At 34.5% G+C, this 69,796-nt stretch overlaps 7 protein-coding genes and 1 pseudogene across 12 annotated transcripts in view; 5 read left to right on the forward strand and 3 right to left on the reverse strand.

Moving 5' to 3' along the window:
* Positions 1-19,068: 19,068 nt before the first annotated feature.
* Positions 19,069-22,088, forward strand: LOC110605043 (cytochrome P450 724B1). Its single transcript, XM_021743341.2, has 9 exons — positions 19,069-19,428; positions 19,546-19,870; positions 19,979-20,131; positions 20,328-20,573; positions 20,781-20,867; positions 21,011-21,089; positions 21,232-21,341; positions 21,420-21,538; positions 21,820-22,088. The coding sequence occupies exons 1-9, from the start codon at positions 19,220-19,222 to the stop codon at positions 21,941-21,943; spliced, it is 1,452 nt and encodes a 483-aa protein (XP_021599033.1). The 5' UTR covers positions 19,069-19,219; the 3' UTR covers positions 21,944-22,088.
* Positions 22,089-27,592: 5,504 nt separating this feature from the next.
* LOC110605640 (proteasome subunit beta type-7-A) lies at positions 27,593-35,256 on the forward strand. Of its 4 annotated transcripts, none has more exons than XM_021744273.2 (9): positions 27,593-27,750; positions 27,832-28,039; positions 29,509-29,650; positions 29,779-29,875; positions 29,957-30,026; positions 30,125-30,229; positions 30,479-30,577; positions 30,672-30,759; positions 34,902-35,256. In XM_021744273.2, the coding sequence occupies exons 2-9, from the start codon at positions 27,896-27,898 to the stop codon at positions 34,976-34,978; spliced, it is 822 nt and encodes a 273-aa protein (XP_021599965.1). In that variant the 5' UTR covers positions 27,593-27,750; positions 27,832-27,895; the 3' UTR covers positions 34,979-35,256. The 4 variants fall into 4 exon arrangements, with proteins under 4 accessions (XP_021599965.1, XP_021599968.1, XP_021599966.1 ...); XM_021744276.2 differs by having other exon boundaries at positions 27,599-27,750; positions 27,886-28,039; XM_021744274.2 differs by having other exon boundaries at positions 27,600-27,750; positions 27,829-28,039.
* A 1,454-nt stretch (positions 35,257-36,710) lies between these two features.
* Positions 36,711-39,790, forward strand: LOC110604649 (ras-related protein RABB1b). Its single transcript, XM_021742908.2, has 6 exons — positions 36,711-36,907; positions 37,017-37,156; positions 38,261-38,343; positions 38,580-38,784; positions 38,907-38,975; positions 39,516-39,790. Exons 1-6 carry the CDS (start codon positions 36,862-36,864, stop codon positions 39,606-39,608), a joined length of 636 nt encoding a protein of 211 aa, XP_021598600.1. The 5' UTR covers positions 36,711-36,861; the 3' UTR covers positions 39,609-39,790.
* Positions 39,791-40,305: 515 nt separating this feature from the next.
* On the reverse strand, positions 40,306-45,890 carry LOC110604647 (annotated as a pseudogene).
* Positions 45,891-46,008: 118 nt separating this feature from the next.
* LOC110604646 (pentatricopeptide repeat-containing protein At4g35850, mitochondrial) lies at positions 46,009-52,236 on the reverse strand. Its single transcript, XM_021742907.2, has 13 exons — positions 52,082-52,236; positions 51,869-52,004; positions 51,613-51,775; positions 50,581-50,646; positions 50,376-50,473; positions 49,785-49,902; positions 49,492-49,701; positions 49,289-49,365; positions 48,001-48,094; positions 47,447-47,512; positions 47,288-47,365; positions 47,041-47,142; positions 46,009-46,283 (listed from the first exon to the last, which is right to left on the reverse strand). Exons 1-13 carry the CDS (start codon positions 52,107-52,109, stop codon positions 46,182-46,184), a joined length of 1,338 nt encoding a protein of 445 aa, XP_021598599.1. The 5' UTR covers positions 52,110-52,236; the 3' UTR covers positions 46,009-46,181.
* Positions 52,237-55,197: 2,961 nt separating this feature from the next.
* On the reverse strand, positions 55,198-59,713 carry LOC110604480 (E3 ubiquitin-protein ligase RGLG2). The gene is made up of 12 exons (XM_021742656.2): positions 59,368-59,713; positions 58,220-58,534; positions 57,605-57,689; positions 57,385-57,525; positions 57,188-57,301; positions 56,967-57,064; positions 56,617-56,696; positions 56,438-56,543; positions 56,225-56,352; positions 55,775-55,958; positions 55,586-55,642; positions 55,198-55,483 (listed from the first exon to the last, which is right to left on the reverse strand). Exons 2-12 carry the CDS (start codon positions 58,520-58,522, stop codon positions 55,403-55,405), a joined length of 1,377 nt encoding a protein of 458 aa, XP_021598348.1. The 5' UTR covers positions 58,523-58,534; positions 59,368-59,713; the 3' UTR covers positions 55,198-55,402.
* Positions 59,714-62,074: 2,361 nt separating this feature from the next.
* LOC110605341 (probable methyltransferase PMT9) lies at positions 62,075-67,057 on the forward strand. 2 transcript variants are annotated; one of them, XM_021743843.2, is made up of 8 exons: positions 62,075-62,502; positions 62,673-62,837; positions 62,927-63,109; positions 63,382-63,976; positions 64,096-64,208; positions 64,341-64,561; positions 65,540-65,868; positions 66,556-67,057. In XM_021743843.2, the coding sequence occupies exons 1-7, from the start codon at positions 62,266-62,268 to the stop codon at positions 65,853-65,855; spliced, it is 1,830 nt and encodes a 609-aa protein (XP_021599535.1). In that variant the 5' UTR covers positions 62,075-62,265; the 3' UTR covers positions 65,856-65,868; positions 66,556-67,057. The 2 variants fall into 2 exon arrangements, with proteins under 2 accessions (XP_021599535.1, XP_021599534.1); XM_021743842.2 differs by having other exon boundaries at positions 62,078-62,502; positions 66,563-67,057.
* Positions 67,058-69,222: 2,165 nt separating this feature from the next.
* Positions 69,223-69,796, forward strand: part of LOC110605032 (GDSL esterase/lipase At5g14450) — a 1,943-nt gene continuing 1,369 nt past the window's right edge. Inside the window, exons 1-2 of one of the 2 annotated variants that reach the window (XM_043952607.1) lie at positions 69,223-69,625; positions 69,738-69,796. The exon at positions 69,738-69,796 is cut by the window's right edge and continues 151 nt beyond it. In XM_043952607.1, the coding sequence (XP_043808542.1) occupies positions 69,340-69,625; positions 69,738-69,796 (345 nt within the window). In that variant the 5' untranslated portion in view covers positions 69,223-69,339. Of the gene's footprint in view, positions 69,665-69,737 lie in introns of both variants that reach the window. The other variant, XM_021743326.2, reaches the window with a different exon arrangement.

The following is a 69,796-nucleotide window of genomic DNA, read 5'->3' on the forward strand; positions in this document are numbered from 1 at the left end:
GGCCTTTCTATCAGTTGGTCATCTCAGCCGATTTTCTGTTGCCGGGTCATTTTTTGAGCCCGGTCACCCACCTCACTGAGGTCTTGCGCAAGATTCAGGCTCTTCAGCCTTACTGTCGCTTCATCATCTCAGCCGATTTTGTGGTGCCGGGGTCATTTTTTGAGCCCGGTCACCCACCTGACTGAGGTCTTGCGCAAGATTCAGGCTCTTCGGCCTTACTGTCGCTTCATCATCTCAGCCGATTTTGTGGTGCCGGGGTCATTTTTGAGCCCGGTCACCTACCTCACTGAGGTCTTGTGCAAGATTCAAGCTCTTCGGCCTTACTATCGCTTCATCATCTCAGCCGGTTTTGTGGTGCCAGGGTCATTTTTTGAGCCCGGTCACCCACCTCACTAAGGTCTTGCGCAAGATTCAGGCTCTTCGGCCTTACTATCGCTTCATCATCTCAGTCGGTTTTGTAGTGCCAGGATCATTTTTTGAGCTCGGTCACCCACCTCACTGAGGTCTTGCGCAAGATTCAGGCTCTTCAGCCTTACTGTTGCTTCATCATCTCAGCCGACTTTGTGGTGCCGGGGTTATTTTTTGAGCCCGGTCACCCACCTCACTGAGGTCTTCTTTTAATGCCTGTTCTTTTATTTTTAAAGGAAAGTAAGACAAGCAGTGATAAAAGTGATATTTGTTTGAATCTCGCTGTCTATTTCATTCTAATTGTTTAGAGTATAATTTGTTTGTACATTACTTGTATTCTTAAAGACATTGTTTGTACTTTAGGGAAAATACCTCTTCAAGTGTTTTATATTTCATGCGTGAGGCTCTGAATTTCCTTGCAAGTCTTCAATTCGGTATACACCCGGTTTAACGACTTTGGTTATTCTGAAAGGGCCTTCCCTGGTTGGTGCTAGCTTTCCTGCTGCAGCTCTCTTCCCTGTGGCTTCCAGCTTTCTTAATGCCAGATCTCCTATCTTCAAGCTCCTTTCCCTGAATCTTTGATTGTAGTAGCGAGCCACCTTCTGTTGATAAGCGGCGGTGCGGAATTGGACTTCTTCCCTGAATTCCTCTAGGGCATCCAAGTTGCTCCTCAATTTATCATCATTGGTGCCTTCGCTATTAAACTGGACTCAGTGGGTGGGGACCTACAACTCAATGGGGACCACAGCTTCTGTAACGACCCAAAAATCGGACCGCTACCGGCGCTAGGATCCAGATCGGCTTAAGGCCGTCGGGACCCGTAGCAAGCCTGACATACAACCTGTATACCTGTACAATCCCATACATGATCAACAATTACATGAAAATTTTGAACTTTCTCAATTCAATCACCAAACTCAACCTGTGCATGCACAACTCATAAACATAATCCCCATACTGGAGTCCTCATCAAATACTCAAATGGGGATAACATAACATATCAGAAGTTTGGTGAATAAAAAACATCATTAAAATCATGTACTCAAAGGGATTAACAAAATACTAGGGTCAAGCACAATTCTATCATCAATACAATTCTTAACATTTCGTGACTATACAATACATTACGTTACATTATTCTCATGTCCACAACTATCTATTACATAACACTTCTAATCTTGCTGACCTCCTGGACTAGCCCGTACCTGCAAACCTGGGGTTAAGGGAGTGGGGTGAGCTACTAGAGCCCAGTGAGCAGAATAATAAAACATTGTATTTAAAACATATGATATCATGGAATGCATCACAGCACAAACAAGTCACATTAAGGATGAACTTGTCACCAATAGTCCTCTACATATCCAATAGTGCCAGGGACGTAGAATGGGTCTTCCTAGACTTCCTCTTACATAACATATCATAACATTCCAATATGCCAGAGACGTAGAATGGGTCTTCCTGGTCTTTCTCTTACATAGTGCCAGGGACGTAGAATGGGTCTTCCTGGACTTCCATACCATATCATCATCATGTCATACCATATCATACGAGGACTAATGGATCATTCAACATTCATCCACATCAACAACATAATATGCAATGCCACATATTCGTGAATTCTAATGCAACAACCTAATATATCTCATGGCATTCATGATGCGTGAATCATGCTAAAAATTCCATTATTGCTTAAAAACGTAAAGAGTCATTCCACTCACCTTAGGCTAGCTCTGAAAGACACTGAAGCAGCTATCTCACTGTTGGGGTCCTCGGTTCCTCGGGTTCGAACCTACACAGGTGGACTTAAATGAGGGACCTAACATATATGAACATGACTCTAAAATACTCCCAAAAACCCCCTAAAACACCTTAAAACAATCATAGAAATCATGCAAAGGAGGGCTGAACAGGGTATTTTCGGCAGCAGGTTCGGCGGCCGAAAGGCCCTCCAGAGTCGAAAGTCATACACCTTCGGCGGCACTTTCGGCGGCCGAAGGTTCCCTCTAGAGACGAAACTCATGCATGTTCGGCGGCACCTTCGGCGGCCGTAACTCCCTTCCAGAGCCGAAAGTCCACTTTCGGGGGCAGGGTTCGGCAGCCTAAAGCTTGCCTCCACAGGCAGGTTCGGCAGCCGAAAGTCCCTTTGGCTGCCGAACCTGAGTTCTTCTAAAGGGCAGAACTCAGCCTCTTACATGCACAAATGCCTCCCAACTCATCCAATCATGCATTTACCTATTCTACAACATGCAAACTCAAGCCAACAAGCATTTAGGGGTCTCAAACTATCCTAAACCCCAACACAGACACATCAAACATACATAAACAACACACATTGCTCAAATACTCTACATTAACCAAAAACTCAACATAAACCTACACATGCATTTCTACCCCAAATAACTTCATGAAACTTAACCAAAACATAAAAAGAAGTGTGGATCTACTCTTACCTCTTGAAGATCGAGAGGGAAGATGATCTAACTCGGAGATGGGGGAGATCTCGCTCCTTGGGTCTCCAAGTTCCACAACTTGCTCAAAGTTCACAAATCTTCAAAAACAATGCAAACACTTGTTAAAACTTGGAAAGATTGGAGGAAAAACATCAAAAACGACCATGGGAGAGCATGAACTCACCGTTGGCCGAAAATGGGGAGAAAACTCGCCCGTTTCGGCCATAGAGCCCTTTTATAGGGCTGCCAGACCACCTTTCGGCAGCCTAAGGTGCCTCCAAAACTCATGCAAGTTCGGCGGCCGAAAGTGAGGTTCGGCGGCCGAACCTTGGCCATTTTCGAAAGCCTAACTTTGCCCTCCAAAACTATCCCACGTTCGGCGGTAGAACTTGAGGTTCGGCGGCCGAACCTGGAAATGCCTCCTTGGTCTTTTTCATTCAAAACTCAATTTCCTTCTTACTTAAAATCATCAAATACATTAAAACATTTTGTGAAAACATGATTTTACCCTTCTAGAGGTTTCCGACATCCGAGATTCCACCGGACGGTAGGAATTCCAATACCGGAGTCTAGCCGGGTATTACAGCTTCAGTGCCGAATGCTAACGCAAAAGGCGTTTCCTTTGTCAGTGTCCGAGGAGTGGTCCGAAATGCCCACAAGATGCTATTGAGTTCATCTGCCCAATTCTTGTTTGCTCCATCCAATCGCTTTTTCAATCCTTGGAGAATAGCTCAGTTTGTAACTTCCGTCTGGCCGTTGGTTTGAGGATGAGCCACAGAGGAGAACTTGTGCCAGATACTCATGTTTGTTGTGAACTCCTTAAAGGTTTTGCAATCGAATTGCTTGCCATTGTCTGATATAAGCACTCTTGGTATCCCGAATCTACAGATAATGTTGCCCCAAATGAAGTCTATCATTTTTCTTATTGTGATGGTGGGGACTACCTCAGCTTCTGGCCATTTAGAAAAATATTCAACAGCTACTATTACAAACTTCTTCTGGCCTGTGGTCTTGGGGAAAGGTCCCAGGATATCTATACCCCATCGTGAGAATGACACGGGCTGGATATGCTGGATTGGAGGGTGGCTGGAATGTTGATTGCATTGGCGAACCTTTGGCACACGTCACGTCTTCTGATAAATTCTTTTGTCTCCTTCTTAACAGTGAGCCAGTAATAACCTTGCCTGAAAATTTTATTTGCCAATGTCCCTATTCCTTCATGAGCCCCGCAAATTCCTTGGTGTATCTCTTCCATCACCTTGACTGCCTCGTCTGGGCCTACACATCGAAGTCACAGGATAGACTTCCCTTTTCTGTACAGGGTTCCCCTCACTGCTTAGTAGTTGGCAGCTCGGACTGCGATTTTCTTTGCTTCAGTTTTATCTTCAGGGAGTTTTCCCTTTTCTAGATATTCCAGGTATAGGGTCATCCAGCTTTGCCCTTCTTTGATCTGCATTATAGTGTCTGTTTTTTCAAAAGCAGGTATGCTAATGTGTTGTATGTATACCTCATCTGGGAGCTGTTCCAACTCTTCTTCAGATAATCGGCTGAGCAGGTCTGCTTCCTCATTTTCTTCTCGAAGTATTCTCCGATACTTTACAACGATTCCCTGTTCACCGAGTTCTGCCTCAATGGCTTTTACCTTTGCTAAGTATTTCTGCATAATAGGGTCCCTTGCTTGATATGCCCCCGTTACTTAATTGACCACTAGCTGGGAGTCACTGTTTATTTCGAGATCGGTTGCCCCTACCTCCATTGCTATTAGCATTTTGTTTATCAGGGCTTCATACTCTACCACATTGTTAGTAGCATTGAACTATAGCCGTAAGGCGTAACAAACTTTGAACCTTCCTGGTCCTTTCAACATTACTCCAGCTTCGTTGCCTTCAACACTGGATACCCCATCCACAAACAGACTCTAGCTGAACTTTCACGAGAGTTGTTCATCATGCTCCCCCTCCATTGCCTCTGCTGGTTTTTCACTGAGTTCCGCTTGTTCCTCGTTGAAGTCACATTCCGCTATGAAGTCGACTAGGGCTTGGGCTTTGATGGCAGTCCGAGGTCGGTACTCTAGGCAGTATAGACTAATTTCAACAGACCAAGCTAGCATTCGTCCTGACGACTCTGGCCTGTGGAGGATCTTCTTCAAAGGCTGATCTGTCATTACTACCCCTTGGTGACCTTCCAGGTACACCCTGAACTTTCTCACTGCAAGTAATAAAGCGTACGCTAACTTTTTTATGTTTAAATACCGGACCTCGGCATCCTTAAATACTTTACTGACATAAATTACTGGTTTCTGCTCCCCTCCTTCTTCCCTGACTAGCACGGCACTTATGGCTTGTTCTGAGGCCGCCAAGTAGATAAGGAGCTCTTCTCGACTACAGGACTACTGAGCACATGTGGCGAACTGAGGTATTGCTTGAGACCTCTGAAAGCCTATTGGCAATTCTCGGTCCATTCGAAGTTTGGGACTTTCCTCAGTTTCTTGAAGAATGGTAGGTACCTTTTCGCCGACTTGGACATGAAGCGGTTAAGTGCCACCACTCTCCTAGTGAGCCTCTATATGTCTCTTACGCAGGTCGGCTCAGGCATCTTCATTATGGCTTCAACCTTCTCTGGATTTGGTTCTATACCCTTTCCACTGACCATGTATCCCAAGAATTTTCCACCCCTGATGAAGAAAGCGCACTTAGCCAGATTCAATCTCATTCTGTACTGTTCTAATACTTCGAATACTTCTTTCAAATCCTCCAAGTGCTGTTGGAAGGTCTGACTTTTCACCACCATATCATCCACATATACTTCTACGTTCCTCCCAATCTGCCCCTTGAGGATTTTGTTCATTAGCCTCTGATACGTTGCCCCAACATTTTTTAATCCAAAGGGCATAACCCTGTAACAATAAGTCCTGTCTTCCGTTATGAACGAGGTCTTCTCTTCATTCGACCTGTCCATTGGTATTTGGTGATAACTAGACATAGCATCTAAAGACGACATATAATCAAAACCAGCCGTGGAATCGACTATTTTATTAATGCCAGGGAGGGAGTAACAATCTTTAGGACAAGCCTGATTCAGGTTGGTGAAGTCTATACACATCCTATACTTGACATTGACTTTTTTTCACTAGTACAGGATTTGCTAACCATTGCAGATACGTAACCTCCCTAATGAACCCTGCCTCCTCTAATTTGTGCACCTCCTCCCTTGTGGCCTGCTACTTTTCTTTCCCAACAACCCTCTTTTTCAACTTTACGGGTTTCGCTCTGGGGAGAACGTTCAGCTTATGAGTCATCACCTTGGGATCTATTCCTGGCATGTCGGAGGGCTTCCAAGAAAAGCTCGATGTATGGCCTCGAATTAGAGCCATGGCTGCCTCCTTTTGTTCTTCAGTCAGGCTAGCGTTGAGGCTGAAAACTTTGTTTACTTCTCCTTCTGACAAAGGGAAGGTTTCCAGCTCCCCTACGGGTTCTGTTCTTGCCTCTTTTTTCTCGTCTCTGACTTTCATGATCTTCGAGTTGATTCCCTCTGTAATACCCGGCTAGATTTCGGCATCGAAATCCCTACCTTCCGGCAGAATCTCCATTGGAATTTGGAATTTTGAAGATGCCAGAGTCTTCTAGAGGGGTAAAATGTGTTTCTAAAATATTTTCACATGATTTTATGGTTTTAAATGAAAAATAAATTGAGTTTTGAAAAGAATAGGCCAAGGAGGAAGGACCCAGGTTCGGCCGCCGAACATGGGGCTATTTCGGGAGCACTTTAGGCCTCCGAAGGCTTTGAGGGAGGAAACCAGGTTCGGCAGCCGAATCTCAAGTTCGGCCGCCGAACATGGGATAGTTTAGGAGGCACGTTCGGCTGCCGAAGGTGGTGGAGCTGCGAAGGCAGCTTAGGCCGCCGAAGGTGGTTGACCGGCCACCTATAAAAGGCTCTCAGACCGAAAATGGGTGAGTTTTCTCTCCATTCTCGAGCTCAGGTGTGTTTATGTCCTCCTTTAGTTGATTTCATGTTTTTCCTTCAATCTTTCAAAGTTTTTATGAGTTACATGGTTGTTTTGAAGAGTTTTAAAGTTTAAATCAAGTTTTGGGAGCTTGGAGACCCAAGGAGTTTGTTTCCTCCCATCTCCAAGTTAGGGATCGCACCAACCCTCGATCTTCAAGAGGTAAGTGTAGATATTTGCTTTCCTTTATGTTTTAATGAAGTTTTAAGAAGTTTTTATGCTTGTGTGAGGGTAGATGTGCATGTTAAGGTTTATATGGGTTTTATGCCCAAAGTATGTTTATGTGATGTTTTGTTTAGAGGTTTAAGTTAGTTTATACCCTATATGCATGTGGGAGTGTGTATGCATGTTTGGGGAAGAGCATGTGAGGTTTTTGTTGGTTTTGGGGTTGGTTTTGCTTGAGACAGATTCGGACCTGTCGTTCGGAGGGAACCAGGTTCAGCCGCCGAAGGTATGTTCGGCCGCCGAACCTGCATGAGAAGCAGCCCTTTTTATAACGACCCGAAAATCGGACCGCCACCGGCGCTAGGATCCAGGTCGGCTTAAGGCCGCCGGGACCCGTAGCAAGCCTATCCTGAACTCTGTGTACCTGATAAATTCCATACATGATCGAACATAAATATAAAAAACTAAAAACTTTCCTTCCCTTACCAAGCTTGACCTGCATGCACTATGTCTGAAAACATAGAACCCACTCTCATAGGGTCAGCATATCACAAGTCAGCCTTGGTTCAACAGATTTCTCATCAAGAAACATAAAACATGATCCATGTACAAAGGGATTATCCATGCACCAGGGCAAAGCACAACTCTATCTATTACATGACATTACATAACTACACATTACATTACAAATTAATCCTTTAATTTACATCATGTCCACTCCTCTATTACATAACAAAACTAGAGCCAATTCATACTCATCACTCTGCTGACTCTGACTTTCCATAGCTAACTCTGGCCCTGCAAAATTGGGGGTGAGGGAGGGGGTGAGCTACTAGAGCCCAGTGAGTAGAAACAATAAAAACAATTCATTAATTATATGCTTTTATGAAATGCGTCACAGCACAAACATTTCACATCTCGGATTGGACATGATCTCAAAACTCCCTCTGTCAGCACCCGGCCCCCAAAGGAGCTCACACAGGTCTTTCCTTACTTAATAGATCGTGGGCTATTGAGATCGCCTTGGTCCATCCACATCATCAGTAAATAATGCAATGCATCATATTCGTGACTACTAATGCAATCAACCTATTGCATACTCATGGTGCATGAAACATGCTAAAAGCATTTAGTTTCTCAATTTAAAACATTAAGTTTAGTTCCACTCACCTCTAGCAGACGCTGAACCGACTCTGCAACAGCTAACACTGATGGCCTCCTCGGTCCCTCGGGTCCGATCCTACACAGGTGGACTCGAATGAGGTGCCAAACACACTCTACACAGCTCATAAACAACTCCCCAAAAACCCCCTAAAACATCCTCAAGCATGCATGGAAAACAAGCAAAGAAAAGCTGGACAGGGCATCTTCGGCTGCACCTTCGGCGGCCGAACCCCCTCTCCAGAGACGAAACTCAGGCACTTTCGACAGCCGAACCTCCCTTCGGCGGCCGAAAGCCTGCTTTCAAGCCAAAACTCAACTTTCGGGGGCAAGGTTAGGCGGCCATCACAGCCTTCCTAAGGGGTTCGGCGGCCGAACCTGAGTTCATCCAGAACTCAGCTTCAAGCACAAACAAGCCACCCAAACCTTCCAAACACCCAAAACATGCCTCCAACCTCACAACAACATGCATATCTCATACAAGAAGCATATAGGAGCTTAAAAAAGCTTAAACTCCAACAACAACAACATAAAGCATACATAGGCATAAAGGGTCCATAAACCCTCACATGCACAACCATGCAACTCATGCATCAGAACCCCCATAACTCTTCATAAAACTCACTTAAAACTTCATAAAAACAAAGGATCTACACTTACCTCTTGAAAAACAAGGGTTGGTGTGACCCCAACTTAAAGATATGGAGGATCCAAGCTCCAAAAGTCTCCAAGCTCACAACTTTGCTTTCTTTGCTCAAAAACTCTAAAAACCAATGTAATACCCGGCTAGAGTCCGACATCGGAATTCTACTTTCCGATGGAGTTTCGGATGTCGGAAGTCTCTAGAAGGGTTAGAGTGATGTTTTTCTAACATGTTTTGGTATGTTGCATAGTTTTAAAGCATAAGAAAATGAGTTTTTGAGTGAAATGAACCAAGGCAGAAAAGCCAGGTTCGGCCGCCGAAGTTGAGGTTCGGCCACCGAACATGCATGGCTTTCGGTTTCACGATAGGCCGCCGAAGGTGGTCTGGCCAGCCACCTATAAAAGGCCCTCAGTCGGTTGAAAGGATAAGGCACGCCGATTCCTTTCGATTTCTGAGGTGAGACTCTGTCTTTCTTGAGTATTTTACATGTTTTCATCAAATTTTGCAAAGGTTTGATTAGTTTTTATGTTATTTTGAAGGTTTTAAGCTAAAAACTCAAAGTTGTGAAGTTTGGAGAGTTTGAAGGAGAGGTGCTCCAAAACTCCACGTTAGGATCATTCATCTTCTTGGTTTCAAGAGATAAGTGAAGATCCTGAGCTTGTTTTTATGTTTTCTGAAGGCTTTATGCGGTTTTGGGGGAGAGTTGCATGAATAGGGTAAAAAGAGAGGTTTTGATGATTTTGTGAGCAAAGCTTGTATATGTGTTCTTTGTTTTGTGTTTTTGGGGTTTTTAGGTAGGTTTTGACCCCTTTGAGCATATACTTGGGTGTATGCAAGTTGAGGAATTTAGGTGTTTGAGATTGAGAGAGGTTTGTGCTTTTGGTGAGAGGCAGAACAAGTTTCTGCCTTGCGGATGAACTCAGGTTCGGCCGCCGAAGGTACATTCGGCCGCCGAACCCATGAGGAGGTGGCTTCGGCTGCCCAAGCTTGCCCCCGAGCTTTTGGACTGTCGGCTCTGGAGGGGAGTTCGGCCACCGAAGGATAGAGACTTTCGTCTCTGGAGTGCCTTTCAGCCTCCGAAACTTGCCCCCGAAAGAGTTCGGCTGCCGAAAGTAGAGATTCGACCGCCGAAGGTGCTTGAGTTTTGTCTCTGGAGAGGACTTTTGGCCGCCGAACCTGCCGTCGAAAGTGTCCTGTCTAGCTTTCCTTTGCATGCTTTGCATGGATGTTAGAGTGAGTTTAAGGGGATTCTTGGATGTTAGTGACTTTCGGCTTAACAGGTATGAGTTAACCCATCTAGAGCATGCTCTAGTCAGGGGTACAGAGTACAGAGTACATAGTACAGAGTACAGAGATAGTGCATGCATAGGTTAAACCTTGGTTCAGAAAAGAGTTTTTATTTTCACAGAAACTGTATGATCATGTATGAGTTTTACAGGTACACAAAGAGTATAGCAGGCTTGCTACGGGTTCTGGCGGCCTTAAGCCGACCTGAATCCTAGCGCCGGTGACGGTCCATTTTGGGGTCGTTACAACCAAGTTCAACCACATTAAAAACATGCAAGATTTGAAGACATCGCATGAAAACATCCCAAGGGAAACAAAACCTACCTTTGACCCAAAAATTGAGAGCTCCAACACCCTCCATTTCCGGTTAACGGGCTTTTATAGGTGGCCAAATCGCCTCTCCTTTGGCGGCCTAAGCTGCATGCAAAACCATGCAACGTTCGGCAGCCGAACTTCTCCTTCGGCGGGCGAAACCATACAATGTTCGGCAGCCGAACTTTGTATGGTTTCGCCCGCCGAAGGAGAAGTTCGGCTGCCGAACGTTGCATGGTTTTGCATGCAGCTTAGGCCGCCGAAGAACTTATCCTTCGGCGGCCGAACCTGCACTTTGTCCCCTTGGTCTTTTCCTTGCAAAACCCAATTCCTTTGCATTCAAAACCATAAAACACTTTAAACACAGTTTGAAAACCTTTCTCTTTTACCCATCTAGGAACCTCCGATATCCTCGAATTCCAGATTCCAACGGAACTGCCACCGAACAGTAAGAATTCCAATGCCGGCGTCTAGCTGGGTATTACACTTTTGGCCGCCTAACGTGCCCCCGAAGGCCAGGACTTTTGGATCTGTGCATGGGTTTTGGCCCCCGAAAGTGCCTGACCTTCGGATCTGGGAGAACCTTCGGCCGCCGAACCTGCCCTTGAACCTGCATGGCTTTCGACTCTGGAAGGGACTTTCGGCCGCTGAAGGTGCCGCCGAAAGTGCCCTGTCCAGCCCTTTCTTGGGTGTTTTCTCTGTATGTTTTGAGGATGTTTTAGGGGTTTTTTGGGGAGTTGTTATGAGTTGTTTAGAGTGTGTTTGGCACCTCATTCGAGTCCACCTGTGTAGGATAGGACCCGAGGGACCGAGGAGGCCAGCAGAGTTAGTTGTTGCAGAGTCAGTCCCGCGTCTGCCAGAGGTGAGTAGAACTAAATTTTATGTTTCAAATAACTAAATCTTTAGCATGTTCATGCATCACGAATGCCATGTATGTATTAGGTTGTTTGCATTAGAATACACAAATATAATGCATTGCATCCTATGTTGTTGATGTGGATGGATGTTGGATGAACCATTAGCTCTCCATATGTACGATGCTTATGAAAGTCCAAGGCTGCCCATGTCCACGCGTCCTGGCATGCATGTATGTATGATGATTAATGAAAGTCCAGGGCTGCCCATGTCCACGCGTCTTAGCAATTGTATGATGACTAAGTAGAAGTCCTGCGGAGCCCCGTCGAGGGCCGGGCACATCACATATAGGGTTATTAGCGACAATGTTCATCCTTAATGTGAAATGTATGTGTTGTGATGCATTTCATAAAAGCATGAATTAAGATAATGTTTTAGCGTTCTGCTCACTGGACTTTTTAGCTCACCCCTTTACCCTAACCCCAAGTTTGCAGGTCAGAGGTAGTCCAAGAAGACGTCAAGGGTAATGTTATGCTTATGTAATAGATTAGTGCGTTAGTGTGGACATGTATTGTAAATTGATATAATGTATTGCAAGATAATATAATGAAATGTAATGTAAAGTAGAGTTATGTTTATGGATTAGTGTTGTGCTTGACCCTAAGGTCTGGTTAGTCCCTTCTTAGTACATGATGTATGTAATGGTTTATTGTTGAGTTGTGTGTGAACCAAACTTGTGGCATGTGATGTTTACCACGCTAGAGTATTTGATGAGGACTCTAGTGGAGGTCTTATGCTTATGGTTTTGATGCATGCACAGGTTAGGTTTTGGTTCATCGGATGTGATTCAAGCTTGATGTATGTTATGTTGATCCAGCTAGAGCATTTAATGAGGGCTCTAGTAGGGGGTTCTTTATGTTTCCAGTTATGTAGCATACAGGTCAAGCTCGGTGTATACATCAGATGTTTAAGTTTTTATGTTTATGTTTGATCATGTATGGGATTATACCAGCTATTCAGGATGCATAGTAGGCTTGCTACGGGTCCCGGCGGCCTTAAGCCAATCTGGACGGTAGCGGTCCGGTTTTCGGGTCGTTACACCCTCGTTTGCCAAGCTCAGCTCTGTTACTGTGGCTAAGTACACTGCTTTTGCCTCTTCTTGACGTCCCCAGACTACTCCCACCCCGCCTCAGTTGGGAATTTCATATTCAGGTACCTGATGCTGGTTATTGCCTCAAAATCATACAACATAGTTCTTTCCAATATCGCGTTATAGCTCAAGGAGAGCTTCACCACCAGAAATATCGTGTAGTGAGTTCGAGACAGGGGTGGCTCTCCCAAAGTCAAAGCCACCTTTATCTTCCCTCCCACAGCTATTGGGGTTCCTCCGATTCCTTTTACATGGGCTTGGTCCCTTACTAACTGCTCCTCTGATATCCCCATCTGTTGGAAAACCCTATACGGCAGTAGATTCACCTTGCTTCCATCATCAACTAGGATTTTCCAAACTCGAAAATTGTGGATGATGGCCTCAATGACAAGGGCATCATCATGAGGCATCTGAATACTATGGGCGTCCTCAGAGGAGAAAGAAATGGTGGCTGAAGAGTGTTCTACTATCTGCAGAACTTCGCTGTTGCTTCCTTCCCCATCTCGGCTTCTCTTCCTTCCTCTTCTGCTCATTCGACCTCCTGTCCCACCAGCAATCATATTGATGGTTCCGCTAGAACCATCATTCACTGGCCCTACCCCCAGTCTCCGAGGCCTCTCTCCTACAGGGTTTTGCTGAGGTCTCTCTCCTTCTGGTTTTTTCACAAAGTTTTGGAGATGTTCTCTTTTATTAGCCTCTCGATCCCGGTGATCTACTGGTAGTAGTCATTGGTATCATGCCCGTGAGTGCGGTTATACTGGCAGTATTTGTCAGGGTCTCTCCGGTTTGCTTCTGCCTTTATAGGCTTTGGCCATTGAAGGAACTCTTTATCTTGTACTACTACGAGCACTTCGGCTCTGGAAGCATTAAAGGGGGTTATTATCTCCGGGATCCGAGGTAGGTATGGTCTGTGCTCTCTCCTATCCCAGGGCTGTCTGTACACCTCGGGTCCTTTATTGTGCCTTCTTTCTTGTTTGTCCAACCTCCTTTCTTCCAGAGCCTTCCCCCTATTTGCAGCTTCTCTAGCAAACCTGCTAGTTGTTAAGGCATTGTCTTGTCTTATATATTTTTCTGCTCTCTTCATCAACTCCGCCAGCGAGGTGGGGAGCTTTCTGCACAACGAGCCAAAGAACTCAAGGGAGGTGATCCCTTTCTGCATGGCTTCTACAGCTCGATTTTCATCTAGATCGGGAATCTGCAGGGCTTCCGTGTTGAAGCGGGCTACGTATTCTCTCAAAGACTCATTCTTCCTCTGTCTGATAGTCTCCAAGTAACTGGTCTTCCTATCAGTTGGCATTCCTGCTATGAACCGGCTGATGAAAACTAGCGAGGTCTTCGAAACTTCTTATGCTCCAAGCCTCCAAGCTATTGAACCAAGCCCTCGCTGGTCCCGTGAGTGTTGTAGGGAATACCTTGCACATCAAGGCATCCGATAAGGTCTGCAGCTCCATAAAAGTCTTATAGTTAAGGACATGTTCCCTCGGATTTCCTGCTCCGTCATATGTTGCTATGGGTGGCATCATGAATTTCTTTGGGATGGTCTCCTGTTGAACCCATCCCAAGAAAGGTGAAGATGTGGGAAAAAGGATCTGGCTGTGGTCCTTCGCCCCCAACTCAGCCAGGAGCTGCTCTCTCATCTTTCGCAGTTTTTGTGCCTTCTTTCTTGTTTGTCCGACCTCCTTTCTTCCAGAGCCTTCCCCCTATTTGCAGCTTCTCTAGCAAACCTGCTAGTTGTTAAGGCATCGTCTTGCCTTATATATTTTTCTGCTCTCTTCATCAGCTCCGCCAGCGAGGTGGGGAGCTTTCTGCACAACGAGCCAAAGAACTCAGGGGAGGTGGTCCCCTTCTACATGGCTTCTACAGCTCGATTTTCATCTAGATCGGGAATCTGCAGGGCTTCCGTGTTGAAGCGGGCTACGTATTCTCTCAAAGACTCATTCTTCCTCTGTCTGACAGTCTCCAAGTAACTGGTCTTCCTATCAGCTGGCATTTCTGCTATGAACCGGCTGATGAAAACGCTAGCGAGGTCTTTGAAACTTCTTATGCTCTAAGCCTCCAAGCTATTGAACCAAGCCCTCGCTGGTCCTGTGAGTGTTGTAGGGAATACCTTGCACATCAAGGCATTCGATAAGGTCTGCAGCTCCATAAAAGTCTTATAGTTAAGGACATGTTCCCTCGAATTTCCTGCTCCGTCATATGTTGCCATGGGTGACATTATGAATTTCTTTGGGATGGTCTCCTGTTGAACCCATCCCGAGAAAGGTGAAGATGTGGGCAAAAGGATCTGGCTATGGTCCTTCGCCCCCAACTCAGCCAGGAGCTGCTATCTCATCTTTCGCAGTTTTTGATCTACATCTTCTTCTTCTTGCATGGGCCTCTTCTCCATACGATGCCCCTCTCTCCATTCTTCACTCTCCGTCCTTTTGGCTGTCCCGACAAGGTAGCTCTCTGCCTCATCATTTTCTATGAGTTCTATCACCCTTCTTCCATGAGTTCTAGCCACCGGCTCTTCCTTTCTACCGACCCCTCTACCTCTCTCTCCAGTTTCTCTGCTGCTCTGTTGGGGGATTGGGTGGTTAAAGGTGGGGCTGAGGTTTATTGGTTTGGATCCCTTCCGCCACAGGCAACACATTCAATAGGGTGTTGAGGCCCCTCTGCTGCATTATTTGCTCCAACCAGTGGGCAGTATTCTGTAATTGGAGGGCCATGGTCTGAAGGTCTTGTTTAGATAGGGTGGCTCCGGATATGTTCCCCGTCGAGCTCGGCGAGGGATTGAAAAGCATTGGTGGTTGGTTAATGGGGGTTGTGGGGTAGGAAAGAGAGAACTGTTGCCCTTCCTGGACAGAACTCAGGTCATTTGGGGTGTTAACAGTGTGGTTTTCATTGTGGTTTGCCATTGAGGATCTTAGTGGGTTTTACAGGAAAGGAAACTCCGGTGATGAGAAGACCTCCTTCGTTTCCCACAGACGGCGCCAATTGATGTTCTGAGATTTAAAGAATAGGGTTTATAATATGAGTAAAACTTTTTTCCTTTTTTGAGAAAGGTGTGCCTCCTCTTTTATCCTTTTTCCTTTTGTTTGCTAATGACGTATAACGAACTCTTAGTGTAATACCCGGCTAGATTTCGGCATCGGAATCCCTACCTTCCGGCGGAATCTCCGTTGGAATCTGGAATTTTTTAAGATGCCAGAAGTTTCTAGAGGGGTAAAATGTGTTTTCTAAAATGTTTTTACTGATTTCATGGTTTTAAAGGGAAATGAATTGAGTTTTGAAAAGAAAAGATCAGGGAGGCGTTTGCCAGGTTTGGCCGCCGAAAGTGAAGTTCGGCCGCCGAACATGGAAAGGCTTCGGGAGCGCCTTTGGCCTCCGAAAGTCTTGTTTGAACGAGCCAAGGTTCGGCCGCCGAAAGTCAAGTTCGGCCGCCGAACATGCATGAGTTTAGGGGGCACGTTAGGCTGCCGAAGGTCTCTGACCAGGCCACCTATAAAGGGCCCTCAGATCGGAAATGAGCGAGTTTTCTCCCCATTCTTGAGCTCAGGTGAGTTCTTGTGCTCCTTTGGTCATTTTTATGCTTTTTCTACCCATCCCTCAAAGTTTTCATGAGATCTACCCTCGTTTTGAAGTTTTAAAGCTTAGATCGAAGTTTTGGGAGCTTGGAGCTTTTGGGGCTTGGATTCTCCACACCTCCGAGTTAGAGATCACGCAACCCTCGATCTTCAAGAGGTAAGTGTGGATCTATGCTTTCTTTTACATTTCATGAAGTTTTAAGTAAGTTTTAAGAGGTTTTGTTGGTTGAGTATGGGTAGATATGCATGTTAGGCTTTATGTGGGTTTTTATGCAAATGTATGTTTATATTTGTTTATGTGATGATATGTAGGAGGTTTAAGCTAGTCTATGCATGTGGGAGTGAGTATGCATGATGGGGAGAGAGTATGTGAGGATTTGGGTTGTTTTGATGGTTTTGGCCTATGTGGGTCATAAGCTATCTATGTATGTCTTGATGTTGTTTTTGGAGTTTAATCAAGCTATTAAGCTCCTTTGTGCATGGTTAAGGGTTTATGCATGTTTTGGTAAGGTTGGGTGCTTGTGTTGGGGTGTTTGAAAGGTTTGGGAGGCTTGAATGCATGAGAAGCTGAGTTCTGCCCTTCTGGGAAGAACTCAGGTTCGGCCGCCGAAGGTGGTTTCGGCCGCTGAACCTGCCTTTGGATGCATGGTTTGGCCGCCTAACCTTGCCCCCGAAAGTTGAGTTTTGGCTCAAAAGCAGACTTTCGGCTGCCGAAGGTGCCCGAGTTTCGTCTCTGGAGAGAGGGTTCGGTCGCCAAAGGTGCCGCCGAAAGTGCCCTGTCCAGCCTTTTCAAGGTTGTTTTCTATGCATGTTTAAGTGATGTTTTAGAGGGTTTTTGGGGAGTTGTTTATGAGTTGTTTAGAGTGTGTTGGCACCTCATTCGAGTCCACCTGTGTAGGATCGGACCCGAGGGATCGAGGAGGCCATCAGTGTTAGCAGTTGCAGAGTCAGTCAGCGTCTGCCAGAGGTGAGTAGAACTAAACTTAATCTTTTATTTTACGAAATAAATTGCCTAAAGCATGTTCATGCATCATGTTTATATGTAATAGGTTGATTGCACTAAGTACACGAATATGACGCATTGCATTATTTACTGTTGATGATGTGGATGGACCAAGGCGACCCCAATAGCCCTAGAGAGGTTGAAAGACCTGGCCGGGCTAGGCATATTGAAAGTCCTGTGTGAGCCCTTTGAGAGCCGGGCAACTGTATGCGAAAGTCCTGTGCGAGCTCCTTCGTGGGCCGGGCAACTGTATGTGAAAGTCCTGTGTGAGCTCTCTGTGGGTCGGGCATTATGAGGGAGTTTTGGTGGTCATGTCCGTCTGTTATGTGGAATGTTTGTGCTGTGACGCATTTCATGAAAGCATGTAATTAATGAACTGTTTTCTTTGTTTCTACTCACTGGGCTTTTTAGCTCACCCCTCTCCCCTAACCCCAGTGTTGCAGGTTTGAGGACGTCCGGGAAGTCTCAAGAGTTAAGGCTTTGCTTTTGTAATAGTATTAGCTTAGTACTTTTAGTGTGGACATGTATTAGGAATTGATATAATGATTTGTAAGAGAATGTAATGTAAAGTATAGTAGAGTTATGTTTATGGAATAGTACTGTGCTTGGCCCTAAGACTTGGTTAGTCCCTGTTTAATACATGATGTATGTATGGTTTATTGTTGAGTTGAGTTTGAACTAATCTTGTGGCATGTGTTGTTTACCACGCTCTGGTAATGGATGAGGACCCTAGTGGAGGTCTTGTGTTTGTGTTTGTGGTTTGATGCATGCACAGGTTAGGTTCTAGTTCTTTGGATGTGACTCCGGCTTGATGTATGTTATGTTGACCCAACTAGAGTTTTGATGAGGGCTCTAGTAGGGGGTTTCTTTATGTTCAGTTATGTTGCATACATGTCAGGCTCAGAATATACATCATATGTTTTAGTTTTTATGTTAAAGTTTTGATCATGTATGGGATTTGACCAGGAGATAGGAGGTATATTTGGCTTGCTACGGGTCCCGGCGGCCTTAAGCCGATCTGGATCCTAGCGCCTGTGGCGGTTCGGGCCGTTACAGAGGGGTACCGGTTTCCGGGCTGTTACACTTAGCTATAGTGCCACCCATCTTGTCACGAGGGCCTATACGTACGGATATTTCAGAATTTCCTTCTGTGTCAGGCGGCCATTTAATTCCCTCGATACGCATGCAGGCAGGGCTGCGAAATGACTGGACCTGTGAATTCTCATCATGTCACATCTCCGGGCTGGATTTCTCTCCACTAGACTCAGGCTCGTACATGACCCGGCCTGCTTGGCATGCTCGGGTCAGGGCTAAAATGATGATCCGGCTGCTCAGAGAAGGCTTCCAGGGCTTTGGGTTAGCATTATCTCCTCGGACCCAGCCTTTCTCCAGAGTGGTGAAACCCGACGATTATCACCTATGTTATAAAATATTTTCTAATTAATTACTAATTTTATTATTTTCGTAGTTCTAAATTAGTTTAACCTACGCACTCGCAGATTTAGTCTTGATAGTAAGTGCATCTGAATACTTCTGAGAAATTTTAAATTCTACTATCCTAATTCCTAATTTCTAGTTAAAAAAAAAATTAATTTAACATATATGCCGTATAATTAATATATTTTTATATAATTATATATACTTATATATAAAAAAAATTTCTATTCTATATTAATTAATAATAGAAACCAATTCGATTTGGATCCTCTTCCTATATATTCTTTTCATTATTATTATTATTATTATTTTAATTTGGAAGATGTGGGTCTCCAACAAGATATTGGAATTTTCATATATTTGTTTTTTAACATTAAATTAATAAAAATTGGCCCCACTTTAGACTAACAAATTATTAAACTAATAAAAATAATATTTAAATGACTAAATCTTTAAATATATGGAAACTTATTAAACGTATATTACAGAACAGCTCAAATAGTCTCCCAATTTTAGTTTATAGTTGTAAGTCAAGTTGTTTTTTTCCATTTCTATCTCAGAGAATAATCCAAAAGATAATCTTATTAGTTAGTATCCACAAAAATCTAAAAGATAAAATTATATTTTAATTTTTTTTTATTTCGAAAAAATACAAAATCGAGCACAATTGAGCATTCTCCAGTTGAAAAGCGGAGTCCAAACAGCGGAGTCCAAACACTAGATGTCCCCTTCTTCAATCTTCATTCCATTACAGCAATCAAGCTAGTCATCTACCAACCATGGTTGTTCTTGATTTCTTCCCCATTTTATTAACTCTTTTTTTAGGCCTAGGCTTGGCCTTTGTTCTCTCTCGTCTTCTCACAAGAAAAAACCCAGCAAATTTGCCTAAGGGAACTATGGGGTGGCCTCTCTGTGGAGAAACTCTTGCACTTCTCAAGCCTCATAGATCAAATTCCATGGGCTTCTTCTTGCAACAACGTTGTTCTAGGTTGTTTTCTCTTCAACTTGAAATATAATGTCATGTCCTAACAGAAACCTTATGCTTTGTTCTTCTTTTTCTTGTCTTGAGATATGGTGACCTAAGTTTCAGTTTTGATCTTTGCAGGTATGGGAAAATTTTCAAATCACATCTGTTTGGTTACCCTGCTATAGTTTCTTGTGATTATGATTTCAACATGTTTATCCTTCAAAACGAAGGAAAATTATTCCGAGCCAGCTACCCTACAGCCATGCATGACATTCTCGGCAAGTTCTCATTGCTTCACATCACCGGTGACCTTCATAAAAAGCTAAGAAACATCGCCGTAAGCTTCATCACCGTGTCTAAATCGACCCCCAGCTTCCTTCACTGTGTGGAGAAATTCTCTATCTCAATGATGGAATCATGGAAAGATCGTAAAGAAATTGGCTTTCACAAAGATATTAGAAAGGTAATCAATAAAGCAAAATCACTTGCATCCCACTAAGCTTCTTGCAACAATGAAGTAAACTATTTGTTTGGTTATAATTATCTTGCTTGATTTGTGATTTTAATACAGTTCACACTCGATCTCATGGTGAACACCCTTATGGGTATTGAACCAGATGAGCCAGTAGCCTCGAAGATATTGAAACTTTTTCGAACTTACATGAAAGGGTTCGTCTCTCTGCCATTACACTTCCCTGGATCGCCTTATTCCAAAGCAGTAAAGGTGAGTTCCATTGGACCACTATATTGTATGTTATGGATTTTTTTTTGGTACGATTAGTTTCGACTGGTATTCGAACTAGAGATCTCTCGGCGGCCGTAGACGATTCCAGTACCAATGAGCTTTCCTTTCTTCAATTATATTGTATGTTACGGATTAATTCTTAAGTTCTCTTCTAATATATATGGTTTAATATTAGGCAAGAGAAAAGCTTTCTTCCACCGTGAGAGAGATAATCAAAGAAAAGGAAAAGGAGATGAATGTGGAGATAGCAAGAAAAGAAGACTTCTTGGATGTTATTTTATCAAAAAGGAGGCTAAGTGATGATGAGACTGTAAGCATTGTATTGGACATCTTGCTTGGAGGCTATGAGACAACCTCGACACTCATTTCTTTAATTGTTTACTTTCTTGCGCATTCACCCGTTGCTTTTGAAAGCTTGAAGGTTGTCCTTTCTTCTTAGTTTCTCTCTTCATTATTTGTTTTCTTTCGTAGATATTTATCTAGATTCAATCTATCATAAACGAAGACAACCAAGACACAGACGAGTAGATTTTTTATAAAAAGTATCTTAGGTCTACGGTGGATTAGATCTAGCCAGTTATTTCCCTATCTTCTTCACTTTTTTTCTCTCCCTTTTTCAATGATGCAGAAAGAACATGAAGTTATAAGAAGAAGCAAAGAGGATGGGAAACCCTTGGACTGGGAAGATTACCAGAAAATGGAGTTCACCATTAATGTAACGCTTATGCAACTCATGAAAATTTCGTTGTTGTTTCTATTACAAACCCAAGCCCAACCTTAAAACCAAGATACTAATATTGTTTTAACAGTTTCACATAATTAAGCTAGAAGTTAACTACAGATCCTTCAAACTAGCAGGTAATATCAGAATCTATGAGATGTGGGAACGTTGTCAAGTTCGTCCATCGGAAAGCTCTTGAAGATGTGAAATACAAAGGTTAATAAACAATTTTAATTCGTTGTTTATATATTTATATATTTGTGAAAATTTATACAAATAAAATTCTACTGTCTTGTTCGGTACAACGATTGCATGGAATAATTTATATTGCAGAGGTGGGTGTTTGTTATTGCTGCAGAATATGTCATTCCTTCCGGATGGAAAGTTTTACCAATGTTCACAGGAGCACATCTTGATGCATCCCTTCATGAAAACCCTTTCGAGTTTAATCCATGGAGATGGAGTTCTGTAAGTTGTCATGAGTTACAAAATCTCACATATAAACATTTGCAATACAGGAAAAAAATTATTCTGAATTGATGACAGGATAAAACGACAAGCAAAAAGATGATGCCGTTTGGTGGTGGAGCTCGGCTATGTCCAGGGGCCGAGCTAGCTAAAGTGGTGATTGCATTCTTCCTTCATCATCTTGTCCTTAATTATAGGTAAAATTTCAGCATCTACATCCCTACAACATAATCATCATCAATTATACATATTTTAAATTAATTAATTTTTAATAAACAAATATATAATATCTAATTAATGTTGGGTTCATACTCTGCTTCCCACTTAGGAACCAAAATAATTATGCTTTAATTGAAATAATTAAATCTTTTTAATCATGGGTTAGTGGATAATGTTGGACTATATATTATTTTTTTTAATATAATTTTAGTTGGATTTTTATTTTAGTTTTAGAGACGATTTTAGTATTGATGTGCAGATGGAAAATAAAAGCAGATGAATATCCTGTTGCGTACCCTTACGTGGAATTCCAGCGAGGCCTGCAACTGGAGGTTGAGCCAGCTGAACAGACGATATCTAAGAAAGAAGAGGCCTGGAATTAGCTACCTGCAAAAAAGAACAAAATGGATTAGTTGGTTAAGAATTTGAAATGTAGCAAGAGGGAATTCTCAATAATACATTGCTGGTGTTAGCTAGCCAGTAATTCAGGACAACTTTCAATAGAATTTTTATTCTTATTTTTTACAATTTTGACTATGAGCTCCTTTATTTTATATTTATTAAAAATAAAATTAACACTGTTATATATAAATTAATAAAATAATACAAAATAAATTATTTTATTAAAAAATAATTTTCATATAAAATATTTTGAACAAAAATATAAATCTTGAAGGCCTAGACCTAAGCTAATATTTTCCTATTTTTATCAAAATTGATTTTCTTATTTAAGCTGTTTGAAATACAATTAATTCAAAATTTAATTAATTATATTATTGAGTTAATTAATTTAAAAATCGCTAAATTAATTGTATTATGAAAATTTTAATTTCCATCTATTGAAGCAGCCCACCACACTTCACCCAGTCCTGCCCACTGGCCAAATCAAACTCAGGACCGGACCATTCAACCAATTTCAATTTCTGAACTGGATTAATACTGACTGATTCAAATCAAAATTAATTCAACTTAAAATTTTGGGTAATTTTTATTTAAGATCACTCGATTTTTAATATATTTTTATTTTAATCACTTAATTTTAATTTATTTTTTAAAACTCCTTAAATTTCAATTAAACTTTCATTAAATTCCTTTTTACTTATAATTTACATATTTTCAAATTAATATAAATTAAAAAAAAATCTCACTTCTCACTACAAGAAAGTTGTGATTTACCAACGGATTTTACTAACGGATGAAAATCCGTTAGTAATTTTAACAGATTTACTAACGGATTTAAAAATCCGTTGGTAAATCTTAATATAAAAAATTTTATGTAAAAATTTATCAACGGATTTAAAATCCGTTGGTAAACCGTTAGTAATACTAATGGATTACTAACCGATTACTAACGGATTACTAACCGATGAATATCCGTTAGTAATTTCAATAAATTTACTAACGAATTTGAAAATCCGTTGGTAAATTTTTATATAAAATTTTATATAAAAATTTACCAACGGATTTGAAATCCGTCGGTAAACCGTTAGTAATACTAACAGATTAATAATGGATAAATATCCGTTAGTAATACCAACGGATTTACTAACAGATTTGAAAATCCGTTAGTAATTTTTGGAGGGAAAAAGCCCGCTTTTTTTTTTCAGAATTTACTAACGGATTTGAAAATCCATTAATAATTTTTGGAGGGAAAAAGCCCGCTTTTTTTTTCCAGAATTTACTAACAGATTTGAATCCGTCAGTAAATCCGTTAGTGATCTACTTTTATAAATATAATACCAATTTTTCTCCTTTTATCATTCATTCATTTTATCATTTTTACTTTTTCCATTTTCTTTCCCTTTCCCTCATTTTCTTTCTTTTTCTATTACTTTCCTTCATTTCACTTTCTTATCTCATTTTTTTTTCTATTATTTTCCTTTCATTTCTTATCCTTTCATTTCTTATCCTTTTTTATCTCATTCTCTTCCCTCTTCAATTATTTTCTTTATTTTCTTCCATAATTTTCCTTTCACTTTCTCTATTTTCTTTCCATTATTTTCTTCCTTTTCTTCTCTTATTCTTAATTTTCTCTATAATTATCATTCATATTATTTCCTCTCATATTATTTTCTTCTATCATTTTCTTTTTATCTATACTTTTTCTATTATTTTCTTCTCTAATCATTTCCTCTTTTTTTCTCATTTTTCTATCATCTTTTTACTCTACTCTCATTCTTCCTTCTTTTTCATAATTTTTATTTTTCTATCATTTTTTTCTTTTCTCTTTTTTCTTTCTTTTTCTTTTTTATCATTTTCTCTCATCTACTTTTCTCTTATTTCTACTTTCTATATATTTCTAATAAATATTGGACATAAATTACAAATTTAATAACAATAATAATATAATTTTAAATCTTATTGAATTAATAAAAAATAATATTAATAATGAAATTTATTATTTAATTGAAATAAAAAATAAAAATAATATTAATAATGAAATTTATTATTTAATTGAAATAATAATTATTTTAAAAGTATTTAAATTTTTAATAGATTTACTAACGGATTTACCAACGGATTTAAAATCGGTTAATAAATTATTTTTCTCTCAATTTACTAACGGATTTAAAATCCGTTAGTATTACTAACGGAAATTCCGTTAATAAATCCATTAGTAATACTAACGGACTTCAAAGCCGTTGGCAAAAATAACGAGCTTTTTAACAACGGATCATAATCCGTTAGTAATCCATTGGTAATTCATTTACCAACGGATTTTTACAGGCTTACCAATGGAAAAATCCGTTGGTAATCCTGAAAATTTTTATAGTGTCTATTGTTTATTTTATATTTTTATTCTTCCTTTATCTATAAAAAAAACTACATATTTTCTCTTTTTTTCTTCTTCTAAATTTAAAGTTACCTAAAATTATTATAGCTATCTATAACAAAAAATTAAAAAAAATTAAATTTAGAATAGAATAATAATTATATATAATTAATTTTGTTATAAATATGTATAAAATTATGTTAAAAAACTTATTCATTAATATTTAAAATAAAATTGTATCTAATTAATATTTTTATTATTAATAAATTTTTTTATTGTGATTCAAAAATAAAATATATTAATTAAATTATTAAAATAAAATAATAAATAATTGATAAATTGTATGAGTAAATACATAAAAAAATAAAAATAAAACAAAAGAGTGAATAGATAAAATAAAAATGGAAAATGAATAATAAAAAAGAGAAAAATATATATTTTTTTTAGTTATGTTAATCTGAAAATCTACACTAATAGGTAAAAAAGAGTTTTAATGAAAATAAATTAAAATTTGAGGAGTTTTAAGAAAAAAAATTAAAATTGAGTGATTAAATTTAAAATAAATAAAAATTGTGATTTTGAATGAAAATTATTTAAAAAAAATCATTTTTAAAAAAAATTATATTAATTAATTTGGTTCTTTTTAATTTTTATATATAAAAATATGTTTTTTAAATTTGTAAATTTTTATAATAAATTTATATATTTTAATGTGAAAGATATTAGTATTGTTGTATTTTTAAAAATTCAATTTGGGTCAAATTGTAATTGAAATTAAATCGTTTTGAACTGTAAGTAATTTTGAATCAAAATCGTATTCGACCTGAAATCATTCAAAATCAGAATCGGCTTGATTTATATCCGTTTTGGACAAAAATGCTTTTCGAATCGATTATTCCAACCCAAAACTGGTCGGAACTGGCTGGCCCATGGCCGTGAAGACTTCATTGCTGGATATCCAAATGGAAGGCCTCTAAATTCAAATAATTACTATATATTAAGTTCCTACATTTTAATAAAATTAATTATTTAATTGTATATTTAAAAATTAATTAATTAATTTTCATTTTTTAATTAAAAAAATATGATAAACTAATAATTGATCATTTGATAAAATTTAACAAACAAATATTTTTTACAATTATTTATAATTTATAGTAAAACGTTATGATAAATTATCAATCATATTGATTTTAATTATAATTTTCCAAATAAAATCATACACTAAAAAACTATATTGGTGTTTTATAAAAAACTATATAAAAAAAAGGCTATTTTCATATTTTAATGATCAATAAATTATAATTAGAATATAATTATATAATTTATTGTATTATATAATTTGTTAAATTAATATAAATTATGAAAAAATTGAATTAAAATATTTTAATACATTTGATTATATTTATATTTTAACTTATTTACATATACTTAATATTTTAATTAATTTATAATTGTAAATATTAATGTAGCGAAAAAAAATTTATGAATATAATAAAATATTTTGAATTTAAAAGTAATTGTGTTATAATAGTGTATCTTAATATTCGAGATCATTAGATTTTATAAGATAGGTCGGTTATCATATATTTTGAAAAATTTAACTAGTATAGTAAATATGAAATTTTGTAATTATAAATATAATGAAATTTTATTGAATTATATTATCTAACGATACATTTTCATGATTTGTATAATTGAGAGGGTAGATTTTGATAAAAATAGAGACTTATGGCGTTCAAAATTTTATTTTATGGGTGGAATGAAATATTATATAATCAGACCTTTGTCATATTACCCTACTTTCGAGTGCCAACTAGGGGTGAGCATTCGGTCGGTTCGGTTTAAAATCGAACCGAACCGAATAAACCAAAAATCAAAATTTTAGTGTTTATAAAAATCGAACCGAATCGATTTTGGTCAGAAATCAAATCGAACTGAACAGATCTGATTCGGTTTGATCGGTTTCAACTTTTAATAATTTTTTTACTTTTTACACTTTATTTGTAATATTTTAAAATTTAATTAAAATATTTTAATTTTAATATGATTTAATTTCTCTATATTATTGAAAAAATATATTATTATCACTAATCGATTTGGTTTGTTTTTTTCAGTTTTTTTCTAATTAAAATCGAACCGAACTAAAATAATCGAAATTTCTGAAATTAAAAACCGAATCAAATTGAAATATATAAAAAATCAAACTAAATTTTTAAATCAATTCGATTCAATTAATTTTTTCAATTTAAAGCGATTATTGTTGACAGCTAGTGCCTGACTCAATATATAACTGTTAATAATTTAAAATAAGGTAGATAGAAAATATTTTAATAAAAAATTTACTCTCTCCCTTATCCCTCCCATAAAAATAAGTTTTTTTCTTTTTCATTTAGAATTGTAAATTATTTTCTAATTTTGAGATGATAATTATTTATTAATTTAATGATATATTTTTATTTAATATATATTAAAAATAAAATATATTTTTTAGAATATTTTAATAAGAATGTGTACTCAATTTTAATGAAACAGTGTGATTGGATGACATATTAAGAATATATGATGTAAAATTTATTGCTTTTAAATTTTTAAATACATTCTCTTAAAATATGTAAGGATAAAAATAAATTTATTTTTATGGGATGATACTTGCTATATTTTATATATAATATATATTAAAATATTAAACAAAATTAACTATTTAAATATTTCCAAAAAAATTATTTAAATATAATATTGGTTAAATAAACCAATTTATTAATATAATATTTCATAAATTTAATTTTTAATTAAAACTTAAATTATCAGTAATTTGAATAAATAAACTAAATTATAGAATTTTGTTTTAAAATAAAAATAACGACATTAAATTATAATTTTTAATAAACTTTATATATTAAAACTTTGTTTGTTTATAAAAATTAATATGTATTTGAATATATTTTTTATGAAAAATATTTTATGTAGATATTTTTTGTAAAAAGTATTTTTTAATGGAATAATTTATTTTTTATTATGTAATTTTAATTTAAATAAAATATATTAAACATTTATATATAAAAGTTTTAAATATAAAAAATATTATTTTTTATAAGAGAAAGTTATTTTTTAAAATAATTTAATTTTTTTACCGGAATAATGTTTTCTGTTAAAAAACATTTTTTAATTCTAAATTATAATTATTCTAATAAATTAAATGGTAATTGGGGTTGGATTTTAATACGTATGCCCAATTTCTCGAATGGCCCCTAAGAAAGAACCGAATTGGCAAATACCTCCTAAACGTGACCCACTTAAGCCAAAAAAAAAAAGCTCTTTTCTTCTCCGTTAGGTTACATTGTTCGAAGCCAAAATAAACCTCCAAATCGATCCATAATTCTCAGTCCAGTCTGCTACTTCTTGATTCGATTACAGGTACCCATTGATATTTTGTTGAGATCTATCATGGGTCTTTAGTTATTCAGTTACTAAGTCCTTATTTTACTTGTTTAGCAGTTCCTTTGTTCTTCTTTTGCTTTCAAGCAGCTGGTTCACAATTGCATTTTCCAGTTTCTAAAGAATGTCGAAATTGGCGGTAGATGTTCCTCCAATGGGTGGATTCAGTTTCGACCTCTGCAGAAGAAACGATATGCTGGCAAAGAAGGGAGTTAACCCTCCCTCCTTTAGGAAAACCGGAACTACAATTGTTGGTATAGTTTTCCAGGTATGATAATGCTTAAAGTGTATATATTATGTTAATTTCCATTTTTTTTCCTGTAGAATTTGTAAAAGTAACTCAGTTTGATAATTAGTTCTCAGCAACTGTTGTATAGTTAATTTGATTGCGTTCTGAGTCTCCTAATCTGTTAATCTTATTCGAGATGTACGAGTGTGTCGGAAATTCTGGAGTTCATTTTTAGGATTGTAATCCACAGCCTTAGTTTTTAGGATTGTATTTTTGGACTAGCCATAGCCATAGCCATAGTGTGATTGAGGTCACCAGTCATGATTTTCAGGCTGATGTAAGGATGAAGGAGAATAGATTGGTCTTATTAGCTTTTCTGGTTTTAGAAATTTTAGCTATAACAAGCTGCATTAGGGTGAGCATTGAGATTGACTGGCTGTCATCCTGAGGCATGGAATTAGTTTTTTTTTCCCCCTCTTCCTGAAGTATTTATATAACATGCGTAAGATTGCCCGGTTCGTTTGTGCATTTCTATATAACCATACTTGCATGGCAACATGAATTTTAGCCTGTATCCGAGTAGAATCAGGTGGGTTTGCCGTGGTATGCTTCCTTGAACCACCTTAGTTGGTTTGCCACTGAAAGTTGTTTGCACACAATGTGGAAACTGAGTAGCTTTGTATCTGCAAATTTGATTTAAACTTGGGTTGATACATCATGTTGGGAATTGATTTGGACTTATTTTGTGAAACAATTATCTAATTTCAGTATAATTATGGTAAATAGCTTCTTTTAACTTGACAACTGTCAATGCAAATGCTGTTTGAATATTTAGAGGGTGAAGAGTATCATTTAAGAGAAATGATACAGCAGAATTGTCAGAAGTGAGAATTATTAGGGTTTCTTGTGTTTATAATTATAAGTTTAACTTGAGTGATGAAATTTTGAAAGCATTGTATGTTTGATTAATGATTACCACAGATTCTGATCACTAAATTTTATGCCTGGGCAATCTTGTGAATTTCTCAAGCTGTGGCTAGTGTTAACTAACCTGCCTGTAGTTAAAAATTCAAATTGCCACAGTTGAGTTGGGTTGAGCAGGCTCATTGGGTTCATCATGTTTCTTGTCCTAATGTTTCCCCACGATACACATGCATACAAGCATTTCTTGCTTGCTTATAAATTGTCGTCAACCTCAAAAATACTCAGATGAATGACTAATTGGCATCAAATATACCTGATGAGTAGACATATAAAAGAATTATGCTACACACATAAACACGTAAACAGAAAATTATAAAGCTGAGTGAAGGCAGAAAACTATGATATTATTCTTTATGGATGTGGATGGGTGTGTGGTTTGTGATCATTGCTTGAATTTTGGGGGTTGCCATATTGTTGGTCCATATGGTTGCTAATTCTTGGCATCTGTCTTGTCGAAACTTTACCTGAGTGTATCTAACTTGTTTAGTTTCTTTATCAATAATTCTCTACTTTATTCTATATAGGATGGCGTCATTCTTGGGGCAGATACTAGGGCAACAGAGGGTCCCATAGTTTGTGATAAGAACTGTGAGAAAATTCATTATATGGCACCGAACATTTATTGTTGTGGAGCAGGAACTGCTGCTGATACTGAAGCAGTAACAGGTATTATTAAGATTCTTGGTAGTTTTAGGCCTTCATAGAACTTCACTTAAACATGATGGACACTTTTTTTTTTCTCATTTTCATGTTACTGGACCTAAGGCATTGCCACGGTGTTTACATTTGTGTAGACATGGTCAGCTCACAGCTGCAGTTGCATCGCTACCATACTGGCCGAGAATCAAGGGTTATTACAGCATTGACTCTTCTTAAGAAGCATCTTTTCAAGTTTGTGTTTCAACTTTGTGCATTTCACTATGTATCTCTTCATAGTAAGCATGCATACTGACTGATTAATGTTTTGTCCAGCTACCAAGGTTATGTATCAGCTGCTTTGGTCCTTGGTGGGGTTGATTGCACTGGGCCTCATTTACATACTGTGAGTGTTCTTGTGATGCAGGGTGCTTTTGTACCTGGAACCTTTCTTTAAAACCATGAAATTGTCTGATTTCTTGTGAATGCAATGGTATTTTGCAGATATATCCCCATGGATCAACTGACACATTGCCATTTGCTACAATGGGTTCTGGTTCTCTTGCTGCAATGGCTATTTTTGAATCAAAGTACAGAGAAGGCTTGAATGTAAGTAGTTTGTCAATAGTGTTTTATACTTGTGGCGTTGAAGAAAAAAATTTTGCAGTTAAAATAAACAACTGTTATACAAAGATGCTAGTAATCTGGTTTTATACAAAGATGCATGAGTTTGCAATGATTAACTTACCATTGAATAGGAACACATGAATAAGAAAATATTACGATCCTCTACATGGTGTTGCAGTTGCCTTTCTCTTTTTTCATATCCAATCTCAGTGAAGCATTTTACCTTTGTAGAGGGATGAAGGTATAAAGCTTGTTTGTGAAGCGATATGCTCCGGTGTCTTCAATGACTTGGGAAGTGGAAGCAATGTTGATGTTTGTGTTATAACAAAGGTATGTGGTTTTCAGCCAGTCGCCTCTGTCATTGTCAAGATTTCTTGAGATCATATTTGATGAAAATTTTCCCCTGTAATATGCGGTGGGACAGGGACACAAGGAATACCTAAGGAACCACATGTTACCAAATCCACGTACCTATATCAGTTCAAGAGGGTACACATTTCCAAAGAAGACCGGTCAGTATCTACTTGTGCAACTTCTAGCATTCAATTCTATCATGACACATATTTGAAATTTATGCTTATAGAGAAGTGGTTACAAAGGATGTGTTTTGTTTAGTTAACCAAACACTGGCTGAAGCTGCTTTTGAAACCAATCTCGTACATTTGTTAAGTGCTGGGATGCATATGATTCTGCTTTAAAATATCACAACCTTTTTTTGATTAATAAGACTGATGCCTTTTTAGAACATTCGATAGTATCTGATGCTGTCCTGATCTCATTTGCTAGTATGGATGTCGGGTTTGGATCTACAAGATGAGAAAGAATGTCGGGTTGTTGGTTATAGACAATTTTTCCGATGCTTAAGTCAGTAGATGGTTTATGGAAAAATCTAAGAGTAAAAGGTCAGGATAATAGAACGAGAGATATATTTGGAGGTGCTCTTATATAGAGTCAGTCAGTTAAATCCTTTTGGAAATTCCTTGTGGAATTCATCTGTCCTAGTTTGTCCTGCTAGTGTTGGAGTCCTTTGTTGGTTTGGATATGCAACCCGTGTAGAATTTAATGTCTTCTTCTAACAATTAGTTACGTTCATGTAGGATTCCTTGTTTCTTGAGGTCTTACCATGATCGAATCTCCTTACTGTCTAGGGTTCAAACCAAATCCTTGTTTGAGATCCGGATTGATTTTTTGGGATCCGAGCAGGATCCTTGTCTGAGATATGATTCGGACCTATAAGGGGATTTGGTTTTGGAAAACTTTGCGTAGACCAAGTGTGGGATGGTCATGAGGTCCAAATATGGTTTCCAGGATTAGGTACTAGATATATTATCTGTCCCCCCTCGAGTTTTGTGAATCTTCAGGTTCACTTTCTAGAATACTCTTATGTACACGTGTCTAGCAAGCAGCCAATTAAAAATCAAAGACCAAACCGAACCGAAAGGTTCAATTTGATTATTTGATATATTCGTCTCAGTTTGGTTAATTAATTGAAATCAATAAGATAAACTGAATCGACCAGCCTTATATACAAAAACTTAAAGAAATCCTAGCCACCCTTCATTCCCTCTCATATCTCTCACACAGTCACTCTCCACTTCTTCCCTTTCCTTTTCCTCTCTAAACTCTATTCACTGTCTCGCATGCCATGAAATATGTGGACCAATCTACATCATCATCATCATCTTCTTCTTCGCCCTCACCGCTGACTCCTTCAGATCTTATCATCCTCTTCGCCATCATCATCGACCCTCCAGATTGAAGTTAGCGACAATGCCAACAATCTTCTTCTATAATACCCAATTGAAGAAAACCACATGCTCAATGGCGTAGACTCCACATTATCATCTTAAGTCATGAAAATGAGGATAGCTTGAAATGGGTTTTACTTTACTGGATCTGAGTATTATGTATAGGTTTTACTCTGATTCAATGTAATTATTTTTGCTATTTTTTTGAATTTTCGGTTGCGTTTAATGGTTGATTTGGGATCTTGTAAAGAATTTGCTATTTGTATTCTTGTTGTTGGTGAAAGAATGTTTCAATCTATTTGTTTAGAAGAGATAAAAAGGCACAATTCCTTTGAATGTTTGAGGAAATGGTTTGAGTTAGATATTTAATTGTAATTTTTGTTAATAGTATTAGGTTCATGTGTTGATTTTCTGCATTTGTCCAGTGTTAATATTTAGCATTTATTAGATCTTTTGTATCCTTTGTGGATTTCTAAGAATTTGCTATTGAGCTTGAAATTAGAACCGATGAAGTGAACTGAACCGATTTATTTCAGTTCAATTGGTTATTACTTTTGGTTTGGTCTTCTATAATATATTATTTAATTACTCAGTTTTTTTATTTCAGCTCGGTTCGGCTTGAAATTGAACAGACCAAGTGCTCACTCTTACACGTGTCATTTTTCTACGTGTTGGAAGTGGAGTCATCTCAATTGAGTGGGGGGGGGGGGTTGGGAAGTCCAAACATTGCCTTGTTAAATGTAGGGAACAATCAGATTCCCCATGGAAGAATGATTAAATTTTTTATTAATGGGGTGAGCGAGAGATAAAACATCTTTTCTCGCTCCCTCAAACTCTTATATAAAAGGGGTGTGGGGACTTCATTTGCCTAACACCTCTTTTGAAAGCTTTCCCCTTCTCCTATTTGGTTTCTCTCTTCCTCTCTTTTGAGAGTTGTTTTTCTAGCTATGGTTCTTCTGTGTTTTCGCTGCTCTTCATCTTTCTGAAGGTGCATTGATCACTTTGTAATTTTGAGTCATGGTTGATGGCAAGTTATTACATACCAGACCTGCAATTCCCCTTGAAACATTGAAATAGGGAAAGAAAGAGATAGAAGTAGATTGGGTTGAGAAAAGAAATAGAAAGAGGAGAAGTAATAAATAGAATAAGAGAAGATAGAGGAAGACAGAGCATAATTAGAGAGAAAGAGATAGAAGAGAGAAATATTTTTTACTATTATTGATCTTGGATAGATTCCTTTTTATAAATGGGTTCCTATTTGTACTGAAGAAAGTGGAAACCACTGCTGGACTAATTCCCTCCAACTTACACATACACATTCAACATACTAGCTACTCTACTTCTTAGTCATAACAAAATTCTCCTCCAGACCTCTCTCCCCTTGTTCTGGATGTTGAAGTAGATTGGTCTGACTCGGATGGTTTGGTTTTGGAGGATCTAGACATCAAAGAAGTTTCGCACTCAGTAGGTAGTTCGAACATTGAGTCTTTACATCCTTTGGTTTGTAGTGAACCTCATCTGACACGCTCTTTGGTTCATATGAAGATATTCAGTCTTAAGAGTGTAGCTATTCGGTCCATTGGGATGAAAGTATAATAGTCTTGAGATCTATGTTGGGTGGTCCTGCAGTAAAGGTCAAACTATTGCCGACTTGGTTCGTAGAGAGGATTGTATTGTTGTTTCCGAGGAGAAGCTTAAGGTTGGGTTTTGGTTCCCTCTTCACTCATTTTTCATTGGAGTGTAAAAGTTGATTCGGTGCAGCATAGCCCAGCTTCATTCGAACAGTTGGCATACTTTGGTTGCATACGATCTCTCTGTTGGGACTAAAATATTGAGCCCTTCACTAGGGTCTTGCCTCTATGTACTCTGTGGCTTCTGACTTAATTGCCGATATGGGTGGAAAACTTTGCCTAGACCAGCTGTGGGATTGGTCATGAGATCCGGATATGGTTTCGGATCTTAATTAGGTCCAGTTCGGTTTGAAATTGGCAGTTTTGGTTCCTTGTTTCTGGTTCCATTTGGATTCAGTTCTTGAAAAGTTTTTATGCAATTTCTACCCGGGAGAGTCAGAAACTTGATCACCGTGCGGGTTTTAAAGTTGGTCGTCATTTAAATATACCAGGACTTACAGTTTTCTTCTGCAATATATAGATGTTCTATTAAATTAGCATAAAAGATATTAAAATTATTCTTCTATTAACTTGAGTATATTTTGTTAATATGTTAAGTGTATTTTATTCATATAAATAATTAATAACTATTAATTAAAACCTCGACTTACATTGCGAGTGGAATTTGTAACACTGGAAATTAGACGTTAATATTTACTTGTAAATATTTCTTCTTCATAATTTGAATAAGAAACTATTTCTAGTCAAACTGTTCAAGTTTAAATGAGGTTAACTATTAATACAAATAAAGAAAATTAGATTTTATTTCTATAACTTAAAAATTTATTTTTGCATAGCCCATTAGTTATAACAAAATTATATATATAATTGATTTTGGTTTCAGTGCATAGGTTTGGATTTTGAGGAAAAAAAGAAAAGAATCAAATCAAAACATTAATATTAGTTCGCTTCAGTTTCTACAATTTCGATTCTGGTTCAGTTTGGATACCTGTGAACTGTGCAAAATCCTAGCATAAACTCTGCCATTGAACTGCATTTTTCACTGGTTGTGCCTGAATTTTGGAATGTAGCAATCTGTTTATATGATCTATTATTGGTATTTAGTATGCTCAAACTGAATTTTGGAATGTAGCAATCTGTTTATATGATCTATTATTGGTATTTAGTATGCTCAAACAATAGTTCATCTTTCTTTTTATTAGTTTCAAGTAGTGATATATTTTTCAATTTTCTTTTTGTTATTCATTATTGATTTGTGTGTTCATCTGTTTCCAGAGGTCCTTCTAACAAAGATTACACCATTGAAGGCTAAAGAGGAAGTTACTGATGGGGGTGACGCGATGGAAGAGTGAAAATCATCAGCTTTTGTGGCCTTTGGGATGACAGCATCTCTTGTAATTTGCTGTTTCAAAACCTCAATGAGGAATGAATTCTGAACCTTGTTTTTCATACAAGCTTGCTAGGTTTGTTGCAGGAACTTGAATATTATGGAAGCAGTATTGCAAATTTCCTGGCGTTTGTTTCTTTCTGGGTTGAATTGATGTGGGTCTGATTAGAGTTCGAATACAAGACCTCGTAGTCCTACCATCTTTAAAAATGCATGAAGAGAGTTGAACTTGGGTTTCTGACATCTTGAGCATTTCTGGTTTCGTTTCATGGGTTTGCTTCATTGGAAATTTGATGTTCCTGAAACATTTGAATCAGGTGGGAAAGATTTGAATTTTTATCAGATAATCTGTTAATGGATATGAACTGGGAAGAAAGGAGATGCAGGGCAAACCAGATCCGTATCATTTTTTGACAGAGCAATGATTGGTAGATATCATTGCGTATTTACATATGGGCGTTGCTGTGGGACAGTTGAGACCGGTTCAGGTCAAACTCCGTGGCCATAGTTTTGATTCTATCTTTGTTGAACCTAAATCAGAATCAGTTTCGATTTGATAAAATTTAATTTTTCCTTCTAAACACTTATATTTGTTTGTTTTTACAATAAACAAAGTTTTTCAAGGATTTGAAACCTTAAGTTCGTACTTGGGAGAGAAAATAGTTTTTTAAATTTTTTTTTTTTGAAATTTTTTAAAAAGAATTCAAAATATTCATTTTCAACTCACTAAAATAGTGGATTAAGAAGATTTTATCTTTAAAACTCCACCATTTAAATAATAAAAAATTTAGAAATCTTGCTGTAAAGTATTACTTCACTTTATGTCCTTTCAAATATAGTACTAAATTTTTTCATTAAAAATTAAATAAATTATTATATCTTATAAGCATGTCTTGTAAATTTAAATCTTATAATATATGTAGAAAGATTTTTATTCTGATTGTAAATTTTAAACATTTCAAATCAAAATCAAATGGTTGAAATTATATTATACCACTAAGAAATGGAACTATTTTGAATTGATTTTAAATGAAATCATTTGAAATTGGAATCCACAAAGCCAATCGAACCGGTAGATCCTGCCAAAACCGGATAAGGAGGAATGTTGAAGCAAATGATAGTGTGTCCCTTTCAATATTTTCTTTCCCCAGCGGCTCTAGCATAGCATAGCATCCCTATCTTTGCTTCAGAACCTCCAATCCTTCCAATCATATACAAAAGGAAATTAGGAAATATTTTTTTAAGGTCTAAATAAATCATTATTTAATATAGTAATATTTTTAATAAAATTTTTAAAATTATTTACTGTAATTTTTTTATTTTTATATTAATTAAAATATTAAATTTTTAATATTTTTAATTAAAAATATTATTATATTATATCAAAACTTATTCGGTATTTTAATTAGACTTGTTGCCTTAGGTTTGGATAGAAAAATGAAAAAATATTAATTAATTTTAATTATTAAATACCATATTATAATTTAAGTGATTTACCTTAAATGACATATTAAAGTGAATCGGAGAGTATAACTTTTTAAATCAACGGAATTTATTAATTTAATTATATGTTTTCAAAATTTAATAAAAATAGGGATAGAGTAATAAAAATGCATTAAAATAAAAAATTAATGCGAATAAATCATAAATAGAGGGGCATTAATAGAAATAAATTAAAGATTAAGTAAGAACACGCAATTCTTCATCTGCTCTAAGCAAAAAGACATGCTATGTCGGTGATTTATACGTCACGCTGCCTCTTCCATTAGAGCCCATTTCATTCCCCTTTCTCTCAGCCCCAATTCCTCTACCTTCTCCTCCTCTCCGACGCATCCTTCTCTTCTCGGAATGTCTTACGATTACCTCTTCAAGTACATAATCATCGGAGACACCGGTCTGTTTGCTTGCTCTTTTTGTGTAATTTTGTTTTCTGAAACCCTGGGGGTTTTGAATTGAGGGTTTGGATTTTTTTTTTCTTTTTCTTTTTATTTTTGGGGTTTCAGGAGTAGGGAAATCATGTCTGCTCTTGCAATTCACGGATAAGAGGTTTCAGCCTGTACATGATCTCACTATCGGTGTTGAGTTCGGTGCTCGCATGGTCACCATCGATGGTCGACCCATCAAGCTTCAGATTTGGGACACTGTATGTTGCCCTTTCCTTTCTCTTACTAAAGCTCTTTTCCTATTTTTCTCCGACCCTTATTTTGTTTCTTTGCAAGTTTTAATTCATTTATTCGTTTTTTTCGGCAATAAGTTAGGAAGCATTTGGGAGCTGAGAATTATTTTCAGGACTGTGGTCAGTTAACTTGGTCAGTAAATTTTAATTAGGTCGCTAGTGTCAAGATTTGTAGACGAAATTTTTATTTGTTGACTAAGAATTTAGGCTATTTTTAATTGTAAAACTACTTTGGAAAATTCTTTACTTGCTCATCTTATCAAACATTTTGATTAATTTCTATTCTATCAAAATCTACCAATGAATTTAGCGAAAGAAAATTACAGTTCTTTAATGTTGTCAATACAAATTGAAGGAAGTTGTGAAAAAAAGAAAAGAAAAGAGAATTATTTTCTTTTTTATTTTATTTTATTTTAGTTAGTCTTAGTCTTAGAGCATGTTTGGTAGACTGTAGTGGAGCATAATTGGATTTAGTAATCAAAATTTCAGTTCATCGATCTATTGGATTTTTATTTGATTCCAATCAACTGGACTCAACCAAACGCACACTTAATATTCAGTGGTTTCTGTCTATTGCTTGGTTAACCTGCAAACTAGATTTTATTTCCAATAAAAAATTGATTAATATTCATGAATTTTCTCTTTAGATAGGCATAAGGGGTCCCATTTTTTGGCTTTGCATGGCATACATTATCTCCTTTGACATTGGCAATTGAGGTGGAAAGTGGACCCATGGCTTAGTGTACATAACCCTTCATCCAGCTATTGAGTACTAAAATATGCAACTCATGTAAGTTCTTGTTTCATTGTTGAAGTTGGTTGGCAAGCTTTTGAGTAATTGGATGTGAGGAAATGAGGAACAACAACTAGTTCTCACTAGTGGCATTGCTATCCATGTAGTGAAATATTGGATGATACTTTATGCATGATGTATATTTTGGTATTACTTGTTGAGAATATGTTCTGTATTCATAATTTATCATACTTGTAGTGTTGTACACTGAATGTTTATCTTTTCTGTTAAACGCTTCTAGTGTATGAATGTGTAGAAAGTTTTCTGTTTGATTTCAGGCTGGCCAAGAATCTTTTAGGTCCATTACTAGATCATACTACAGAGGAGCAGCAGGAGCACTTCTGGTTTACGACATTACAAGGTCAGTTTGTGTCTGCAACTCTGTGCGTGTGCATCTGAACATCCACTTTACTCTGTTACACTAACAAGCTTTGGTCCGACATGGGGTACATGGATAACTGGACTCCTAATTCTATCATTTCTGAAAATTGAATGCACTCATTTTCATGTGCCCTGTGTTAGCCCAGGATCTTTCAATTATTGTGTCATATGAAGCTTATATATTTGTTTCCCGATTAAATGTGGGATGTGATGCAGGAGAGAAACATTTAATCACTTAGCAAGCTGGCTAGAGGATGCTCGGCAGCATGCAAATCCCAACATGACGATCATGCTTGTAGGGAACAAATGTGATCTTGCTCATCGAAGAGCTGTCAGCAAAGAGGAAGGAGAACAGTTTGCTAAGGAAAATGGACTTCTATTCTTGGAGGCTTCTGCAAGGACAGCTCAAAATGTTGAGGAAGTGCGTTTAAATATGCTGCAGATTCTTGTTCTTATGTTCACTTGAACATTCTGAAGTTAAAATGTATTTTAATATTGTACCAACTAATGTACTAACCTCTCTGTGTGTGTGTGTGTGTGTAGGCCTTCATAAGGACTGCAGGAAAGATCCTTCAGAATATCCAGGAAGGCGTGTTTGACGTATCCAATGAGGTAAGCTTTGAGTTCATTTTTTTTCTCCTGCCTGCCTGTGTTGGGGGATGAGGTTTCATTTTATTGTAGGGACAAAATATGGGTTTTGAATCAATATTATTTTTCCTTATTCATTTATTATATCCTATGTGTTCCAAACCTGCCTGGCATTGGCTTCCAAAAGCCAAGGTCCTGAATGGCTTCCAATGTGAAATAGAAACTCTGCCCAAGTGTTTGATAGTCTGAGCATCTTGTAAGTTACAGGTTGTCTTGCATTCATTTGATGGCAGGCCAATGAACTTTTATTTCTTTTTGTTTTGTGTTGATGTGATGATCTGCTGGGTGGAGTTATGGAAGTTTGTGGTTGTGTAATTGGGTTACAGGAGATGAGGATGCTTTTAAACATCATATCCCTGTTCTTCTGGTTGTGAAGCCATAGCTATCATATAAGATGCAACATGAGGAATTGCTTTTTCTACTTTCTGCACTCTTGACCTTGCATTTCTCCTTGCACCAATAATTGATTCTTGTTTTATGACATAATTGTGGCTGTGATTGCAGTCTTCAGGTATCAAGGTTGGATATGGACGCCCCCAGGGCCCATCAGGCGCAAGAGATGGTACTGTTGCACAGAGAGGGGGATGTTGTGGCTAGTTGAAACACAAATATAACCTGTATTGTAATTGATCATTCTCCCCACACATATGAATATATTATGCTTAGAAGTGTTGTATTTGACTTTCTGGTTGACATTTAATGTATAGATCCAACAATCTGTTCTTTGGACAAAATTGAATTTAATTGATAGGGATTCAAGTCTTTTGAGTGCTTGAAAATTTTCCTGTGTCGGCACAATGTTTTTTTATGTTCTGAATCTGTTGTGATTCAATTTTATCTTTTACATATTATCCCATGGAGAAAGTATTGAGGTCAAAATGCCCCCAGAGCGAATGTATAAGTTTGCTCTTGATATATCTAAATTAATGCATAATTTCTAACAGTCATCCAGGCACTAAATTGTGTAATTAAACAAAATAAATCAGCACATAAAATAGCAAACCATTATTCTTTTAAACAACCAAATCTTTAGTAATGAAGTAATCGACAAGTTACAGAGGGTTTAATTGTGATACTAAGCTTGACAAGTCACCTCTTCGAACCCCCTCAAAAAAGGAGGTTCCAAATCCAATCAACCTCTCTCAATTCTAGAAATTGAGGAATGGGATTGCGTCTGATATTAACCCGCTTCACTTGATCTGCCGTTCAATCCATTGACGCAAATAAAACCTTGGCAGTCCGTCCTTAGTTTTTTCAATCCGCCGACTCATATCCTATTTTTTTTTTCTAAAAAAAATAAAAGAAACTTCTTTCAACTATGAAAAAAAAAACATAACACGAAGCACCAAACATTTGAAGATCAGAATCATCATCCACAGATGTGCAACCACCTTAGCTGATCTTTTTGCAAACAGAACAGAGCAATTAGGAATACTACGTGTAAATATAATGCTAACAAATACTTTTGCCCCCTTATTATAAATACTGTGTATCGAGTAGTCACTGAATTACACATTATGGATGTGAAAACTACTTGAATGTTGATCCCAGTAAGATAGCAATCTATAAAACAAAACAAAATAAAAAGAATAAAATAAAAATAGAATCTACAAAACTAAAAATTAAAAATTAAAAAAAAATAAGGCAAGGTGATCATCTGCCCTCTTCCACTAAACTGATATATAAAGTTGACAAGCCCTTCGATTAAATACATAGTATGCTTCCTTAAAAGCTCTTTAGTACATGGATTATCAATGATAATCCCAGTCATGTCCAGAATCCTCAGGTAGAGTGATACAGCATAATCTCTCAGTCCCACAAATGATCAGCAACAACTTTAAATTAGTAACAAAATTGTAAGATGCTCTGTTAATGCATCAAAATATCAAAGAGGACTCGCAGAGAAGTAAAGCAGCCAAAAGTATCCTCATAAGCTCCTTATGCAAACATATCTCACAACCTCAAAACCAATTACTATAAACCACCAAATACCTGCATGGGGCAACACAAAGTCAGTCAGCGGAAAATAAGGTAATATGAAGTTGAGGGCTGTAAAAAATGGCTCGCTCACCCCAGCTAGAATGTCTTTGGAGAGTTGAGATTTGCTTTCTTCCACTTTATCTCCAACTGGTTTTATCTGTGGGAATTGACGAGTAACCTTTGGTGCTTGCTCACTAACAGAGAGTTGACCTCCTGACTCCTGTTGGATCTTCTATTTCTGCAGAAGCAGTAATGCAGAAACAGATATAAGTTGTGGCACAAACCAAAATCAACAAGTCTATCTCTGGCATATAAGTGGTATTAAAAACCATAAAATTGTTGTATTTACCTTTCTTAATCGTTCTGCTATAAAATTCAAAGCACGAGATTGATCCACTTTATTGAGATAGAAATCACGCTCCTTCTTTGCAGCAGAAATTTCTAGAGCTAATTTCTGCTCCCGTACAGCACGCTTGTAAGCTGCAATAAAAACACTTGGACTAAGACATATGGTGAACTATTAGGAACAATAATGATGTAGAAAAAGGGAAATGTCTTCTATTACCGATTTCTTCTGTAAGATCATCCCACTTGAATTTACTTAAGTAATTGATATTCCAAAGATCATAATATAATTGTGACCTCTTCCTGCCACCTAAACAAGAGAAGCATAACTATAAAGAAAACAGAACACAGGGAAGCAAAAAAATTGCAGATCTAAGAACTAAAAGAACTTCATATTTTGTAACTTCATACTCTACCATAGGACATCAAGAGAAGTATGAACTTTTGCTAAAAATCCATAAAATACTTGAGCAAACCCAATTCTTTGTTTGGACTCAACACAAACAACAGAAGTGAAAGTGAAAAGGGAAGCCGCAATCCATGTAAAGAACAGGACTTTGAGGCCAAGTAGCTAGGTTAAAAGGGGAACTTAGAAGCATTTTTTTTCATGCAGTTTTTCTCTATTGAAAGCCTCATTTCTACTCTGCTCTTAAATCTAAATAAATTAGAACAACATAGAGCTTATACATGCTTTACATGCAAAATTTTGCTTCAAAAAGGAATCATGATTAATTACCTACCTATTTGTTCTCCATTTAACATATTAGCAACCCTTTTGGCAACACTCTTGTTGGTAAATTCAACCCACCTGCAGTTTACAGACAAGAAGAATCAGTTGATGACCACAATAGTGATATAATGCAATCTTTCTGGATGAAACAAACAGTAATTCCGTGATGACATGTTAAAGGTGTTTAGCATAACTTCGGCAATATATTTTCTTAAACATACCCTTCAGAGAATTGTTGACCTCGAAATCCACCAGCTCTTTTGCGATTCACTCAAGCAGTTGGATCTGTGGAGTAAATTAATGCAATCTCTTAATTGAATAACCATTTGCTGTCACATAAATTGAGGAGGTTTGCTAACAAGTCAAATAAGAAGAACATTGAAAAATGAAATTGAAGGGAAATCAATTGATCACCTTCAGGTGCAAGGTAGATCCTCTGTATTTCTCCATATTGGGAAAGAATTTGACGAAGCTTCACATGATCCATGTGGGGAGGAATACGACTCAAGTAGCAAACACCACGCTTGTTAGCCTTAGCAGCTTCCTTTAGTAAGCGCTCTTTCTTCTTCTTTTTAAGCCTATTGACCATTTCATCAATGAATTTTGGATTCTCTTCTTCTGCAGGATTTGTTCTAATGACCTCTTGCTGTCGGTTGCCTTCCGCAGTTTCAAAATTTTCACCTTCAGCTGCTGGATACATCTCCCGTGGAAAATCCTCAGAATTAACATCTTCCTCTTTATCCTCAGCGTTATCCTTTAATAATAACTTTTTTCTTTTCTTTTGTCCTTTCTTTTCCTTCTCACCATCAGATATTTTACCACCTTCCTCACTCATAGCAGCTTCTTCTAACAATTTCTCATTTATTTTCTTTTTCCCACTTTCAATGCTTGTATCACCAGATTGTAAATTCCCTCCTGCTTCATCCTGTGTTTTTACACTTTCCTTTTTCTTTTTATTTTTCTTACTGATAGCCCTCTCCATGCTGGTCATTTTTGGACACCCTTCATTCTGAGAACTCAATTCATCATTCTTATATTCTTCCTCAACCATTCTGCCTCATGGAATAAAGTGAAGAATACACTCTAATGAGCAGAGAAGGATATACAGGCAAGTAATTAAAGTAATCAAACAATTAAATATTGTCCGAATATTTTAAATAGAAAACAGGCCTTTAAAAAAGAGAGTTCATTTATAAACTAAGAAAAAAAGAGAGTAATTCTAGGGTTTTTTGTTCAATATAGAGGCGTGAGTTACACTTCTCCTATACTACTAAATGAAAATGTGATAATTAATAAAATCTCTTAAAAACATTTGTAAATGCCCAGAATTTAACCTATATTTCCCAATTCAGTCCATTCCCAACCAAAGAAACTGACCATAACCAAACTCAGTGCACATAGCTGACAACCAAATTCAGTGGACATAGCTGACCATTGTAATCAAATTAGCAACAGCAACAATATTAATAGTGCAACGTACACACAGATGGGTATTCAACAGGAAAATCCCCCAAAATTATCAGTATTTCAGCTGAAATATAACAGTTTGAATACCCTTAATCGACAAAATGCAGTTTCATCAATGGCTAATTGCAGTTACTGCAATTTCCGCTTCTTCCTGAACTCAAGTCACAGGCCAAATAAAAATAATTGATATAATAATAAGTAATAACCACGCTTCTCGCTTAAAATCCATATATAGAAATGCCATGAGAGCCGAATTCCATCAAAACAAAGAGCTTTAAATCAATGAAACAAGTAACAGACACATGTATGAATGAGTTTATAGATACATAAAGCTGAAAACTAATTTGATGCGGTTTAAGAAAAGCAAAATACCGAAAGATCACTGACAGTGGAGACCGGCGATAACTGAACGGAAGCTGTCCGGTTTCCGTTTCGGCTCCGGTAAGGATATAAAAAAGTGGGCTCTTTTGTTGCAGTGTGGCCTCCGTTTCCGAACCAATACCCAGTTTTTAACTTGGGGATAATTACAAAAACCTACCAAAACAGAGAATTTCCAAAGTAAAATTTTATATTTTAATTTATAATAAAAAAGTTTTATATTTTCATATTGATAATAAATATTATTATTTAGTTCTTAAATCTCTCGATTTTAAAAAGTTTACCATCTAATCTCTCAATTAATTTTATTATTTAATTTTTATAATTTTAAAAAATTTATTAAATAATGTTTTAAGTTTTTAAAAAATTATTAATTAATTTTTTATATTAAAAATATTTTAAATTTGTTTATAATTTTTTATGATTAAAATTAACGAAAAAAATTATAATATTTTACTGAATTTTTTAAAATTGAATAATTAATTAATGAATTTTTTAACTAAATAATAATTCTTCTCTAATTATTATAAGTGAATTACACTTTTTAATATTTAGTGAAATTTATATTTCTAAATTTAACTTTTTTTAAGTTTTAAATTAATAAAATAAATTTTTATTTAAATTTTATATTTTAATTAAAATTAATTTTTATATTTTTTAAATTAATCTCTAAATATTTTAAGTTTTGAATTAATAAATAAATTCTTATTTAAACTCTATATTTTTAATTAAAATTAATTTTTATGTATTTTAAATTAATCTCTAAATATTATAATTAATAATAAGGGGTTATAATTACAAATTAATTTTTTTTATTTATTGAATTTTAATATCTCATATATTAAAAATAATAAAAAAATAAATAAATAATATGATATCTTTTCTTTATCCTAATTAAATTAAAAAATCATAAAAAAGAGAAATTAGATGAGAAATAATTTTTTAATTTCAATTTATATTGATGTTGTGCTAAGCTTTTTTTTACTTAATTTAATTTTATTAATTTATTTCTACATATAAGATATTAAAATTACAAAAATATAAATATTTATTTATAAATAACTATAATATTTATAGACTAATTTATAAGAATAATAAGAATAAATTATAAATAGGAGAATATTTTATTATAAAATAAAATTTTATAATTAAATTCATAAATATATGAATTAAATTATATTTTATAAAATTTAAAAATTAAAATATAATTTATTCTAATTAAAAATTATTTTTAATTAACTTTTAAATACCACATCATTATTTATTAACGGTGTTAATTTCCTATCACAAATTAAAGTAATATTTTGTAATTATTCTTTTAATTTAATATAAGGTAAAATACTATTAAATTCCACTAATTTATGAAATTAACCATTTCATCTTTATTTTTTAAAAATAATAATTTTTTAAAATAATATCAAAATTATATTCTTCAATTTATTTAATTAATTCATATAACTTTATTATTTACTTATAATTACCTTATATTAATAAGCAAAAATATATTTATTAATTTTATTAATAAATTTTAAAAAAAATATAGAGTTAAATTTTATAAATAAAAAATATTTCAGTTAAATTTTTTTAAAAATAATTAATAAATTGACAAAACACCTATTAATATTAATAAATTAACTCATTGCAATTGTGTCTAATTTTAAAACTAAGTTTGAAGAGTATGTCTACTTAATACAATAAGACTAAGTTTATAATGTAATTCATATGGCACCTACACTATTTAATAAACCATAGTTAACTAATAAAACAAAGGTTATTTTTATAATTTCAACTTAAAATCAATTAACATCTTTTACCCCTAAATTCTCAAAAATTTATTCTTTTACCTTCGTCCCCATCCCATGTGGTCTAATGCAAGGACCCGATATGGTGCATTCTTCTTCTTCTTCTTCTACTTTGAATTGTGAGCCTTCCTGTTCTTGTTACTACGGCAGTAATCTCTCAAAGTTGCATTACTTTGAGGCATACATCGACCCCTATGTATCCGAAAATAAGCTATACATGAATATCAAAGAGGTAGAGAAATTGAGAGGCTTTCTAGACTTTGTTCGTATTATAAGAAAAAAATTCAAATAAAGCTGGGGCAAGAAAATTCGAGTTTTTCTCTTTTTAAGGGAAAGAAGATTCAATTATTTAATTAATGGAATAGCATCAATCAACCGACTATGGAACATCAAAATCTCTTTGAAGTTATATTTGAACTTCAAAGGTCTTTGCTTTGATACAACAAAATTATGTTCTGTATCAAAGAATTACTGCCGGCCGGCTGCGCCACCTCCATATCTCGGACGAATGTTGTCGTAGGTACGAGACACTAATAACAGTCGTGGATCATCTTCAGGTATCTCGCGTCCCTGCAACACAAGAACCACTCCATACATGACAAACATCAAGAAATCCAATAATATGTAATTTGCTGCACTCATAAGGCAGGTTACATAAACGTTTAATATTTGTCATCATTCTTCCCGAATTGCGGATAGAGAAACAATATTGGAAAGAATATAAACAAGAAACCATTCGCATAGGGCATGAAAACTTGGGCGAGGGTTTATAATTTTGGAAACCGGCAAATTTGACTCCTGGGCACATGCTCAATCCCCATTGCCAGTACCCAACTCTATGTTAACCCCAGATACCTTAAGATATCTTTATTTCTTTGCAAACAAAACCAAAATAGGAAAAATTAAATATGCTCATTTCACTCATCAATTGTTACAAACAATAGAATTCAAATAAATTCAACAATTTTAAAATTTCTTCCAAACACATTAATTTTCTTACACGACCACTTAAATTGAATTATTTTAATAGAATTAAATTGAGTTCTAGCATAAGAAACGCTCTAAATGAAATATGTAAACTCCAATTACCATAGGGTCCCCTCAGAATTGAATTCATCAACTTAAGCACTCACCTTGGCTATCACGTGTATGATGCATTATACAACACAGGAAGGCATAAATTAATTTTCAAAATAAATAACTTTACCTTCTTTTACTGAAAAAATTTACATTGATATTTTAAACCATTGAAATCAGAGAGAAAAGAGAAACATAAATAATAAATCAGGGTAAATCACATAATGACCATGGAGGCAGGAAGACTCACTTTTAGACCCTTGTAGTATGCTTCCACGGCTGGAAATGATGGGGTTATTTTACGAGCTTGCATCAGGTCCCATATAAAATTAGCAGTTGTATATCCACCAGTCTGCAAAGAAACATTAAAATTGTATGGTGTCAGTCGAACCAGAATTTCAATCTTAACGTGACTTAGAATAAATAGATCAATAGAAACCCACAACTCAAAGCAGGAATATCATTTTGTATAGAGCATGTACTGTCGATTTTCTCACCTTTTCACCAGCTGCTACAAGGAGGAGCTCGCTTCCTTGTTTTGGACTCAAGAAAAAGTTTCTAGAATTCATATTTACCTGCATTTTCCAAGCAGCAATATGATGAGTATATAGATCACAACATCAAAAAGATAATAAAGAATCATAACCCAACCATACCAGTGTGTCTTGAGCAAGTTGCATTCCCTTGGGAGTATACCCTACCATGGCTCCTTCTACAAGCGTCTACAACCACGGAAGTTCACACAGTTTTAGGGTTTGCAATATCACCATCATCATCTCAATTGCAAAGTAATAACCAAAAAGCAGTTAGAATGGGCCTAAGAGCCAAGAGTACCCACATTACTTACACAAGTTCAGGTGAAATCCCAAACAATTTATATTACCCAGAATCATAATGCATACCTCCTTTCAAAGAACAGATGAATTGGGGGGAAAAGAAAAAGAAAAAAGAGAGAGAGAGTAATGAAGAGAACTTAGATGGAAAGTATTTGTGAATAAGGGAACTACCACCTGCACTCAGGAATACAACAAATAAACCTTTTCCAGCAACAAAATTATATGTAATTTCAGATAAAGAGTCGTCTCCAATATTACTGCGAGATCAATCCTCAAATTCCTCCAGAACACAAAAATGACAGTATTCTAATGCAATAATAAATTTCATTATGGGAGATTAATATGCTTTTCTCACATCACAGATCATAACTTACTGTGTATAGCTCAACCATGGGAGGCTTCCCAGAATTCATGTAGTCTTCAAAAGTTCTAAGACCACTATCAATGTCTCCAGAACGTAGATAGCACCTGGACCAAAAAAGGAAGCATAAATCAATGTGAAATATTGTTAATAAGTTGAAATGTAAAACTGATAGATCAATTTTTCCATGCAGATAAAAGACTAGCCTAGGACTAACAGTTCTATTCCAAACAACGGATGACTTAGAACACAAGAACCACAATGATTAGACAAACAAGAATCACCAGCTTGTCATCAACAAAATATTTTATCTTTCTTGTATGTCCCATATGAACTGACAAGTCAAACTGTCAATCAAAACAAAGCAAATTTTAGCTGAAGCCTCATTCTTTACTGTCTATTCTTGTCCTCCATGTCACATTCTGGGACGTATTATGGCAGACTAATGCAAATCCACATTAATTTGAATTAAAGATGGCCACATCAAAATCACCTCAGCCAACTTCATCTAATTCAGCTCAGCTGGTTCTATAACGACCATTAGAAAATCCCATAATTCATAGTATGCGTATTTGTTTTCCCTCTTGCCAGTTTTTTCTTTTTTTGGATATGTTCCTTACTAGACAACATTACTTGGTTAACCCACATCCATACTTTCTGCCTCTATTTAACTCTCCCAAATATACACATATTACTAGCAAAATATGCAGCCCAATCTTTCTTCATATATGTTTAATTCAACAAAATAAAATAAAATTCTATTGCCATGACACACTACCTTATTAAGTCCTTGGTTGTCCTCTTCTAAAATCAGTAAAATCTGCTCAATCAATCTTGTAGAACCTATATTGAACTTTTTGTAGGAAAATAGGAATCAAAATGTATAACCTATCAACTCACAAGAACTCTCTGCAATTGTCTCCAAAAAGTAATGCAAATGCAAATCCAGGTATTGCACCCACAGATTGCATCAAAATCCCCACTGTCACAAAAACTATATAGAGAAAAGAAAAAGGAACAATAATATGTGCATAACACAAAGGCACAGATGACAAAGTCAATCACCAATTGCTGACAATAGTTTAATAGGTTCCCTACTATACATATTTGAGCAGAAAAGCCAATAACTAAACAAAACGCAACTTCTAATCCCAAAGCAAGGAAATGCATGAACCCATTATCAGTTTTGATTCCACAAATTTTTTCAATAATCCATCAAACATCTACATTTTGGATCACTCATGTATATTGCTGAACTAAGATATTGACCACAAAAATGACAGTTATAAATAATAATCTACCTCATTGTTTGCATCACAATGAACACATCTGGAGACTTTCCATCCTTCTTGAGCATTTCTAATATCGTTTCCATTGCCTACCACAGCCAAGACACAAACAAATTAGGGGGAAAAAAAAACTAAGTTACTGAAGCTGGTAGCAGAAGGTTCACTTAGTAATGGAAATGGAAAGTCAAGATATGGCTAGAGATGTGGGATAATACCTCAACATTCTTAAGTTCTGCACAAGCATGAAGTGCAACATGATAAACAGTTAGTTGTCTATTCAAAAATCCTCCACGCCTATGAACATAATCAGCAGTAGGTAAACTGTACAATTCCTCTTCAGAAACACCCATCATCACATTTTCAGCATTGTAACGTGTTGGGTCAACTGATGACCATCCCTTTGACCGCTCAACAAACTCAATTATCTTTTAAGAAAACAAAGACAGCAGAAAAGCTTAGAACTAGAGAGTGCATAAAATTATCAAAGAGGAGAAAGAAAAATAGTTACTTTGGTGGCTGTATCATCTGATACTGGAATCTTGTTAATATGTGCAGTGATCAGTCCCGCATAGCAGAACTTGTTCAAGTCAGCACCAGCTGCAGTCATATCCCGAACAATTGCATACCTATAACATTGCAGTGCAGGTCATGTCCAGTAATCATGTTGCATGTGCTCATCAACAAAACAATTTATAGCAAGAAAAAATTTGAAAAGCTAAATAGTTATGCACCAAACCAACTATTGGCCCAAGAAATGGTCCCGGAGTTCAATGGTAACTTAGATCTTAAGCTGTATGTGAACAGATAATTGACTGTTTGATTAACATCCATTGACAGCACCGATGCTTTCATATCAAAAAAAATTAGCACTCAATTATTTCTAATTCAAGAATTATCTCAAATCACTTCATTAGGAAAGATGCACACGTAAAAAAGTTTAAAAAATTAAATTCAAACCTACAGAGATACAGATGCCAACATTTCTGCTTGAACCACAAAAAGAAGATAATTATACCATGAAATTGGTCTTTAGAAGAGGAATTTGAACATACTCATTAAAATAGAAAACGGACAGAAGCCAAAGAAAGAAATAACATACACTCGTTCTAGTCGACCAGCTGCTGCACATGCATTAAGTAGGCATACATAGGTTTGTCCATTTGGCTTCACTTCATATTTCTTCATTTCTTCCAAAATCTACAAATCAAAGGGGAAACAATTTTGAAGTAAATGTTTTAGCATAGAGATCGCTAGTTATGCATCTAAAGTATACATCAAGACTCAAAATCATTGCAATTACATACCTGCACTGCCTGGTCAGAATTCCTGCACTTCCCACAGGTTGAGATTAAAAAGTTGTATAAGGTTACCTGTAACATAATGCAAATCCACAACAATTACAATAAAAGAACAGATTCATCTGCTAAACTACTGTTTCAAATTGATATCTTCATTGGCCTAACAGGTAAAGTTTCAATTAGCAAGCTTCAATTAGATATAAAATGGCGGCAACTGCTCCCCCATTAATTAACTTAGTTTCTCTCGCTGACCGTGTAAAATTTCCCTGTATAATCATAGTTCATGCAAGCTTGACCTCCCACTAAATTACCAACTCTGCCCCATAAAATCACAGACACCCATTCAATCAAATAGTTTTAACTTTTCAACACACAAAAACATGTGTGTGCCTTCCTCCCACTTACAATTTTTTCTGGATTCACCACTGGATACATATATGTTAAATCACACCCTTGAACACATACCACAGACAACCTTCAGAAAAAAGATATCCAGAAACTGAAAGAGATCTGAAAACAAAGCCCCTGTTGGCTCTGCACAGTCAATCCCACAACTAAATTCATTAAGAAATATTTTCATGAAGCACAATGAAGTTCCACAGGCAAAATTGTAAGGAGTCCCAGAATTCCGAGCAGTTCATGTCCCAAAATACCAAGTTCATGTCTTTGGCCCACAATATCAAAGAATGTACTTTTGCACCTCACACTCGCCACAAAACCACTGTTATAAACCAAAACTGCTTGGCTCCAGAATGGAATTAAGAAATCTATAATATCTCAAGCAAGAAACTACAGAGAGAGAATTTTCTTTTTTTTAATCACTGAATTTCTCATTAACAAACAGAATATCAGTCTAGGAAACAAAGATTGGGTTTTCTAAAAATTAGGAATAAGATAGCTAACGTAGGGGACTCATTATTCGAATCTATACAGCTGAAAGAACCTAAGCCTTCAAAGATGAAAAGAAGCAAAATGCCAACAAACCCAGCAGCAACAAGGATGCGAAATTCCAATAAATAATCAGAAACAAAGCCATACATCAGGAACCAAACCCATAGCTTTCATTTGGTCTCTGAAGAAAAAGGTGTCCTGCAAGCGAGCGCCTTTCATGGTCCCAACTATCAAAGAATGGAATGTATCCCGAGTAGGCTGCACTCCGTCAATCATCATATCATCGTACACATCCCTCAATAGAAAATACCTATTATGCGCATCAATGAACTTATTTACACACTTGCTGACATGAAGAGCGAGAGACTGAAGAGCCGTATATAAGGGAGAAAAAAGGAGGAACCTGCGCTGAGCAGTGAGAGAGCTAACAACAGTATTGTACTCTGAAACATTATTGGCGTAGTTCCTCTTGGCGTAGTCTTCGGAGGAGACAGAGAAATAGCGGCGACCCAACTCCCGAAGCAGTGGCCGCCGGTGACCTGAACGATAAAACGTGTGGATTTCTTTATGTGATAATTTATCTGACTGAATAAGCAAATCAAGAGAAAGAGAGTACCAAAAAGCGATTGAATTAGGAATTTCATTGTTGAAGACCGGAGTGAGAGTAGGGTTTAGAGCAGAGTTTCTCTGGTTTTCAAGCTCGCAAATTCTCTTGCTGCCTCTGAAGTCTGAACTGAAATTTGCATGAAAACACACCGTTTTAACCGTTAAGGTGGAACGCATCGTTTGGATGTAAGGAACGTTGGGCCTTGGGCCTCAGGTTAAATAAATGGCTTTGGATTAATCTCCATTTTTCATTTTTGAAAGAAATATTTATCGACGCCCAGTTTTTTTTTTTTAGAAAATAATATAAATTATCATACTCTATTCATTTTAGGGGAGAGTATAAATCCATTTGAACCGAAAAATTGAACTAAATCGGTCAATTTCGGTGTAATAATTCACTTAATTAAAATATTTAGTTTGATTTAATTAGTATTTTTCAATTTATTCGATTTTCAATTCGATTCAATTTAAACATATTAAATAACCGACAAACAGAATAATTAATTTTATTCATATTTTTAAACTTATTTTTATCATGTAAAACACTAATTTTATATATATACTTAAATTTTATATAAATTTATATGAATTTTTTAAATATTATCTTTATGTATTCAAACAATATTTATTGATAAATTTATGAAAAATATTTATTAAATTATTATATTAAAATTAAAAATAAAAAATTAAAAAAATTATAAATTTCGGTTTAAAATAACCAAATCTAATCAATTTGATTTTTATCGATTCGATTCGATTCAATTATATTTTTATAATCAATTTTTTCAATTTTCAGTATAGCGAAATTCATTTCATAATTTTTATTTATTTTATTTTTTATATATATTAAAAAAATATAATTTTTTATTAATTTTTTAATTATAATTTTTTAAAATATATTAAATTTTATTAAATATAAACAAATATTTTAAAAATTTTTTAAAAAATAAAATAAAATCATAATAATCATTTATATATTATTATAATTGAAAAAAAGTGAATAATAATTTTAAAATAATAAAAAAAATTATAAAACATATAAATATTTAATAACAATTTTTAAAATAGTAAGTTAAAATGCCACTGTTATTTTTTGATTAATTATTATCTACTACTAAAATATTTAGTATTATTAAATAGAGTTCAAAGTGAAACTCTTCTTTTCTTAATATAGTAGAATATTTATTTCAATTTATAAACTCTAAAAATCTGAGAGATTTTATGTTTTATTCTATAATCCTTAATTTTTATTTAAAAAAAATTCTAAAAATAAATTTATATATTTATTTATAATATTATAAACTTATAAGTTGAACGTATAAATTAAAAAACTAAATTATTTACTTTTTTGGTACTTATAAATTTTTTTGAAGGTCGTTGATGCTTATAATTATTGAATATGCCAGTGTTTTAATTAAACAAATTACTATATTATATTTATTTAATTTTAAAATTTCATCACAATTTACTATATAGCAACAAAATTTTAACACTGATCTTCTTCTGAAAAATTTGGTCTCATCTCCTTTAGCCACCTGATTGTCCGTAATTGAAAGGATCACTCAAGCAATTGACTCCTGTAACAATATTTATTTTTTATATGCTTCTCTCTACTTTGTTCATTTGAACTTTCGGATTTTTCACCTTCCCTTTGGGCAAAATTTCCATGGATATTCCAATTCAGGGGCTTCTCCTCCTCCAACTTATATTGTTTATACTCTGAAATTTTATTGTCACTTAAAAATTAACTAAGTAACTATGAGAGATTAAATTTTTCATCGTATTTCTCCAAAATGAATAATTAAAACTTTGTACAACGGTGAAGCATCTCTTCCGGAGTCATTTTTTCAAATGCTTTCACTGGCCTACAATCCAATCTTTATTTAGAAAATTTGCTTTGAAGTGGAGTTTTTTTTTAGCTCTTAGTTCCTTTTTAGGACTGAGCAGTATTCGGTTCAAACTGAAAAAATCGATCGAATTGAATTAATTTTAAAATTCAGTTCGGTTTTTTATTCAATTCGGTTCAGTTCGGTTTTTTATTCAATTCGGTTCAGTTCTTAATTTTAAAAATTTCGGTTCGGTTCGATTTTGATCGAAAAAAATTAAAAAAACCGAACCGAACCGATTAGTGATAATAATATATTATTTTTAATAATATAGAGAAATTAAAATATTTTAATTAAATTTTAAAATATTAAAAATAAAGTGTAAAAAATAAAAAAAAAATTAAAAATCAAAATTAATCAAACCGAATCGAATCGAATCAGACCAATTCAGTTTGATTTTTATAAATACTAAAATTTTGATTTTCGATTTATTCAGTTTGGTTCAATTTTGAACCGAACAAACGGAATGGTCACCCCTATTCCTTTTTACTGTTAGCTACTATTAATGAGTTGTTAGGCTGATTGAAAGGCAAATCGAAAGTCCAACACCCTATTTGAAAGATACAATGAGTCGTTCAAACCTTATTCGAACCATTAAAATAGAATAGAGTGCAAATCGAAAGTCCAACACCCTATTTGAAAGGCATGTGTTATTTTTTAATAATTGATAAGTGATATGTAGAGTTTTTTTAATTAAATTAAATTGTATTTATTATAAATCTTATGGTTATTTTATTAATTTTAATTATTTATAATTATTTTTATTTAATTAGAAATAAAAATAGACAATTTAAATTATTATTACTAATATTTATTCATAATAAATATTTTAAAATTATTATTGCAAACATAAATTTAATGTATTTATACTATACAGTATTACTTTTTATATTTAGATTTTCAACAAGTGTTTAGTTATGTTTGATATTTAAAAATAATATATCAACCCATATTAGAAACTTTTATATATTTATGTGAAATTTAAAGTTAATCCAAATTTTTTTAAAAAAAATCTCTGAACATTATTTTAAAAGATAATAATATTTCAGACTTAAGTTGACAATAAGTGCGTTTAACTTTTTGAAAGATAAAAGATTCAACAACTCAATGCTCTCTCAGCTACCTTTGAAAAAAAACAAAAAAAACTTGACAACGCAGCAAAATCTGTCATATCAAGAGTGGTTTGACATGGCTTCAAGAGAAAGGAAGATGACTGATGTCTTGCATAGCTAGCTCCATATGAAGAAGAAACAGTGAATGAGCACTGAGAAAATTCTATGCAATAAGATTATGTACACAGCATTGATTTGAATCCTTGAATAAGATCATATATTACAACCGAAGCTAATACCAGAAGAACCAATATTTACATAAAGAATTACAAAGAATATTAAAGATGTTTTTCATATAACAAAGAAGAGTAATCGTTTGCACCACTGCGTAGTTTAGTAGAGCTTTATTCTCATTTGAATTGCTCTACGGCAGATAGGACATAACTCAAGGCTTTCTCCACATTCGCAGCATGTCTAACAAACAAGACAAATTCGTAAATGAAATTCACATCAATACCCAAACATCTCTTTGAAAGCTAAACTACAAGATGAAAGAAAATATTCAAGGAAATCTACCTGATGGCCGCAACCGAAGGCCATGTCCTTCGCATTCGTGAGGCAAATGGGGCAAACCTATGCAATAACCACACAAGTGAATACTTCCTCATAACCAGGAAAGTAGAAACAATGATGACCATCGTATCTTTTCATGACCATGTCCGAAAATATGTGAACTTGGAAAATCTGAACTTGAAAGTAAATCACCTGATTATCATAAGTTGAACTTGGAGCAGGTGGAGCTGAGCTGGCAGGTGGGCTATCAACTGGATAAGAAGGAACACTTGGTTTAGAACCACTAGTTCGGGAAGGTTTAGAGTTGCTGATAGATGCTGCACCATATAGAGGTGGAGGGAGAGGAACCCTCTCAGGAACATTCCCCTCTTGACGACTGTCGACAAAAATATTGTGTCAAATGTCTATGCAAGTGTTGGAAACTTTGAAAAATGGACTGTTGAAATGATCACACAATACTAGTCACATGCATATACTCTCAATTGCAATATTGCAATATTAGAGAAAGAGACCCAAGAAATTTCCACCTAGACCATGCGATCGAACCACGTAAATTTCTTATATCTCTTTCTATTGAGAGTGCATGCATTCTAGTATTGCATGTTTATTTCAATATGGACCACAAGAAGAAGAAACCATTACCCCAATACATTAAGCTCTATTGTTGCCTTGTATTGAGAAGGAATTTCCATTAGAGCAGCAAGGGCAAATTCTGTCTCCTTTCGGGATGAGTCCACATGCTTTGACATGATTTCTGTGAAATTTACAAACTAGAGAAAGAAATGATTGTTAACGATCTCATCAATGAAAAATGTGTACAAATTTATGCAGTAACTTCTAAAAGAAAACACTCACCTGGAAATTATCGAACTCTCGTGCAGGGATGTTGTCATCAAATTCCTTCACTGTGTCCCAAGGTCCATCTCCAACCCCAACTAATACAATGGACAAGGGAAGTTTGCTGTAACAAAATACACATATTTAGAAAACAACATAGGTGGAAGAGAGAGTAAGTGGAGGAGAAAAGAACTTACCTCGCCTCTACAATGGCGTCAACAGTCCTCTGCTCCTGGGGACTTAGCTTGCCACGCTCTGTATCAACACTTCGAGTAACCTGAGACAACCACAAAGAATCATTAAATCCTTGAAAAACACCAAAAGGTATCTCAAAGAACTCCGTATATAATTTCCCAAAATAATCCATTGCATAGCAATAATATTACCTAGAATGATAATATTTTTTAACATTCTATGATTCCTTTCACATACACGTTAATATGAGTCCAATTTTTCAGTCTTGGGACCATACATTTACCCACAGTAGCATTTCTGCCCTCTTAATTTTCTGAACCAAAGATTAAACCAATGGAAAAAGGCATTATACCTGCCCATCTGCAATTATCAATAAAACATGGTACTGGCCACCACTCTGCTCAACAATGGTTGATGCCATTTCAATTACAGGTGCAAAAGATGTCGGTCCTACCAGGAAATGATAATAAACATAAGCTTATAATAAGCTGTGTTAACAGCATCAATTAATACTTGTGATAAAAAATATTTTAAAAAGAAAAGAAAGAAATCCCTAACAATTGAAATATAAACCTGCAAGTCGAAGATTGGGCACAATTTCTCTGTAACGACTCAAAACTTCTTCAAATCCATTACAGAATCTTTCATCTGGATAGAAGCAGAAAACATCCTGATCATGTGTAGATGCTGCCAACATAAGAAGTCACACTTGTTACCTCACATTTTTCTCAATCAAACTCTTATAGCCAGGCAAGTTTTCATAAACATACCATCCCCAAATCCAAAACAGGGAATCAAGTTATCCTCATCAAATGCAGCTAAAGTTTTCCCAATAATGGATATTGCTTGTTCATAGGGATTTAAACCATCTCCAATGTGATGCAAGCTCCGTCTGTTAAATGATTTTGCACCTATTCATCAAACTACATTTAGAAGTATGTCCAAAATGACTCATAAGATGCACATCAAATATGGGAGATAGAGTTTAACCTGTCCACTCATTACTTTTTGTGAAATCAATACCAACAATAAGATTAGAAGACTCAAGGCCAGCGCGTGCAAGGGCATCAGTCACCTGCAAAGAATATAATTGCTCGGATTAGCTCTAAATCCCTATAACAAGCATAATGATGAGTACCTACTCAATAGAAAATGCATAACCATGGATATAAATCCACAAAACAAAACCAAATGACCCACATAACATCTAAAGTCTATGAATCAGTGATGATTCCCTCATGAGAAATTTTTCAATACAACCATTGTATTGATGTGGTGGTTTCATGTAAATTCCTGGTCAATATATGACCGTTGCATGTAAATCCGTTGCATTGGATAATTTTTCCTCATTGTACAAAAAACCATACTTCTAATAACTCAGGCTGAAACCAAAAGAACACCCATAATAACAAGTAAATTTGGTGGCCAGTTTCCTCAAACAGGCAAGGCTCCCCCCAAAGCCGTGCAAATTGTTAATGGCGACGAGCATATTTTAATATTTTAACCACTATAAGAAAAAAAGGATCATCATCAAAGCTCCACGATCTTATTTCTCATCTGAAATATAACCTCAGTAAAAATATAAACTTCTGCATGTTATGTTACCTGGTCTAAGGACTTGTAATCATCAGCAATTCTTGAATACTTCCTATCAAGCTGCCTTCTAACATTGTTAGAGTTCTGAGCGGAGGAATATTGTTGAGGGGACTCAAATGACTGCTGAGGTGCGTAGTTATAGCTATAACTTTCTTGACGACGATATTGCTGGGGGGCGTGGTTGTAGCTGTAACTTTCTTGATCAAATATGGATTGAGAATAGCCAGGATATGAACCCCCCCGCGACGATGAATTTGAACGTAAAGAAGAATTGGTTCTCCAACTTCCCTCCCTTGAACTCTTGCCACCCATCAACTCAATTATCTACAGAAATTTGATACTTACTTTTCTTCCCTGATAGAAATAATAGAAAACCAAAGCTTGCGAAGAAATAAAAGAAAAATGGCAGAGCACGAGACAGATAATAAGGTTTCCTCCTAATACAACAGGACAACTAGAGGAACAACTTCAACTATTCTTTATTCAAACCAACAGGAAGGAAACTTATCAGCAGAAGACCTCAAAATTCAACTGAAAGATATTATATAAGCAAGCAGATGAAGAATGAAGAACCCGAAATTCAAATCACTATATATATATATATATATATAATGGGTGAGATTCAAATGGTTAAGCAGTAAAAAGAGACCCAGTAAGAAAAAGGAAGAAACAAGGTGAGTTCTTAGCCAAATACAATTACCTAACAGACGGCTCAATGGACTCTCTCACGTAACTACGTCTTCCTAGTTCCCACCACCTTAGAGAGACGGGTCTTATCAGCTAAGCTTTAATTTCTTGAAGAAAACCACGCTAATAAACTCGAATTATAGGTAAAAAAGACTCCAATTTTGGCAGAATATTTGATGCCTGATTGCAGCCCAAGGGGGTTGCTTCGATGAAGGAAAACATACAGACAATTTTGTTAGCAAAACGGCAGGAAAGGGGGCAAAAAAAGGTCAAAGAAGAAAACTGGGTGCCCAATCCGAACGCCAAAATAGATAAGTAAGCGACAAATCTAGCAAAATCAGTGGCAAAACAGGGAGAGAAAACTTAAATCCAAGTAAGCAACCGCTTTGCTTGAGACTAAACTAATACTCCAATACATTACTGAAGAAATTGAAGAACACCCAGAAAATAAATAAGAAATGAGGGGTTACCAGGATGCGAAAGCCCCTGGTAGCATCGTCTGAAAATGGAGAGATTCTTGAATAGTGGAAGAGGAAGTGGATCTGATGCTGCTAAGTGCTATATATGCTTTAAGCTTTTTGAAAATTGAATCAAGAATACAAAATCTGCAAGTAAAAGAAAGTGAAAATGCTTTCTTTTTTTTCTTCTAGATTAGCTTTTTCAATAATTGATTTGGCTTTTGGTCTGGGGATGAAGTTTCCTGCTAATCCAATCATAGCAATTTTTATTATTATTATTTCTGGATGCTTGCTTTCAATGGAATCGAAGTAACTGTTATTGAGTGCCAGTTGCACTGGATATGCACGAGAGAGACCAGACAATGGACGTGGGATTGGATATGCACTATTTGCTCTTTAATATCATTGTTAAAAAATTATTTTTAATCATGAAATATCTGTGAATTATAAAAATATTAAAAAAATAATGATTTATAATCTTTAATGAAATTCGTTAGTTAATACATTAATTTTAAAAAATTTATTAAATATTTTTAAGATTTTAAAAAATTTATTAATTAATTTTTTATTAACTTTAAATATTAAATATTTTATTATTTAATTCATATAATATAAATAAAATTTATTAAGTAATTTTTTAATTTTATAAAAATTAAATTAATGATAATATTTTAGATTTTTTTAAATATTTAATGGTTAAAGAAAATTAATATCTGCAACTTTATTCACTCTTTTAATTGTCTAAATTTTTATTGATATACCAATGGATAGATAATTATAAAAGTTGCAGAAATTTAATGAAATAAAAGGTAATTTAATCTTATTGGGAGTTTTCTCGTGAGTAAGAGATGTGATAATGGAGACTAGAATTTGAGTTTTTTTTTAGTCAGATATATCTTTAACCACTTAAAATTTATTTTATTTTAATTTAAATAATTTAATTATTTTTTAATTAATATCAAAATTTATCGAATAATTAATTGAATTAAATTAATTTAAAATTTTTTATTTATTTTAATTTAATTTTTAATTTAAAAAATTTAATTATTTTAATACGATTTGATTTTAATAAAAAAATTTAAAATATAAATTAAATTAATTAATGATAATAATATATTATTTTTAGTAATATAAAAATATTAGATTATAATTAATATTAGAATATTTTAATTAAATTTTAAAATATTAAAAATAAAATATAAAAAATAAAAATTATATTAAAAAATTTAACCGATCGAATTAATTCGAATTTTTAATTTAATTTAATTTAATATCTATTTAAAATTAATTTAATTTAATTTTTATAAATATTAAAATTTTAATTTTAAATTAAATATAAATTCTAAATTAATATGAATAAAATATTAAATACCAAACAAAGACGATAACGGGAGTATTTATTACTATTAAATGTTTAATTTTTGTTTTTGCCAGTATTTAAAAAATTGTTAAGGAAGCCTAAGTTGTAAATTTGTCAAAATTGTGGGCTTTGAAAGTCAAAAGGTTTTAGATTCGAGTTTGATTGATGTTTTTTATATTGTTTCAATGTTTTCGGGCGTGATTAATTCCTGTGATATAAGTCATTTAAACAATTGGTTTATTTATTATGACATACAAATTGGTTTATTTATAAAAAAAATAACTTATATCATATGTAAAATATTTTTAAAAACTAATTTATTTTTATTTTTTAATTTTAATTTAAAAATAAGAGATATTAATAAATTTATAAATAGTGATATTAATAAGAATTAATTTTTTAAAATGCCTTAAATATTAGAAAAATATATTAAAAAAAGTGAAACTATATAAAAAATTCAATTAATTACTGATAAAAATTATTTAGAGAATATCGGATACAGTATGGGCGAGGAAGGAAGTTGCCACTGGCCAGGTAGTTTTTGTTAAAAAAGGGCAGTTCCTAGGTGGGGTCCAATAAATTCCAGGACTATACACAGTGTATCCAATGCACGTGATTAAAGAGGAATTTCCCAGGGATGGCTCAAGCTACTACTTCATCTTTTTGTCTGCTTTTTTTTCTTATTATTATTTTTTTTATGAAAAAAATCCTATCTAAATATAAAGTTTGAAATACTAAAAATAAGTATAGTTAAATTATTGAATTTACTTTCTTTTAACTCTTTCTTGGTTAATCATTTGTTTTGTTCTCCAAAGAATTTAGAACCAAATAAGTAAGTAATATAATATAATATTATTTTTTTAATAATAAAATATTATTTTTATAATTTAAAATATTAAAATTAATATTTTAATTAATATAAAAATTTTAAAAAATATATAAATATAATAAATTATTTTTTAAAATTAAAAAATAAAAATTATAATATATAAAAAAATATTTTATTATTAAAAAATAATATTATATGAGAGTTTATTTAATTTTTGAATAAAAATATAAGAGTGTAATCGGCTCAAAAAATTGAATTGTATTTACTTCAACGTTCAGTAAAAATATAAGAATTTAATTGGATAAAATTTGCTTTTCATTAGGGTGTTTGGGCCATATCATGGGCCTCACACACTTCCTCTAAAACGACTCCAAACAGCCCGCAAGTAGTCAAAAGCAGCAGCTGGCAGATAGCCAACAACATAAGGACAGTTGTCAACTAATAATTCGTTGATCCAAAAGAACCAATCAACTCCGGCTCTAAAATGTGCCCTACCGCACCAGAAAAATCATGATGGTACAGTCATTCCCTGCTAGTTCTTACAAAGAAGTCACCTGGACAACACAGAATCTCAGAGTGCATCCTTACCAATCCTGCGAAAATCTTCTCTCTCTCTCTCTCTCTCTCTCTCAAATCTGCTTCTAGGTTTAGCGGTCGGTATCTTTTTTCGTGTTATCCAATTTTTGTTGGTCGGATTTATTCTGCAGAGCCCAATCGAGAAATGAAGCAGAGGAGCGAGCAATTTCGCATTTCCAAGATAATTACTTACGTTCTCATCGCACTCATTGTGCTTCTCGGGCTGATTTGTTTCTATTATGGATCTTCCGTCGTCCCCGCACTATCCAGATCCGACCGCCACTCTTTTAGTCACGACGGCACCGACCCGGTTGTCGGCGGGTCTTCTGGAACCCGTGATCTTGATGATTTGTTACTGGAACATGTCCCTCGAAGCATTCCTGTACGTTGTTTGAAATCTTTAAGAAGCTTTTGACATTCCTTTACTCGGTAGTTGGTTGATTAATCTAAGCCTTAATCGTTTTGTTTGAACTGTACAATGCGAATTTTTCCTTTTTACGTTGAGAAGAATTGATTTTTTTTTGGGTTTGTTTTTTTATGATGATATTTCAGATATGTGATATGAAATACTCTGAGTTGATACCTTGTTTAGATAGAAACCTTATCTATCAATTGAAATTGAAGCCTAATTTGACATTGATGGAGCACTACGAACGGCATTGTCCTCCTCCTGACCGCCGTTTTAATTGTCTTATTCCTCCCCCTATTGGCTACAAGGTTAGTGAGTGTTGTTTTGAATGTAACAATTTATTTTATTTGGGCTTCAGTTAGTTTTGATTCCGACAAATTCATTTTTAGAATTCCAGATTCCTATAAGATGGCCTGAGAGCAGAGATGAAGTGTGGAAGGTGAATATACCTCACACGCAGCTTGCGCAAGAGAAGTCTGATCAGAATTGGATGGTCGTCCGTGGGGAGAAGATAAATTTTCCTGGTGGAGGAACCCATTTCCACTATGGGGCTTATAAGTACATTATTGCTCTTGCCAGGGTAATCGATGTTACTTTTTTTTTTTCTTAAAGTTTGCTGATTGAAAGAGAGAAATGAAATTGATTTGAACATGGAAAATTGAAATTAAAAATGGGCAATGACAATTGACCAAGCTTAAAGCTAGCAATAGGATTTATGTTTTAGTTTCCAATTCAAAGCAGTTTTTTTTTTCCTTACTCTTTTTTTAGCTCATCTATGATTTAATATTGTATCTCCATCTGCTTTTTTATTTATATTTTTTTAAAATTCATTCTTCAAATTATATCCATTAGATGCTTAAATTCCGAAATGATAAACTACACAATGGTGGGAATGTCCGGAATGTTCTTGATGTTGGTTGTGGGGTTGCAAGCTTTGGAGCCTACCTTCTTGCCCATAACATAATAGCTATGTCCATTGCGCCAAATGATGTGCATGAAAATCAAATCCAATTTGCATTAGAAAGAGGGATTCCATCAACTCTTGGTGTACTGGGAACGAGAAGACTTCCTTTTCCAAGCAGATCATTTGAACTGGCTCACTGTTCAAGATGTCGGATTGATTGGCTCCAAAGAGATGGAATTCTTTTACTAGAACTTGACAGATTGCTGAGACCAGGAGGATATTTTGCATACTCTTCTCCTGAAGCCTATGCGCATGATCCACAAAATCGAAGGATCGGGAATGCTATGCATGATCTTTTGAAAAGAATGTGTTGGAGAGTTGTTGTGAGGAAAGACCAGACTGTTATCTGGGCAAAGCCCACAAGTAATAGTTGTTTCTTGAAAAGACAACCTGGAACTCTACCCCCTTTGTGTAGCACCGATGATGACCCAGATGCAACTTGGAATGTACAAATGAAGGCATGCATCTCTCCATACTCATCACGTAAGCAGCCTGATTTATGCATTTCATCCAGAGTAAAAAGTTGGTGGTGCTGTATCCTGTAAATTTAATTGATTGTGAATTTTTTTTTGTCATTATCTTAAACTTGCTGCTTAATACAGAGATGCACATGGTAAGAGGGAGCGGACTAGTTCCCTGGCCGAAGAGGCTTACGGAGGCACCTCCTCGTCTGGAAGAAATTGGTGTTAGTGCTGAAGAATTCCATGAGGACACTGTATGTTTCTGTATTTATAGCACTACAGAAAATAATTTTGTATATTCAGTTCTATTCCTATCCCGATATTATTCTTTGACTTTCTTGCATCATCTGATAGCTTTCAGCTACTAAAAGAGTCATGTGGTGCAGAGGATATGGCAATTTAGAGTGAGTGAGTACTGGAATCAGATGAAATCTGTTGTACGGAGGAGTTACTTCAGAAATGTCATGGATATGAACTCAAACTTGGGGGGTTTTGGAGCTGCTCTTAAAGATACAGACGTATGGGTGATGAATGTTTCTCCGGTGAACCAGTCTGCTAGATTGAAGATTATTTATGACCGTGGCTTAATTGGAACAGTTCATGACTGGTATGCATGTAATCTTATTAGCAGTCTTCCTTATTTGACATTTAGACAGTTTTCTGATGATTTCTGGATTCCATTATTGTGGTTACCTCAAATTCATACCAGCTTATGTTGTACTTCATACATTAGATTTTGTTGGAATAAGATGATAGATTTTGTTGGAATAAGATGATCCATAACATTGATCTATAGCAATAAACTGGATTCATGAGACATAAATGTGATCTGTGAATAGTAAAGAAAAAGTGTGCTACAGAGAGGAGGCCTTTTTTTTATGTTTTAGTGTCCATTATTATTATTATTATTATTTTCATTTTTTTGGGGGTGGGAGAGGGGATGCAAATTTATCATTTAAATGCACCTGCTATGAAGAGGAATGAGTAACCAGAACATAATGTGAAAATGATGAATCACGAATTTGAACTTGAAGTATGGCTTGTGGAACCTCATTACTCTGAGTCCTTGGTGAGCTTATGTGACTTGTGTGCTCAATGGTACTTAGCCTGTGCCTTTTTATCTTCTCATTATTGTTATTTTGTTGAGTATTTACACTTTTACCCCCTCTTACATGCTTCCTTTTGCTCCCACTGGACTAAATGTTAAAGGGCATAATTCTAATTTTAAAGAAATTTCTAGGTCTCTATGCTATGAACATGATGAAGAATCGACTACACAATCGTATGGGAGATGAGTGGTTAAATGATTGTATGGTTGGTTACCTATATAGAAAAGGAAGTGTTTGATAGCACTGATAATGAGAAAATTATGCATCAATCTCAATATATGAAAGCACATTTTGAGTAATTGCATTTTTTATAATAATATTTAGTGATCTATTTATATGCACTTGTGCTGCATATATCGTACTGCATGTTTGTATTCTCTCAACTAGTGTAGTCATTCTGGTGTTCTGAGTTCTGCATTATATTTTTTCCTGTTATTGATACATCTCACATGAGGTGCACCTTATATGCTTTATAGGTGTGAAGCATTCTCTACATATCCACGCACTTATGATCTTCTTCATGCGTGGCAAATATTTTCCAAGATTGAGGAATATGGGTGTGGTTTAGTGGATCTACTTATTGAAATGGATCGGATACTAAGGCCTGACGGGTTTGTCATCATAAGGGACAAACCCTCAATCGTAAACTATATTCACAAGTATGTCACTGCCTTGAGGTGGGATCGCTGGATATCAGAAGTTGAACCAAGGAAGGATGCCCTCTCCTCAGGTGAAGAACAAGTTTTGATTGTGAGAAAAAAGTTATGGAGTGGAGAAGATTCAACAATGTGAATATGGCTACAAGGTACATACCCTTGTCGAGTCGTCTTCTTAATAATAATATGTCTGTTTCACTTAAATTTATTTATTGGTATCAGCCTAAAAAGGTGAATACAATAGCATAGTCTGATTAATTATTTTTCATTTTCTGAGTCTTTATATTTCTGGAAGGATAAATTTGTATTTGAATGAAAAGCTTTGGCTTTCACCCAGACAGAATTGCTTCTTATAATGTCCACTGGCAAAGATATGGAAAATCCTTTGGAAATTTACTATTCAGTCCCTGTGATTTGTAGATAAATTTATTAAAATATCCCTGAGATTTTAAAATTCTACTAATTAGTTTTTTCGTTAGTTTTAACCGTTAAATATTTTACTATTTAGTCTTTATAACATGAGAAAGCTTATTAGTTGATTCGTCAGTTTTGTAAAAATATTTATTAATTAGTTACTCCGTAAAGTGAATATTTTAAACTTTTCTGCAGTATTTAACTGCTAAAATTAATAGAGGGACTAATTAATATGCTTTTTTAAAACACCAAGAATGTTTTAATATATTTTTATAAACCAAAAGACTAATTAACGAGTTTCCTTGTACTATAAAGACTAAATGGTAATTTTTTCAAATCCTTTTATTGGTTAAGGGACCTATAATCTTGAGGCTTATTTTTCTAAAGGATAAGCAAATGTGATGTGTTTTTGTTTCGTTGAGGGGGCAGGCTGTTGCAGTTTTGGAACCCTTTGCAACACATGGGGATAGAAAAAGCCAGGACTTGTGCTCCATTGCCACATTGAGAGCAGGATCTCTATTGCAAAGATGGGAATTAAGACAATACAAGCGATTTTTTGATGGAATATGCAAAGTGCAGACAGGAGGTCCAGCTTTAAGCAAACCTGTCCTGAGGAAAGAGAAGAAAAAGAGGAGCTTTCATTCCTAGTATTACCAGGAGATGGTGATCTATTTTCTGGGATGTAATTGTTTACACTAATGTTACCTCACAACTAAACTTGGACTTGTTTGCTTATTTTCACAATTACCCTTTTTTCTTGGAGCCGCCTTTACTTTGGGAGAAATAGAAGCAAAGTGACAGGATCTTGCCTTCATTTATTCCATTAAGCATGCTTGGTTGGGCATTATCCATGCATGCTTTGACTCTCGGAACTCTTTGTTTAGTTTAAAATTATTCTGAAGCCTCTTTTCTTTTGATTCGAAAGTCTATTGAGATATATTTAGGGTTGAGCAATAATATGTTATAACTGAAAAAACAAATTGATTTGATTGAATTTCATTATTTTATATTCAATTTTAGTTACCAGTGATCAACAACATACGATATCCCACAATCACTGTTGCAGAAGTCCACAAAATATAGAGAGGGAAATAACTTGTTAAGGACAAATAATACTGTGAGTTGGGTTTCGTGTTTTATGTATAAGTATTTATTATTTAAATTTATTTATATAAATAATTAATTTAATATAAAAATTATATTTATTTTATATGTTTTAATTTTAAAATTAAATTAAAAAATATTTTTAAATATATTAAATTTTTAAATAAAGATTATTAATAAAAATATTTTATAATTAAAAAATTTTATTCCAATAATAATAATTGAGATTAAGATAGTTTGAATTATTTTAGGATAAATTCAAATATGATATTTAATAACATAAATAGAATTCAAATTTGGATAGACTTTTCAATTTTGGATAGAGTTTTCGCGATTACTATTTATATATCCAACTCTTCTCAAAAACTTGACGTGTGATAATTTGATTGTGATAGTTTAATATTTTTCCATGTGAAACTTTCTAATTATGTTTTATTATTTTTTATTGCTAATTTATTTACTCTAAGTAATGATAATTTATTTTCATTTAATTAGTAGTAAATCATATTATTAGTATTAATATTTATTTTAAGATGTTTAATTGGGAAAATTAAATTTTTAAGATTATTATATTTTTATAATTATTTTTAATAACGTAAAAATTTAATAAAAATAATGACAAAAATATATAATAGATAATTTTATAAAAATGATTTATTAAGCTATTAAGTTTTTTCTAAAAAAATTAAAATTATAAAACATATATAATAATTAAAATATATTTTTTATAAATATAACTATTGCTTATAATATTTTTATACATACTAGCATGTTGCCTAACATATTAATAATTATATATATTTTTTATTAAAAAAATAAATTATATTATTATTATTCATTTTTTATATCAAATATATATAATAATTAAACCAAATAGATTTTCCTTTGTTTTGAGCTTTGAGCCTCTTACATGAATAGCCTTAAGAGATGAGCCGCTTTATTTTCTTAATTGATCTGGTGCGCATGAGTAGATTTCGGACATCCTATTTACTCAATCTCATTTTAACATGAATTTCCTTCCTGAGCTAAGAAATATTATTTATTAAAAATATATTTTAGAAATTTTTTTATAACCAATACAATTATTTGTTAAGAATTTTTTTTTTGAATTAGAAGAATATTTATTTTAAATGTTAAAAATATTAAATATGCTAATTAATTACAATTAATATTATAACAAATACAATAATTTTATAACTTAGTTGTATATTTTACCATGTATATTAATATTAATAGTAATTAAGTTATTAAAAAGGAAAATATTGATATAATAACGTTAAAAATAATTTTTCATTAATTAAACAATAAACTAAATACAATTAATTATAATTGTAATTTAATTGTGATAATTTAATGATAATTAATAACCTTATAATATATAATTAAAAATATACATATACATTGAAGTATAAATATTAATTAAATAAAAAAAATTATTTTGCTATTTTGTTAAAAATAATATAAAAATATTTATTAAAATTTTAATTACAAAAGCCTTGAAATTTAATAACTAATTATTTTTAAAAATTATAAAATATTCAAAGTAATTATAACACTACAAAACACTCTATTTAAATAAAATGCTATGTGACAATATCAAAAGATGCCACATGTCAGATTTTAAAAAAAAAGCCATATATATATATATATATATATTTTATTTTCCCAATTAATAATCTAAAATTAAATATTAATACCAATAATTTGATTTATCACTAATTAAATGAAAATAAATTATATTAACTAAAATTAATTAATTAATTAAACATAAAAAATAATAAATCATAATTAAAAAATTTTATATATCAACATATTAAAACCTAGATTTTTTTTATTTATAGATTTAATTTAGTGTTAAGTGAATCTCAATAAATTTTTGAAATATCTTATATTTTATTTTTTTTAAAATATCTGATATTTTTTCAATTCTTAATTCTCTAAGAATAATAGATTTTTTAACATATAATTAAAAACAAATTAAGTAATAAGTCATAGGATATCACAATTCCAAACAACTTACCAACTAAAGTCTATTTTATATATATATATATTTATACCTTAACAAAGCTTTTTCCTGTGGATATTTTGTAGACTTTGCCAAAATGAACTACCCTTCTGCAACAGTGGTTGTGGGGTATTTGAGCTTGTGGGCCACTGGTTTTGCTTATTTTGTTTTTATACTGAAGGTTACTGGCTTCATGGCTTCATGGGTTATCAATGTAGATGACTTGTTTTCTGATAGAAAAATTGCAGTTAATTCTTTACCACCATGTGAGTTCCCAGCAATTTATAATTTTGGGGATTCTAATTCAGACACTGGAGCTATATCTGCTGCATTTAGGCCTCTTCACCCACCATATGGTGAATCTTTCTTTCACAAACCATCTGGTAGAGAATCTGATGGCCGACTTATCATTGATTTTATTGGTAATCCAAGAATTCCCTCTTTTCTCTTTCTTTTTTTCTATTTGTATACTAATTTGATTGATGGGTTTTGTAGCTGAGAGATTGAAATTGCCATACTTGAATGCCTACTTGAACTCTGTTGGAGCAAATTAT

The sequence above is a fragment of the Manihot esculenta genome, chromosome 17, assembly GCF_001659605.2.
Source record: "Manihot esculenta cultivar AM560-2 chromosome 17, M.esculenta_v8, whole genome shotgun sequence".
Classification (NCBI taxonomy): domain Eukaryota; kingdom Viridiplantae; phylum Streptophyta; class Magnoliopsida; order Malpighiales; family Euphorbiaceae; genus Manihot; species Manihot esculenta.

Excerpts from the sequence above, each read along its gene's own strand:
- LOC110605640 (XM_021744273.2), top strand. The coding sequence starts at position 27,896 with ATGTCGAAATTGGCGGTAGATGTTCCTCCAATGGGTGGATTCAGTTTC. Across the intron at positions 28,040-29,508 it reads TTGTTGGTATAGTTTTCCAG|GATGGCGTCATTCTTGGGGC; the intron begins GTATGATAATGC and ends TATTCTATATAG. Across the intron at positions 30,230-30,478 it reads AGTACAGAGAAGGCTTGAAT|AGGGATGAAGGTATAAAGCT; the intron begins GTAAGTAGTTTG and ends TTACCTTTGTAG.
- LOC110604480 (XM_021742656.2), bottom strand. The coding sequence starts at position 58,522 with ATGGGTGGCAAGAGTTCAAGGGAGGGAAGTTGGAGAACCAATTCTTCT. Across the intron at positions 57,690-58,219 it reads ATTACAAGTCCTTAGACCAG|GTGACTGATGCCCTTGCACG; the intron begins GTAACATAACAT and ends TATTCTTTGCAG. Across the intron at positions 55,643-55,774 it reads GTTCAACTTATGATAATCAG|GTTTGCCCCATTTGCCTCAC; the intron begins GTGATTTACTTT and ends GTTATTGCATAG.
- LOC110605043 (XM_021743341.2), top strand. The coding sequence starts at position 19,220 with ATGGTTGTTCTTGATTTCTTCCCCATTTTATTAACTCTTTTTTTAGGC. Across the intron at positions 20,574-20,780 it reads TTGCTTTTGAAAGCTTGAAG|AAAGAACATGAAGTTATAAG; the intron begins GTTGTCCTTTCT and ends TCAATGATGCAG. Across the intron at positions 21,539-21,819 it reads CATCTTGTCCTTAATTATAG|ATGGAAAATAAAAGCAGATG; the intron begins GTAAAATTTCAG and ends ATTGATGTGCAG.
- LOC110604646 (XM_021742907.2), bottom strand. The coding sequence starts at position 52,109 with ATGAAATTCCTAATTCAATCGCTTTTTG. Across the intron at positions 52,005-52,081 it reads CCTAATTCAATCGCTTTTTG|GTCACCGGCGGCCACTGCTT; the intron begins GTACTCTCTTTC and ends TTTATCGTTCAG. Across the intron at positions 46,284-47,040 it reads CATACTACAAGGGTCTAAAA|GGACGCGAGATACCTGAAGA; the intron begins GTGAGTCTTCCT and ends CTTGTGTTGCAG.
- LOC110605341 (XM_021743843.2), top strand. The coding sequence starts at position 62,266 with ATGAAGCAGAGGAGCGAGCAATTTCGCATTTCCAAGATAATTACTTAC. Across the intron at positions 63,977-64,095 it reads CATCTCTCCATACTCATCAC|AGATGCACATGGTAAGAGGG; the intron begins GTAAGCAGCCTG and ends TGCTTAATACAG. Across the intron at positions 64,209-64,340 it reads AAGAATTCCATGAGGACACT|AGGATATGGCAATTTAGAGT; the intron begins GTATGTTTCTGT and ends CATGTGGTGCAG.
- LOC110604649 (XM_021742908.2), top strand. The coding sequence starts at position 36,862 with ATGTCTTACGATTACCTCTTCAAGTACATAATCATCGGAGACACCG. Across the intron at positions 37,157-38,260 it reads AGCTTCAGATTTGGGACACT|GCTGGCCAAGAATCTTTTAG; the intron begins GTATGTTGCCCT and ends GTTTGATTTCAG. Across the intron at positions 38,976-39,515 it reads TGTTTGACGTATCCAATGAG|TCTTCAGGTATCAAGGTTGG; the intron begins GTAAGCTTTGAG and ends CTGTGATTGCAG.